The sequence below is a fragment of the Glandiceps talaboti genome, chromosome 7 (genome assembly GCF_964340395.1).
Source record: "Glandiceps talaboti chromosome 7, keGlaTala1.1, whole genome shotgun sequence".
NCBI classification, from domain to species: Eukaryota; Metazoa; Hemichordata; class Enteropneusta; family Spengelidae; genus Glandiceps; species Glandiceps talaboti.
Genome location: NC_135555.1, coordinates 4,543,229 through 4,615,317, shown reverse-complemented (window position 1 = coordinate 4,615,317; position 72,089 = coordinate 4,543,229). Strand labels below are relative to the sequence as shown.

Here is a 72,089-nt window from a genome sequence, read left to right as displayed (position 1 = left end):
CCTGTGAAAAATCTGACACTCACTGCTACAGCATCATCAAAAGTGTTTCACTTAAACATACAAAACATTTCTATGGTAACCAATTTGTAAAAACCCTGTAGAGAAATTACAGAATTATTACACGAAATGTCAAATGAGAAAGAAATTGTAATGTATCATTTTATGAATTATTAATTGAGAATTGATCACAGCGTTTAGTACTGCCCTATTACAGTTAAATGACATGCTTGGTTGATACAACTCACTTGCTGTAATGAATCTAATTAGTTCCAAATGTAATTACTTTACTGTGACCTTTGTGTCCTCAGGAGGTCAACTTACGTATCAGGCTCGTCCACTAGGGAAAACTTACACCGTCGACGAAACAGGCTCGTCCCGGGGGATTAAAAAAAAGACTCAGTCGGTCTGCACCTGTTCAATAAATCATTCCTAGTTATGGTCGTGGTCATTGAGGACAACGACAGGTGTGGCGACGAATATAATTACGAATCATTGTCTGATGCTAGAAGAGGGGTCAGAATTACATTTCGTTTATCAGACAGATATCGTTAAAATCTCATCAATAACGCGAAACAATCACCATGTAACACGCTTCATCAAATTGCTTTCCCTTCTGGGAGATTATTTATTGAAATGACTCTTAAAGCGGTGAATGTCCACCCTTCGATAAATTCCACTGAAATATCGTATCCATCGTACGTTGTTCACATCAAACGTTCTTAGTTACGGTTTCTCCTATAAGGCTTCATAATTCTCTTGACTATCGCACAGTCTGTTTGTTGCCTCTAAATCACATTATACTGTACATCTTTGTCACTGTTGCTAGTGAACACGTCATTCCCACATTTTGATCTGCAGTAGCAATACTAGTTTCTAACACTTGACGCTATGCTTGCCGACAAAACAGAACGAAACCCAACTTTACAACATCTTATCCATGCTTGTACTCATGTGACTGTATTGTTTGCCTCTGTTTCATTCACCAGGACACGGTCTCCTTTGAGGTATGTCATTGTCTACATACTTTAATAACTCATAAACAATTGCTTTGTTCGTGCAAATGTGAACGTCAGACACGGAGATGCGAAATTGCGCAATACTTAGCACTTTCCCGATTAAAGATCATTAAAACAACTTTTTTTGTGCATATTTTTAATACTTTCTTTCTTGTACTCTGGAAAGTTATTAAAATAGCAATAAATCACAGTGTGACTAAAAGATGGTCATTTTTTTGCGAGTAAAAACAAATAGAATTAGATAGAGTCATTGTCTTTTAACATTTGTCTAATGGTGACAGAGTGCTATGTGGAATGTGTGCACACGTACATTTAGCATGAATAGACATATCGAATATTGTGACGATACTCATTGAACCATAGTCTGCTGGGGTTGTGACGTGTTTTAATCAACATTAATCACATATCTTGTGCCCACTACACTGATCAAGAAACAACACGTCATCGTGTACCAACGTGGGAAAAGGCAATCAGTATGATAATGATAACAAAGCGAAGAAAGTAAAGTTCCATCCATCCATATTAAACAGTAGATGCTGAACCATCGATATCTATCTATCTATCTATCTATCTATCTATCTATCTATCTATCTATCTATCTATCTATCTATCTATCTATCTATCTATCTATCTATCTATCTATCTATCTATCTATCTATCTATCTATCTATCTATCTATCTATCTATCTATCTATCTATCTATCTATCCATCTATCTATCTATCTATCTATCCATCCATCCATCCATCCATCCATCCATCTATCCATCCATCCATCCATCCATCCATCCATCCATCCATCCATCCATCCATCCATCCATCCATCCATCCATCCATCCATCCACCTACCTACCTACATTCCTTCATTTTTATCTACCTATGATCAACTTTATTTTAACTATTTGCCAACCTGTCCATCTACCTGGTAACTAATCTGTCCGTTTGGTTTCCCTGTTGATATCCCCTTCCTATCGCTACCAAGCATTCAAACCTTTTGTCTATCGTCCCAGTATACTTTTACCGAGCTATCCGGATCGAACCACTGCCTAGTTCATATACATAATATGTGTGGACTAGTATTTATCCCCCTCCCCTCCATCCATCCATCCATCCATCCATCCATCCATCCATCCATCCATCCATCCATCCATCCATCTCACTCTCCCTCCATTCGCCCATCTAGCCACTAAGTATGCCAACCAATCCACCTCTAGCCCTACCACGTACCAATCTGTCTAGTCCGTCCATCCGACACCAGTAACTTTTACTTTCTGATTGATCGCGTCTAGATGTAAGCATTTAAAGCAGCGTCGCAGTGTCGCTTACACACCCGTCTCTGTACCCCCATTACCTGTATCGATGTGCTATACTTGTTTAGTTTGTTTAACACGGACATAATTATCCAGACTATAACCAATCGATATGTGACGTCTCAGTTTTATTTAACGGTCACTTTAGAAAAAATGACGCCGAAAACTACTTAAGAACACCTCTGGTGACAACTTGAAGGGATATCAACACTTTGGAGTCTGTCGTGACATTTAGATTCAGCGACGCAAGTAAACCCTGTAGGGGTGAACGTATCTCCATAAATAGAGGATACATACGGGTATTCGCGATGAAATTGATGAACTGTCAAGAAGTGATATATTTCATTTCTCCACGTGGACTATTATTAGTTGACAAACTCGTCAGTACGCTTTAAGGCGTGTGTTTTAGGGCCACAAGACCTAATTCCAACATCGCCTGGAGTTGAATGTACGTTTATACATCTTAAAATAAGAAAAGACAACTACCTGCCGTCAGCGGGTACGTGCCGATTGTCAATCGATCAATTGATGACAGCATTCAATCCCGTGGGAGTGGAACTACTGGAGTAGAACTGTTGTTTGCACACACGCCACCCTGGTCGCGTTCTGTGAGATGAAAAAGACAAAGAATCACCGTACATTAATGAAAGTACACAAAATACATATCTTGGATATCGGGTCACTGTTAATTCTCGATTATAGCATACTTGGTTCCCCCCACCCACGTGAGAAAAATGTACATTAATATTCACGTTATTGCATGGTTCTGATTTTGTTTTGTTCTAAATAACAGAAAGTTGGAATGTGTGATAATGACAGATTTAAACCCCACGCACGACTCGTGTGTGCACTCTGGGTTGCCGTGACGTCATAGGGTGATGTTGTATAGTGTTATAGTGGGACGAGCGGTGTACGATCTCACATTAATTATTGTATGGGTTGGGACAACCAAAAAGAACAAGAGACGTAGAGGAATGATGTACAATAAATCACTTATAGGTGGCTCGTTTGTTCATATTTATTAGCAATCTCAGATGAAAATGAGTTTCCCTCTCTATTGTTCATTGTTCTCTCGAGCAGTGTGCTGATTCTAGGATCGATATGTCACTCAAATTAGAAAACACACCCACTCTTGGTATTTGTGTGAGATAGCTTACCGTGAAAAAGTTATGATCGGCTTATTATATGTTTGAGATATCCTTCGCCAGAGTGACGACAGTGTGAGTTCTGAGTACGCATTTATCTCCGCTTTCTGTTCTCCACTGGGCAAAACCAGAGTCATAAGTTGTTCAGAGTTCTTATTCTGGTGTTGTCTTCGTGTCCTATTTTATACACATTTACGAGTATCTATGCGTCCAAACTATAGTGTCGACACACCCCTCCGCCCCTCCCTTCTGTTCACTTTCTTTTGTGTTCGAGGATGAAATAAAACCATTGTGGTCCAGTTCACGATTTATCATACATCCGATGTGTTGGCCAACCTCCCCCATACATAACTCAGAGCAGTATCGATGCATTTACAGTAGTCGTGGCACCCTTCCTCCCACTTCACCTCCTTCCCTACCACAAATCATGGGGGTTGTTTCTATCCCACCCTTCACGTTGGACAGTTCACACTACTGTCTACTACAGTAGCCTGAGAAAACACTCAAGATCGTCGATAACAGTAACTCTTTCTTTACTAGTAAGTTACTCTTTTGTTTCGTACTTAAGAACCACATGACAGTCACACATTTGTCTTTACCTTGCTGTCACTCTGAATATTCCCCAGGTCTTAACAAAACAAGAGATGCTCTTAAACTGACTTTTAAAAAACATCTGTACATTAAAATCAGCTTTTGGATATCTCTTTTAGATGTCAGGTGCAGTCAACGAAGCTCTCTTACGCAATTTTTTTCTCGATCGGTAGCCGGAGGGGGAGCAAATAAGGAATTGCAGCGGGAAGTCCTGATTTTGATACAGTGGGAGGGGATTTTAACATGGTGATGTTTGTAATTTAACGCACATTGTGTATGTCAATATGAATTGTTGGTATAGTGGATAGATAGCGCAAAAGTTTTCCTGGTGGGGAGTGGGTAAATCATTCACAATTTTGGGTAAGGCAGTGGGCTGGTAGGCAAGTTGAAACCCAGTGGAAGCATGGGGAGATAGGGCAGATATCCTTTACCACCAGTGGGAGGGTACGTAAGAACAGTTAAACACCTTCCCACATTTGGGGGGGAGGGGGCGATTCTATTAAAAACATCATTTTGAAACAACATATAATTAAAGAAAACTATGAATATGCGCGTTGAGATGGTATTGAAGTCAAAGCACACATTTATGTTTTGGAACGATCTAAATAAGTATATAAATCACTACTTTCAATTTCTCTATTTAGAAAGTTGGATGTTATGTTATGAATGTTATGTTATGTTGCTTCTCTGAGTTCGATAACAATCGATCGTTCACCAAACAAGTAAGTAAACTCTGCCCTCGAAAGGATGATGCTAAGGCCTATAGGCTAAACGTTCTGAATAATGGCAATAAGTGGCCGACTTAATCCAGGCCCTGTATCTTGTTTCTCATGCAGTACACACGATTGAAAAATCACCATCACATGTTCGAGTTATTCCATTCTTTGTAGTCTATGTGATCTGTGTTTTGTGTTGGTGAAGTATTATGTTTCAACTATTTTTTCTCTCTCATCGATTACATTTTAAATTGTAATTACTGTCCGCGAGTTTATAAAAGAAGTTCAACAATTTACTGGAAACAATAAACTTAAGTCACCTTAGAAATGCCTTGCCTCAGCGCATTTTGTTATCTCATTGAAGTACTTAACTCGGGTTGTGTTTTTTTGGAGTGATTTGATGACATTTTAAATAGTATTTGTGATTATTTTGTTTACCTCTAAAGTTAATTTAATACACGACTGCAATCGAGGTATTTTGGAAGAAAAAGTGCCCGCAACGCTCTGTAATTATTTTGTCAAACGCCAGGATTTCTGATACTTGACGACCTTTGACCTTGGAGATGTCTATAATAATCTTCTGCCTCTTGATTTCGGCATACATAAATGGAAGGTTCTAAATATCTTTTGTCGTTTGAACAAAACATTAAAAGCACCGACTACGGCCTACTTTAGGCAACAAAAACAAAAGAGAGCTGTTTACTGAAATTTGATTTCTTGTCGGAGCTTACGGGAACTGACAAATTGATTTAATCAACAGGTGGTTGTTAATGTGATACTCACCAAACATTTTATATCCCCAGGATAATTGTTTGGCAACGACAAGTATATAGGACAGAGACATCACACAATATCAAAATATCTTGAATATTTATATTGATAAACAAAACTCCCGATAACAATATCAGGAAAACACTTATGCCATTGAAAATTAACACGACGTGAATAGAATAGAGTTACAATTTCGACATATCCACGTTACAATTAACTATTCTTATTTGGATTAAATCCGCTCCTTTTTGATCCGGTTGGGGTTTTCCTTTCCTTACTTTGTTTTTGTTTTGTTATTGATTTTCTGAATTTACACAAGATTTTCAAGTGTCGGGGAAAAAGAACAAGGGAATTCAGACACCAGAAACCATTCTATGATTGAGTGGTACGTCAAGCGAATCACTGAAACGTTGAGCCATGCATATTTTCATCACTGACGAAACAATATGGAGGCATGAAGCCAAATACTACTTTGTGAACTGAAAAGTACTATTAAAGCAAGAGTTTCAGAGTCAGTTTATATCTCCATAAATATTTTTTTTTTAAAAAGCAAGAAAATATCTTGATATTTCAAAAATATAGTTGGATCTCCAAAGCCGTCACTGTCACACCATGTCCATCAGTCAACCCTCTCTGCCTCTAAAAGTATTCACTATATTTTCAAGCATTGTTTTCTAAAGCTATCGAATGTGTTCGTACAATCGTTGGTTTTATAGAAGGCTTGACGTTTGAACATATATGCTAGCACACAGAACAACAATGCCAAATCACCAAATAGAAGAAGATATTCGAAATTTGCTAATAGATACAGTCGTTATTGCTTTCATAATGACAAGCATGATAAAGTAACAAAAATCGTGGATCAATCAAGCGATTCATCAGCAGTTTAAGATACAACAATGTGGTGACATGGGATGGTACAGGCCAAAACGTCAGGAGCATTAAGGTGAAGATACTGTCACTACGGTGTCAAACACCAAGAATGCCTCCAGGCCAACAACAAACCAGTGTTGTGTACGGAGAAAGAGCTACTGTAGTCCTGTTACTTTTTCACGGTATACTTATGATGATAAATTTGATGGGAAACTTCTACTTTCCTTTTCACACCAATTATAAAGTACAGTCCATTAACATTCATTGAAGAGATATCTACCATAACTCTTACCTAACAGAATTAGATACAAAGATACATTGTAACAGTTTGCCGATTCGGTTGACATAATTTGTGGCTGATATCCAAAATTAAAATAATTGGAAACGAAATCAGTCACAAGTTTGTGTATCTGAACGAGTAATCAGGAATAGTTTACAAGATATGGATGTGTTTCAAAATGGAGGGGGGGGGGTTAGTTTTAAGTGTAATTATCGTGTCTTAGGGAGGCACATAAACATACGACTAAAGTACCTCAATTTGGTAAATAGGTAGATACACATTCTCAGCTTTAGGTTCCATCTGAGAGCACTATAGGAAAACTGTTTTTTTATAATAGTGGTCTGAACTTCCACGTAGAAGAGGCTAGGTTGATTTCACAAATATTCACACAATTTAAAGACACGAAGAACTAAATCTTATCCAAATAAATATTCTGTTTTCCTAACTGTCAATTATATCATGATCGATCATATTTAAACCAATCAATATATCTGTTAGAAAATGGCAATTACATGTAATTCTGTTTCTCTATACTGATTTATACATGGGTAAAAGCCACAAGAGTTTGTTATTTAAAGGAACAGACTAGAACACAGTCTACCAACTTTATATGGTTTTTGGTGAGTAATTTTGTTTCATATTATATTTATATAATTCTAACTACTACAACGTGATGTTAAACCACTTCTAGTTAAAACTGGTAGAACGTGATATGAAAATGTTATTGTGATATTTGTTTGATTAACAATAAAATCTTAAAATGCCACAAATTCGTTTCCCAACCTTCCTTGTATTTACATGCCTAACCACACCTATCAAACTTTGTCAGCTGAGATTTACTTCCAACTATTTTGTAGTGTACTTAATGTCTTTGCATTCTGCGCAGTGGTTTAGTCAACACAATTACAGACGGTTACAATACTACTTTCATATCATGCAGTATGTACCTCAGAAATGAAAGTTTCAAATTTTCGCTGCTACTTTGTTAACGAAAATATCCATCTATTCTATATCAGGTAAAAAATTTGGAGTGCCGTCCAAAAGTGTAATCCAATATGGCTGCCGAATCTAATATTAAAAGGTCGTCGGTTTCCATGACAATAAGAGTACTCCAATATGGCTGCCTAATCGGAATACTAAAAGATCGTCGGTTTCCATGACAATAAGACTGTGAACCTCCAAAGTTCTTGTATTATTCCAGAAGGAGACGGAACAAGTTATTACCTATTTAAAAACCTAGACAAAATTTGGAGAGATTTGAAAATGTTTGATTTACAGGGAAACTGGTTCCCAAGCTGCATTCTACCTCAACTATATTGGCCATAATCTCCCAACAACACTTTGAATTGATATTGTAACAAGATTGAAAACACTGAAGATAGTAAATATACCCTTTCTCTGTCAAAGGATGTCTTTTTTATCACTAGCAATGGCTAAGAACCACATAGGATGAGTTTCCTATCAGTAGCAATGGTTAAGAACCACATAGGATGAGGTTTATATCACCAGCAATGGCCAAGAACCACATAGGATGGGTTTTTATCACTACCAATGACTAAGAACCACATAGGATGAGTTTTCTATCACTACCAATGGTAAAGAACCACATAGGATGAGTTTTCTATCACTACCAATGGTAAAGAACCACATAGGATGAGTTTTCTATCACTACCAACCACATAGGATGGGTTTTCTATCACTACCAACCACATAGGATGGGTTTTCTATCACTACCAACCACACAGGATAGTTTTCTATTACTACCAATGGTAAAGAACCACATAGGATGGGTTTTCTATCACTACCAACCACACAGGATAGTTTTCTATCACTACCAATGGTAAAGAACCACATAGGATGGGTTTTCTATCACTACCAACCACATGGGATGGGTTTTCTATCGCTACCAACCACACAGGATAGTTTTCTATCACTACCAACCACATACGATAGTTTTCTATCACTACCAATGGTAAAGAACCACATAGGATGGGTTTTCTATCACTACCAACCACACAGGATAGTTTTCTATCACTACCAATGGCAAAAAAACACAATGAAAGTACTTTTTGGATACAATTTTATAACTTTATTGAGATGAGCATACAGAGCATTATTATCATGTACATTACTGTCAGAAAAGTTTTATAAATAGTTAATTTATTCCCAAATTTTACAATGACTTCAGGAGTTTACAGAATGTGAAATTCTCAATACCTGTAATAACATTTTACCACACACTAGAGGGTCAAAATTAGAACAAGGAGGTTGAATTTGTTCTTGAGCACTTTTAGTAGTGTATTTGTACTGTCTTGTGGCATGTAGAGTCATGGTGTTAGCCAAGAAATCAAATGATCATTATTTTTATGACACATCAAGGGGTAAAATTCTATTTCAGGTAAAGAGAATTGGCCATTTCATGGCATGTCACACCTAACAACACTCAATACCAATATTTTGCTACCATTCCTGTATGTTGGCTGATGCATATGTTATTCAAAAACCCATTTCATCCCTACCGATGTATTTTATTTATATATAATGCATATATTGAAAGGATATGTTCAAGTCTCCAGTATTTGACGTTTTATAAAATATTCTAATTTGTTCATTTTCTTTGGCAGTAGATAATTCCACCAATCACATAACTCTAACTTGCAGATGTAATGTCAAACAAGCATATGATTGTGTACAACAGTATAAAATTCTAATATAATTATCATACATGTAGCCTCAAATCCATATAGTTATCTGACTGGAAGAAATGAGCATGAATATGATTAGCATAACCTCTATTTCATACAGGAATGTGATTGGATGTATCCATGGCGACATTGAAAAATATTTTAATAGGATTATCACAAACATGAATAGTTCTGGTTATGCAAATAATAACTGCAGATATGTCAGGGGTTAATTCATCATTAATATTGAAAAATTCAGTTGCTGAACTCATCTGAATCTCTGTGGATATTAAAAGTTTAATTTCACTCTGTAAATAATGAGCTCTGTTCCTTTTTCATTCCTCACTTAAAACAAACACAAAGATCAAAATTTTGCAAATTTTACGTCCAATCATTGGAGTTTTTCAAACGCCACATTTATTTATTTAGTCATAAAAATAATTCTCGTTGCCTGATATTTCTTCCCTTCCTCTGTACAAAGATTTGAGATGAAAAAAATATTGCAGTGGGTCGAAATATAAACAAGAAATCCAACATTATATCATGCAAAAAACAAAGACGCTATACAAGTCTGGGAACAAAAATAGAAAGTGACTGAATCTAAGTCTCAAATGTTACTTTTACAAATTTAAAAGAGCAACTATGTTAAATAAGTAATAGAACAAAGCTATCAATTGTTGAAAAGACATAACCAATCTAAATGAGTTATAAATAAGAAATTTTTCATGCATAACTTTAATGAAATAAGTTAGACTGGAGGAAACAATTAACAGAAAAACATACATTTCTTGAGTTGAGAAATTTTCAAGCCAGCAGAGTTTGTTACCTTGTATCATTAAATACATTACTTGTTAAAATCTCAAAAAGAAGTGAGTTAACATTTTTTTGTCAAAATATTGCCAGCTGAAATACGTACAATAGAAGATTTATTGCAACAGAAGTGATTACAAACAGAAAGATCATGAAAAGTATTGAAAATCTGGTTTTCAGACTCTCAGCCAATGAAATGATTCCTTACACTGCATGATCAATGATATGTATAGGAGTGATTCATGGAGGAATTAAACAGGTTATAATTCACTCAATATGTAAATACAAACTAGGTAGTCATCTTGTTTGTTGTTTGCCAAGGAGTACTGTCATAGTACTTCCTGCACTACCAGGTGGTCTAATATTATTATGCTAATGAGCTAAATGCTAAATGCTTATATTAGCTACCTTCTCATAGGCTATTTTCATACTATTACCAGGTGTGTCAGAGTTAATATGCTAATCAGCCCAATGGGTGTGCGTTTACAACCAATCACCAATCCCACTGTTATTTCACTTATCTTTCAAACTATTACCAGGTGTTTAGAATGACTAGTATGCTAATTAGCTGAGAGTAGGAAAACAAGCGTTTTACACACAAATGGACAATTGACAAAATGCTTTGGATAGTGCCATTGAAAAGATTCAATAAATAGATATAAAATAGACAAATATATTGAAACATGGAATTTTATAACATAACATTAACATTTACAATTAATAATAATAATGATGTATGATGAAACATATCGACAACAACTTACACAAAGTCTACATAAACATAATACTATCATCACATAATTCAAGCAATGACTTTTATACCAAAATAACTGTACCATGTAAACGTGACTTTTTTCCCATCTTCCAATACACTACATATTTACATTGATAAAACACAGACAACGCATGTCTGCTGTAACGTTGTATATTACACACCTACCACCTACAAATATATTTCTTTGTGTTATATTGATAATGAAATTTACACCATTTACCATGTTGTATTTTACAGTCAACCCCGCTTTTTCACTTTACATCATATTTCTTACAGTAATACATTAGTTTCAAAGTTTTATCAGTATGTACACATCAACACAGCAAGAAAATACCACTGATGCATGCATTTGTACGCATACGACCCCGGTGTGTTACTGTGTAACAAATATCAACTTAGCTGAAATGTACTAGTGAAATGTAACCACCCAGAAATGTAACATTGTAACAACACTGAAATGCTACAACACAGTATTGCTACAACACTGGAAATGTAACAAAGTAACAATCACACACTGCACCATGAAATGTACCATGAAATTAATCAGAGTAACTGTAATGACATACCTTCTGTACACTTACAAATACAAACAACCTATTAAATGCAAGTAATTTCAGAAACTACCCCTATCACAGAGGCACACAGTTTCTTTGTAATAAATGGCAGAGATGTTTTCAACTAGGTAATAAGAATTTGATGGGTTTCCATTGTGAGCGGAGAAAATAACAAGACTTTGGAAAATTCCTAGAGTTCAAAAAAGATGTACACAATGAATGCAATGAGATACAAACTTACAGTGAAATTGTTGTACAGAAGTAACAGACAAGTGAAATGAAACCAGGTTTTCAGTGGTGTAGGTTTCATTGCGTTCATTCCAGATTGCCTTAAGCTATAACCTATTAGTCAGAGTGAACGATACACATGTGTTAGTATGAATAGAACCGATTTCTACACAAAATGAAACCAGCTTACAATGTCTAATCTCTTTTAAAAATCACAAACATAAACACACCTAGTTGGATAATATTGAAGTAACACTGTCTGCCAAACTGTGTCACACTGTTTACGAGTAAACATTCACAACTCAGAAACATTATATATTGGTCAATGACACACCAGACAGAAATCACTTAACCACTTGTTGGACTTAGAAGGAGGGCAACCCAATACGAACAGTTATAAGCCTCTATAAATACTTTGGTTTAGTAGCTGGTCAGTAAATATGTACATTTTGGACTGACTCTTCAGTCACTATTGAAACTATGTAAATTATATAATATAGGAATTGTCACTCCTAACTTGCCAAGGGATATAGTATCAATATTATCTTGTCTGTCTGCCTTTCAATATACTTGACACATGTCACAACAACCCTGTCACTCATCTGTTAGCTGAACCACATTGTCTATTTTACCTTCCTGTATAAAGGGAAGGTCATTTTAAAGGGACGTAACTGAGTTTATATGTTTGTTGTGGGCAATTTTTGAGGCATATTAAAAGCCATCTGTAATCTAGTGAGTGAAGTATTAACGTTAATCACCATATGCTATTGGCAGAAATCGAAATAGGTGCTTCAGTCATTATACCATGCATGAACCAGGTTCAACAACAAATTCCATCACATATTCTGGTCGTTCTACATTACATACTAACACCACTAGAAGACGCTATTAATGCCATCATCCAAGGCATACATCTACATTAACATTACACTAGAATAGGTTTTCTGTAAGTATTTTCCCTTGAGTATAAAAACTTATAAACTCAGCTTTTGCCTCTTTCACTACATATCGAACATGACTTTATACATGTAAGTATACTTAATATTGATAAAACAGTTTAGAAACCTTCATACCATGAGATGGCAATGATATGTCATTTTTTAGTTCCTTTCCACTGCTGAAATGTAATTCCGACAAGACAATAAATTGGAAAATGTCCATACACTGGTAAATCTGTATGCTTGTAATACCTCACATAGAGTTTGAATGTGTAATGAGTAGGTCACCTTGCATACTCTGTTATGCACAATAGTTTAGGCCTTCTCTGACATAACTTTACTTTCAACTTCACTAAAACTGGGGTCAGATATTTTCAAGTCATTTCCATTCATCAAATACAACATAAACTTAAGTTGTGTACAGTTGTTAGCAAAATGACAAAATGCTGTTTTATAGCCTAAGAATCTAACCCCTGATAATAGATCAGAGGAAAGGTGATGCTGTATTGAACTTAGGATGACAGGCTGATTGAATTTTAAGCTACACATTACTGTGAACACTAGAAAGTGGTTTTAAGATTCTATAATAGTATATATAACAGCAAAGTTGTTTCACTGTGGTGGACATACCTTTCCTTAGCAAACTAAAATAAAGAAATCCACAGCCTACTTTAATGTGCTTTCTGGAAATCGGTTTATGGCCTACTTTTAGAACTGGATAATTGTGAAAATTGCTGTGGGCATACTTTTACGTGGATTAATTCCTATGGGAAATGACAGTTTGATGAGTATAATTAATTACCTGGATTCTATACATGACCAGTCTGATCAATTCAACTCAGTGGTCAGAACTACTTGTAAAGCACCCTATGATTACCACAGTGAAAATTAGTTGTGGTCAAACCGTGTAGTTTGATGAATTGGGAAAATTCCTTGCAATTAGATGCAACCGCTATAAACAGGCCACTTTTTTACACTCATACAATGTCGCCTCCATTACTTCTGCAAGTTTGGACTCAATAGCAAATGAACTGTGAAAACCTGCTATCTTAACAATCATTCCCCTTGATACATGTGTGTAATAAATAAGTGACATTTTTTCTCTCTGTTAAAATATAACCCTGTGAAGATGAGAGAAATGTGCGCTGTGTTAAGACTTATCTGAAGGCTTATAAAAGCACTTTTAAAAAATCAATCTCGCTATCAGTCCATTTCAATTTGGATAGACTATGATTTGAAGCAAAGTGTATTGCCAACTGAAATGAACTGACATTATCTGTTAGTGGCTCGTATACTTAAGAATTTCAGTTTTCACAATTTATTTTAACAAAACATAGATTTCACTATTTATTGCACAGCTGACACTGCAGCTGTTTTATGCATTAAATCATCAACGGAACTAAAGATAAAACATCAGTAACAATTTGTATAACAAATTTGATGTAGTCTACAATTTGTAAGTGTATCACATGTATGGTCTTCAGAAACAAACAACTGAATATCAACTTGAAATATTTCTCTATTTTTTGTGTGAGTGAGTTGACATAAAGGGCAGTGATGTTAGTTTGAAACAACATCCCAGTCTTATCATATCCAGATATCTTCCCCCTTCAAAACATACATTCAATCAACCATTGTTTTTGGAATATACCATTAGGGCACTAAAGACTGTGGCATATTGTCCCCCCCCCCCCCCCCTCCCCCCTGTTTTTTTTTTTTTTTTTTTTTTGGGGGGGGGGGGTAGCATTTGGAGTTTGCTATTTTCATCAATGTCTATAGTTGGAAACCATAAAATCCAACCAAATTATCTTGCAGTAATCTTATACCCTGTATTGTGAAACCAGTTACCACTGACAACTGATTTCCGTTTTCAGCTGTAGTAAATAAACTAGTTGTAATACTGGAATCATGGATACATGATTCAGTATAAAGAACATATGAAAATTCTAAAAAGTTTGAACAACATGGCAATGTACACCAATGGTTTGGTGAGCACACCATGGATCTATATCTCCTTGTAAATGCATGGTTGTAGAAAGGCTAAAGTAAAGTGTGTAAGAAATTCAAAGAAAAGAAATCCTCTAATATAATGTCTAAAATCTATTATGGAACGTACAGAGACAGATACATATGTGTCATTACAGTATCTATACTGGTTAGAGGCTCGGAGACTGAAAAGTGTTCAGGTGATGTGATGTGATGTGGATAGAGTAATCCCATCAGCTTTCTAAGCTTACATTTGATCAAAGTCTGCACTGAAATCGTTTTCTGTAGAAAACTGCTGTATTTTGTTGGATGTTTAATGCAACGAATTCCCGATAGATGGGATATCACGTTGCACAAAAAACAGGAAAGAGGTTATTAATAAATTGCCAATTTGACTTAGGATTGAGGAAAAAAACTGAGGTGCCTAGATAGGGACAACATAGAGTCACATATACAGGGTATGAAGGTAGGATATAATAAGTATTAACCATGCATGAATACTCAGATATAAAGATAAAGAAACTACTTTCAATTCTGTGCTTGGCAGTCTCTGCAGCAATTAAATTCATCTTTTTGTCAGTTTTATACCATCAGGGGTAAATTCACGGACGGAATACTAGTTGAATAGAACTTTAACATAATTGAGGAAATGCATTTGACGAGAAAAAGATAAAATTTCAGCGCTGCACACAATGTAATTAAAATAAAATGAAATCACGAAGTCTATCTTGAAGATGTTCGTGTACTGATTTCTAAATGAAGTAACAACGTTATTACAAGGAGAAAATGGTGAATAGAGTCCGGATGTAAATTTAGCTTCTATTGTATGCTGGAGAAGAGGTATTATTACAAGATGCTTGCCATTGATTCATTGCCAGCTGACTCATATTCAACCTGTTCATCTGTCTGAGCTGTAGTGGTTGAAAACTGGTATGAAATTTCCATCATATATTTTCTGATGTCCCTGAAGGACAGTCCAAGAAATCCAGTGATAAGCTATATTGTTTAAACACCTTACTTTGACAAACACATGGGACAGATGCTTGGTTGGATTATCCTGACTATCTAAGTTGACGCTTATCATTCATGTTGATGGACTACAAGGCAGGAAGATTATTAGTAGCTGCAGGGCATATACATACATCAAGTCACCTTCAACAGCAGGTTTCTTACAATCTGTATATCTATCATTTCCAAATACAATAGAAGGCTGTCACAACGCTGTCTCATTTCTTCAGCTCAGTTTTAGAACCCTGGTAATCTAGACAGGGAAATCTTATCAAATTTATCAGTTTCCCATAAATATAACCCTTCTCTTGGTGAAAACACATGACAAAATGCTAGCAGAACTCAGGTACATTTTATAAGCTTACAGCCTTTTCTAAACATAACATATCATTGCAGACAGCTGTAGCTTGTCTGGTTTTCAATATGTGCTCAGTGTAACAATTAAAGTGAATGTTTAGTATTTTGGATGCTAATCTATGACCACTGAGTCACATTATCACATTGCTGACCAAAAATAGCAAAATACTGAAAATTACAGGTGTGTTCTTATTTTCATGTTATCTTGAAAGTATCACAATGGATATTTGCTACCTACACCATCACAGGCTATACATTATTTATACTACATATAAAATTTGAAGGTATATTTTTCTTATATTGGTACTACTGAAATATGTAACCACGGCTATTTGGGTACACATTCGTATGTTGTCATACATTTCACATTAAGGTGACTAGCATCTTATGTGTACTTTTCTTGAAGATAATCTTGGACAGTAAGGTATATCAAGGGACGTTTTGATGCATTAACTGTCACTTGCTACAGAAAATACTAATGGAATACAACACTTCAGTTTCTGATCAATCATAAATGTTATCAGATTGTGGAGAGACGAGGGGGCAAAAAGGTAGATCAAGGTGACATTTCTCAATTAAAATGTAAGCTTCAATGACCATAGCAGCTTTTATCCTGTGACATTTGCTATACTTGAAAAGAGATTTGATAATGCTAAAAGAAGGTACACATCACAGACGTGGTGGGGTGATAATGTCAGCTAGGCTTCTTATGAGTTTTTCATACATTCTGGAACAGTCCATTCTTCTCAAAAAGGTAGTACAGGCAGTTTCTTAGTGAGGGACCAAGTGTTGATATTCTACATAACAAGTCTTGGTCTGGCATCATGTTGTCTTGTTTTTCTTCCTGGAAAACAAAACACAAATAATTTGTATTTAGAAAATGTTCTAGTATTTAAAAAAAATATTGAAGCAAGGTACCAGTAATGTAGAGAAGTCAGGAATGCAGGAACACAGTAATGTAGACAGGTCAGAAATGTAGAAAAAAGGTGATGTACATAAACAATAATGTAGGCAAATCAGTAATGTACGCAAATCACATCAGTAATGTAGAAAAACTAATGTAGACACTAGTAATGTAGAAAAACTAATGTAGACACTAGTAATGTAGAAAAACAGTAATGTAGAAAAACAGTAATGTAGATAAACAGTAATGTAGCCAATCTATGAGTGGATGAATGACTAAGAGAACTGTGAAAGTTGAGAAAGACTCTAACTTGAAATAAGTGTTTTTGTGAAGGGCAGTAGATAAAATCTATCTGAATTGTGGTGAATTCCCCTGATATTTACTGTGGTTTACACCAAAGTTACTATAGAAACTATCCAAGTTTTACAAGATTTTCCCCTGATACTAGGTTTCAAACCTTAGCTAACAATAGGTACATAAATCTGACGGCTAGAATTGTACTTAATTGCCATTTCGTGTCCACCATCCTCATATTCCTACCTAATTGTTAGAATACACAGCAGCTTACATCATACATCAAAACATTGTCATATTTATTAGGTCTGCTTCCTGTCAACAGTTGTATGAAATTACTATATTAATTTGACAAGTCTCATAAAGCTGAGATAAATGAGAAAGAATACACACACAACAAAATAACCCCTCCCACAAATAAATGGACTCAACCACCTTCACTTTGACAAAGACAGGGAAGTCAGTCTACTTTGGGGCAGTCAATATTGCTGTCATTAAGTCAATTTCTTTGTATAAAAGGCAATGTTTGGTAAAACTACTGTAGGTAATCACACATCATTTACTAGTAGACGCTATTAAAGTAGCCATTTTATGACAGGGACTAGAGCTGTTCAAAGAAAGTGACTTGAATAACGTATACATTGTATTTCCTACAGCTGTTTTAATAAAAATATTAATGTCAACCCCTGTCAATCAAGACCTAGTTATATCGAGATTAACAGCACTGTGAAATTTTGAGTGAAATTGTACAATGAATACTATAACAAATACACTTCCATTTCACAATATTTCACATGTTGTGTTTTCGTACACCATAACGAATATTTGTATACTAGTATGTACTACTTGTTTAATAGGCCTTGACAGTCATATATTTAGTTCTCTCCTCCCTACCTGTCTAGAATTTCTACAACACAAAGAAAATCATGATACAGAGAAAATAACTTATCACAAAAACTGCACATAGGATCCACACAGCATGGAATGTCTGAAGTTCAGAAAATGTTCTAATTACAAATTATTACCATGAAATATCTATTGTGCCTCCACATTCCTCATGCTATAATTGAGTTACAAATCTCTATATATATTTGTTATGTAATAGATTAAGAGTGTTTTCATCTACAGAGTTTAATTATCCTGAATAATTGCCATCTAATGCTGATAAATAGAACATCAAACATTAGTTGACAGATAATTGAGTAATGGGATTTGACTAAATGTAGACAATATGACGTAAGGAAACAGACAATGTCCAATTTAATTATTTACGCATCATTTTATGAAGTGACTGTCTGTGATGCCAAGTGATTAAATGGTGTTAGGAACTCCTAATTATGTAAAATACTGAAATGAAGTTGACATGAAATATGTCAAAGTAGACAACTGGTGAAGTAAGAAAACAGATGATGTCAAATTTAATTATTTATGCCTCATTTTTATGAGGTGACTGTCTATGATGCTAAGTGATGTAATGGTGTTAGACATCATAATTATGTAACGTATAACAATGAAATTGACATGAAATATGTAAACTGTCATATTTTATGTTAGTTTGACTCTTACTTATATTGTGGTATGAATTATGATGGTTGTTCACAGTTTAGTTTATAAACTAATATTACATGGCAGTCATTTTAGATTCAAAATCTTTAATGTAGAATGCATCTTAGAAATAAACTCTTTTGTTAGAAAACCCAACCTATTCTCAGTTAAAAATCAACAACAAAAATATTTGTGAAATAGAGGTCAAAATGATGACAAAATTTATTCATTTTAGAATCCAATATGGCCATAGAATCCAACATGGCCGTAGAATCCAATATGGCCGTAGAATCCAATATGGCTGCTGGATACTGTTAATGTCAAAAGAAAATAAAACATTGGTGCTTTCCTTGCAAACAAGATGGTTTGGAGATAATTAAACAACTTTGATTTTCTGGGAAATTGTCCCTGGCCACATTCTACTTTAAACTTTAGAGATTATCTTACAACTGAATCGTTTTGTATTAAATGTTATAAAAATATTGCAAACTAATAAATACTTATCACACATCAAGTAGAAAACCTAAATGTTTACAAACTGAAATTAAATATTGTCATGAAAGCATACAATTCTAATCCAAACATTTTGAGGTGTCTAAGACCCTCAGTGGGTCACCAGAAGTCAAGCATTCATCTAAAATATACAAATTATCAGTGACTTGAACAGTCACACGTTAATGGCAGATATTACCAAGGTGTTACCAAAGCTTTTGTTTTTTTCAACTTTAGCATTATTAAACACATTAAATTCTTTAGATATTAACATGACTCACTCTTTTAGTATAATAAGAGTTGTGAGTTAAGAAATATTTGACATAAAAATTTGGGTGAAAGTTAAGTAACTGATTAATATTTTCCTAAATAAGTATTTGTAAGCATGTTTAAAAAGACTTCACTTGCAAATGACATAATTTATCAACCATTTACCCAACAAAAAGATTTTCTGAAATTTTTTTTATTTTGATGTAAATTTCTTACACGACTCAACTTAATTTTGGAGTCGCTCTAAAGTAATCTACCCATAGCAAAATTTTGTTCAAAATTGAAAATTTACAATTTTTTAACTAGATTTTGTACCGAGATTCTTCCAAATATATCTAGTAAAAGGAAGGTTAATACCATCTAAGAAGAGAACACACAAATTCAGATTGACTGATGGTCACTAAACCCTTCCTAGACACAGAAAGGTCTGCAATACTTCAGTTCTGCAGCTTTGTATGTTCTCCAAACTAAGTAAGGTCAAAGGAATACTTGGATCTACAAATGCCATATATAATTCCTCTCAGCTACAAATTCCAAACTGTGCACTTAGACAACTTCCCTCGTAATGTCAAATTTGTGGTAGCGTAGTAACTAATGAGTCTGGCATAGATAACTTATGCTGATCTGATGCAGTCTTCTATTCTTTCACTTTATCTCCTACCGATCACATTATAGCAATTTAATGTGTACTCAGGTATTGGGCTCTGATCCTGACAGAGTAATCCATCATCTAGTATTGTCGTTGCGTGATGCCCATCCCTAGGTTCAGCACGAGATGATAATTTCAATCATTTTCTAAATTCTTAGCGTAGATAGGAGCAACAGAATACAAACACCAACATCCTCCTTGAGCTCAACTGAAGTGCCTAACCAAAAACCAACAACAGTACCAAAAACCACGTTTAAAGGTCTTGCAAAAAAGTGACCCCTGGCAAATATATTATATCATCACTCACACACCGCTGATTCGTATGTCGGTATTTTTGTCATTTTAAAAATACATACCATGCTAAATCCTTCTGTCGATCTGTTTTATCGAGCAGACAGTTTTATCAATATTACAGAAGCATCATCTGTTTATGACATGATGTATCTATCAGTGAAATGCCCAGACGAACCTGATGGCATTATGACTAAACTGTGTGTAACCCAAGACTTGATAACAGTGTACATAAATCATACACTGACAGTGCACTTATCCTATTGTTACATCTATCTTTACAACAACATTATTCCTGGTAAATATCCCAGGGTTTTACTCTTTCATCATTACAGCTTGTACAATCCAGGGTTCTCTTCTTTGTCTTATCTGTATCCCCCACCCATGATTTTATCTACATGATATTCATACCTTTTCCTTTTAAAAATTTTATCAGGAGTTTTATTTGATAGATAGGAACTGACTTTTCAACTTTTTTGTGTATATTTCACGTTATCATCTGATACACGTACAGACAGTTTCTATGATATCATATATTGTCATTCTTAGAGGAATTATACAAACTGTACAAATGCTACTCCCAAGTGACCTTACTTTCAATAAAACATACCGGTAGTCAAAATTGTCTTCAGGCAATCTTTAGAGAAGTTATCAAACTCTATTCATTCTAGCAAATAGGAACTATGCACTATGCATACTATATTCTTTTATAGCAAAATTTGCACTGAATCTGTAAAATTTGAAGGTGGTGATGGTGATGGTGATGGTGATGGTGATGGTGTGTGGGTGTGGGGTGGTTGTGTGGATGGGGATGACCTAAATTGTATGTACTTTAATTTTTAAGGAGTAATTTTATAACTGATCAATTTTGTATCTTTAATCTTGATTGTGAGGCAATGCATACATCATACTCTGTGTCAGGAGACTAGAGGTAAAGCATAGTGGTAGAAATGTCAACATTTTTACACTCAAATGTACACGTACCAACAGTCATCTTTAAAGGTTATTCCTCATGAAAAATGGGGAGAATGTATCTTATTAATGAGATATGCAGTCGTTTTTATTCCATTAGCAGTCACCAATATTTCAACACTACAATTTATTACACTGAAATATATTTCATTTTTTTACCACATTATTCAATTGTAAAAGTGCCAGGATTCTATGAAGTTAGATATTACTACTAATATTACATGTGCACCTACAATTCAGGGTAGTGATTTTATTCTGCAAAATTTTTCTTTTAAAATTTTTCTTAACTTAAAAAAAACTCCTACATGCAGTATTCCTTTTTGTTCTTATAGTATGATGCACAGCAAGCATTTTGACAACAAATTGAACAAATGAGGTGTAGTGGTTTTATATTTCCGAGCTGAATACAAAGATTGAACCTCTGGATACCAAACATACAGGTGTAGACATAGCAATGTCATCGCAGTACACACTTCAATTAAGACATGCTAATTTTCTACTTATTAATTATTGCTATTTCAACAATTTGTCATTATGACAAGCAAATCTTAATTAATAGCTACCATCATAATCCCATTAAAAGTGTAAAATTACCATATAATAACTGAAACGTGAAAACAATCACAATGATGGTTTATTTGTTAATTATAGTCAACAGAGTTCCACTATCATCTTCTACCCTATTTATTTTGTCATGTGATCACATCTCAGGTTATTTTCACCGACTGTTGTCAATCTTCTACCATGATGCTATCTGTGTAGATACAGATATATATTTAGGCACATTCTTGCAAACCAGAGCTGTTATTTCTTCCACGACACTGCGAAATAAAGACACACCTCTTGGCAGTGCATCTTGAACAGTGTCGTAAAAGAGGCTGTGGTTTACGATGCTGATTCAGGCTGCAATGTACATTTATCTCCATTCAGAAGAGGGCTTTGCAGAAAAAAGTTGTCCTTTTGCTTGAGATGTTCGGAGGTCTCAGTAGAATCACTGATTGCAGGTTTACTTATTCAATCTGTTCAGCTTTACATGATCCAAGTTTTCACGACATGCATATTACAAAGTTTTTTGAAGGGTTTTTCTTTGATATTACTGACACTGGTATAATTATGATATTCTCCAATATTTTTCTTTACTTGTCTAGCGACTCATAGTGACAAAGGCCCCTTAGGTCATGCATATTTTCCTTGGCTGAATGAAGAAAAATATTGCAATATAAGATCTAATTACTTACAAAGCAAACGCATTGCCTCAATTTTGTTCTATATTTATCAAAAAGCCGAGTATGTACAGACTTTTACTACTAAGTGTGTAAGTCTAATTCTTACTGAAAGCAATCATATATCAATCTCTTCTCTTTTCCTTATATTTTAATCAATTATTTATTAACTTGGCCGTAGGAAATAAAAGAAAATCTACATTGCGGGAAATGAAGCGACTCTTGATTTCTTCCAGTTCAGTTTTCCATGATATTAAATTAAATTTGCCCCCGGCTAAAGTTAAATATAAGGATATTAGAATTTTGTACATCTGCAGTAATATTTTAGATTACAAAGAAGTTGAAAGCGACAGTGTTCATTTTTTAATCTGGGTGAAATTGTATCAACATTGAAATATTAATGTCTTTCTGACTATGAAATATTAAAATTGATATATAATGTATAAACTAGCTGTTGTTTTGTCATATAATGAAAAGTAATGAAAATGCTTCAGAAATAATAAGGAAGGTAGAGTACACTTCTAAATAGCTTATGTACTTGAATTTGAAAGTATTATTAACTATGTCATGGGCCATTATTTGCATCAATAATCAAAACAAACGGAACACCCGTCAAAATTTACAACATGAATTTTATATGAACTGAGTTTTTAACGATGAGGCACTATACAATAACAAATATCACGAAGGAAAAGACATAAAAATTAAAATTATAGCTAACATTTCAAATTTTGTTGATTATCCAATTATATATGTAAAGAATGCAGGATCTCAGGCCAATTCCCTATGTATATATATGAACTACATACATACATCTACTTTCTACTTCTGCCTGAATGCCCACTGATGAAGAACATTTGTACATGCTTGCGTTTCCTAGGTTACCCCGGCAGCAGGGGATATTTACTCATGTACGGATGACGTATCTTCTGTTCAATTTGAGAAACAAATACAAGTACTTGTAACTACGCATGAAAACAAATGACCCTAAACCAAATTATCAAACTAGAAACTGAAATTACATCTAATGATGTTTTTTTTCCCCTTTTCTTTCACTACAAGATGACTAATTTGAGTACATGCAGGTTTGTGGAATTTAACAAATTGTTTTGGATTTCCCTTTACAAACATGTCTTGGACAAAATTACTCTAAGGTTTTGTTAGAGTTTGTGGTTGATTTAAGTTCTTAAGTTCTTTAAGTTTTGAAATATTTCAACATAAACCATATCATAGTCTAGCCTAGAATCCAGTTGAGTGTGGATTTCTGCTCTCGCCATTGTAGGCGATTAGTGAGAGTAAAATTCCCAACACAACAGGATTCTAAGCTAATCACAGACAGCCCAGAGACTTGGCTATGTGGCTCTACATACTGTCAAGTCAGATAGCCAAGTCTCTGGGCTTCACAAATCATGGCTAAAGGCATGGGAAATTTCAAAATTGAACAAATGATTTTGGATATTACAAAATATACAATGTTATATTTGTTAGGAGCAGAAAGTTAAAATTTGACAGAGTTCCACTAACTCATCGCCAGAGTTGGATGAAATCCATATAAACCTAAATGTACTCTAGCAACCCCTTCTACCCATGGGAAAAACCTAAAACCTTACCATGGATACATATTGTACATACATACATCGAATATAACTTGTTAGTTGTAAAATTATACCTTTATAGCAGGAAGTTATATTTCCACAGTTGTCAGTTTACAAAACATAATTATACACAATACATGTTATTGTTCCTACAAATACATACCATGGCCACCTGCTGTTGAATTTCATACATTTTTCTTGTTACCTTGGTTACACTGGTATTACTATTTTTTCTAATTCCCTAATGACTATAAGACAACCATTCATCTATTCGAAATCTCATGAATTTTGAGAGGATGTCAACTGTTTTTTTGCAAGAGGGCATCCTTTTGTGGTTTTATCAGTAAAATTTTCCCACCTGAGGCTTTGGCACAAAAGCTGTGGATTTTCTGTTGGTTTGGCTTCTTTTACATACTTCACTAATGAATAGTTTGATTTCAATGGGCTTTGAAAATCTCATCAATTTTTCAATATACACGTATTTATTTATCAATAGCCTGTCTATACATCTATGTATTGTACATGTTCCCTACAGTGTATCTCAGGACTATTACAAATTCTACTGTTTCTTTTACAAAAGCTCAAAATTTATGTACAGTATAGTTTTTAGTTATTCGTTAATTTTGTTACACTAACAGATAAATATATTCAATTTGCTGGTATGTAAGGCAGGCCTGTCTACTACCTAAATCTGTTAAGAAATGTAGCGGATTCAGGCAATAGACAGGTTAATGTAGGACAGCCACAATTCACAGGACTACAGGGCAGCTTCAATTCACAGGACTATAGGGCAGCTTCAATTCACAGGACTACAGGGCAGCTTCAATTCACAGGACTATAGGGCAGCTTCATTTCACTGGTTTATATCACTCATGGCAGTCTTGTACTGGTGATGAGGATTGACTCAATTCACTGATCTACAGGTAATAGGGCTGGGTAGCCTCAACTCACATGTCTTTAGGGCAGCCTCAATTCACTGGTATTTAGGGCAGCCTCAACTCACATGTCTTCTAGGGCAGCCTCAATTCACATGTCTTTTAACAGGGCAGCCTCCATTCACTTGGCTTTAGGGCAGCCTCCATTCATTAGTCTTTAGGGCAGCCTCAACTCATAGGTCTTTAGGGCAGCCTCAATTCACATGTTATAGGGCAGCAACATTTCACTGGTTTATACCATCAATGGCAGTCTCATACTGGTGATGAAAGATTGCCTCAATTCACTGATCTACAGTGAATAGGACAGCCACAATTCATGGATCTTCAGGGCAGCCTAATTTCATTGGTGATTAGAGCAGTCCAAAGTCACTGACAATTGTTCATTGGTCTATAGGGCAGCCTCCATTCACTGGGCTTTAGGGTAGCCTCCATTCACTGGTCTATAGGGCAGCCTCCATTCACTGGGCTTTAGGGTAGCCTCCATTCACTGGTCTATAGGGTAGCCTCCATTCATGGATCTTCAGGGCAGCCTCATTTCATTGGTGATTAGAGCAGTCCAAAGTCACTGACAATTGATTCATTGGTCTATAGGGCAGCCTCCATTCACTGGGCTTTAGGGTAGCCTCCATTCACTGGTCTATAGGGCAGCCTCCATTCATGGATCTTCAGGGCAGCCTCATTTCATTGGTGATTAGAGCAGTCCAAAGTCACTGATAATTGATTGCACTGGTCTATAGCTCAACCTCATAAAGTGTTTTGATGTGAATTCTACATCTAATCAAGATACTAATTAACTATAAATTGTCCTGCTATAGCACAAAGGCTTCATTGTAAGTTTAGGTGTGTTTTTTTTTATGAACAGCTATATATTGTGTCTTTTGTATCTTGGAATGGAAATGGTTCCAGGCTCTACAATAAAATATATACCTTCATTTCATCAATGTATTGGAATTTTCCACAAGCTGAATAATTGCTATTTAATTATTCATAGTCATCTTTTTATTGTATTTTAACAATTTTTATACAAAACACTCAAAACCTCTCATGAGGGTTTCATTTTTCAAAATAATTTTTTAGGAAGGTTATAATGTTTCATTTTTGGTAAATGCCCCAATATTCTCTTCCCCTTTCAACAAAACTACAATACAAAGGCTTGCAGCCTACAGGCTTGGTCATGCAGCTTCACTAAGATGAAACTTGTTTCACATTCATTGTTCTGTGAGCCTTAGCAGTGATCCAGTGCTCCCTCCTCATGGGAGTCAGCAGACATACAAGTGTAATAGTATTAGATGAACACTAAATATTCATGACTCTTTAACTTATTACTTCCAGATAAAGTCATGACTATATATTCTTCTTCTAATATTAGATATGTATCTGCTAACTCCCATGTTGCAATGCTGGACCACTGCTAGCACAATAAGTGAGAAGTAAGTTTTAATTTGGTGTTTTTTGGCTATTATGTGAAATTTGTGTGAGTGAAATCATAAAATGACTCTCCAGAACCCAAAGTTTATGAAAATGCCTTTATTTCCTGGAGCGACATTTCTTTTTATCACTAAATTTTCAAAATGTCATGCAAAGGCTTGTAGTCTAGTGACTTGGAAAATAGGCTTGATAATGTCATATGTATGCCAGAACAAAGCCAGTATGGTGTGTCAGATAGCCAAAGTTTCTGAAAAGCCAGTATGCTGTGTCAGATAGCCAAGTTTCTGAAAAGCCAGTATGGCGTGACACTGAGATAGCCAAAGTTTCTGAAAAGACAGTATGGTGTGTCAGATAGCCAAGTTTCTGAAAAACCAGTATGGTGTGTCAGATAGCCAAGACTCTGAAAAGCCAGTATGGTGTGTCAGATAGCCAAGTTTCTGAAACGCCAGTATGGTGTGTCACTGAGATAGCCAAAGTTTCTGAAAAGACAGTATGGTGTGTCAGATAGCCAAGTTTCTGAAAAGCCAGTGTGGGCTAAGACTTTAGGTTAGCAATTCTTGCAGATTTCAGTTTTTCCAGAACAAGCAATCAATACTAGTACCCAACTTTGAAAATCTACTAAATGACCAGAGATGTGATACATTTTATTTCCCATCATAAAAATCACAAAATACTCTGTAGATTTTTCTTCTGTTCACTGCACTTCATTCCTAAATCAACACCCTATTGTCAGACCCCATCAAATCTCAAAAGGTGAAAGGTTCCCTTTACATTCAACACCTCTTCACTTTTTATTACAAAATTTTAACACTTTTGAACAAAAAGCAAAATATTTTCTGTAGATTTTGCTGTCTTTCACTGAGTTCACTAATGAATGCCTTCACTTTAACAGTCTATTGTACAACACTATAAACATTTTGAAAAAGTAAACTTACATTATTCATTCTACCTCTTAACATTTTATTACTAGATTTTACAACTTTTGTACAAAAACATTCAAATTTTCTGTAAATTTTTTAGCCAATCACTAATGAATACTCATTATTCCAGAAACTATTGTCATACCTCATGAAATTTGAAAAGGTGAAAACTGCTGTTTTTGTTCAGTGCACCTCTTGAAATTTTATGACCTAAATTTTCCCACTTTTCTACAAAGTTCCCTGATTAGTTCTGGAGGCCTGGTTCTTTCATCCATTACAATTATGAAGATCCCCCTATAGGCATAAGTGTACCAGCAACTCCAGATATCTGTTTTCAACCTACTTTTACTAAATAAAGGATATTTAAGACAGCTCTTTATCATTTTATTACCTAGCATTAATACTGAATAAGAAATTTACTACAAAACAGTCCCTCGTTTTATGTACTTCTCGCAAATTTTCACTTCTGCAAACAATGAGGTGCATTTGTTGTTGGACATAAAATACGATTTTCTTAAAGGCATAACTTGACAGCTTTATCACCCATGACATCCTTTAAGATGCACAGGACAAAGGTCTCATAAAAAAAGTAAAAGCCCGAAAAATTTCCCACAAAAAAATATGCGTACGACAAATTAAGATGGCTCAGAACCACACAAGATATGTCCAAAATGCTTGACAATGAATTGAGAAAAGAAAGAAATATACAGCTACCCTGGAATGTTGTAAAATTTCCTTAATTTTTGTAAATTTTTCTTAATCACCCTTTCATTTTGGGTCACAATGACCAAATAATGAAATCACATCATTGCATGTGAGATAAATTCAACTAAAAATAGCTGTAATCAATAACTGTTCCTATGTACAGAGAAAAGAATTCAATAACAAACATTTTATATTTCATGAATTTTCAAGCAAGGGTTACCTTTTCAAATAATATTACCCAATAATCAATTCTCATCAAATTACAATGCATGTCACAGAGAGTACAACTAACCATAGACCCTCCACGAGGGTCTATGAACTAACCCATCAGTACTGATGTGTCAATAATCATTCATTTCTGAATAAATTTTTGTTTAAATCAGAATTTAATGAAAATTTGGTTCTTTTTACCATATTTGATCAACTTTTATATGTTATTCTTTGTTACTGTTCTGAACATTGACTTAGATACCAACTACCCTATATCAATTGACATCATCCTTTGTGACAGATTTCTTACAATGGAATGCAGAGAACACTAAGAGCATGTGACAGTGGCGACAGACAGTCCACATTACCTATCTTTGTCATTGTTGCTGGGCAAGACAAGATGGCTATGCATATAGTTCACGGTAAATGAAAAAGTCTTCAAGCGTGTGTTATAACCTTGACTTTAAGCACTAGCTATAAACTCATACTCTTGAACTTAGTAACCATTCATTAAAATGTCACATTTATCTGTCAGCACAGTTAATTTTGTTGTTTCAACCCTTTCAATAAATCACTTTTCTATCAAAATTAAATGAACAAAAATTCTTGTTTCTCCATCATTTTTTATCAAATTTGAGCATGATTTTAGAAACAAGTTAGTAAAATTATGTTCATTATTTCCTTCATATAAGAATTTTTTGATAAAAAGTGATCACACACTACAAAATTTACAAAAATCAAATCTCCAGATTCTCTTACACGTCTTTGACAGGAGGCATCAAATATAAGTCTTAATCTAGGTCAGGTCACCACATTTTTTGAGTGTCAGGAAATCTAATTATCTGGTGTGGTATGCATGTTTCTGACACAAATTATTTTCAAGCAAGTATTTGCGATATCATATACTTCACTAATTTATTGCCTGTGTAATAAATTCATTATCGAACCAACATACTGTAATAATTGCTGGCAATAAAATATCAAACAATTTAGATTGCACTGAAAGAAAAATGTGTTGTATATGAATGTCTAGTAATTAGCCGAAGGGCTATGAGCTGGGTTTTAAATTGTAAAACTACCACACATTATTAATAGTTTTAGTTGGCTGCTTAAAAAAATGACACACATATTACGACCTAGGGAATTACCTGATCACACACATTTGTTCTGATTCTAATACTCTCTCCTTTTAACAGCTTTTTGTCACATTTTGAGGCATGAAATTTTTATCAAACAAATATACTACTGGTAGCAGGCTTAGTACCACAGCAGTTGACAATATCTGAGTTAATTGTGTATCTACATTGTACCATCCAGGGTGTCTGTATCTTCAGCTGTGAAAACAGAAACGGACTCTAGTCTAAACACCAATGCAGACTGTGCCCAGTATGCTACAATATCTGATTTGTATTCTCTGCCATTGCTCCCACGGTTTTGTGAAAGGATTTCATACAATTTTTACTACTGAAATGTCACTCGTGTCTTTCTAAATGGAATGCCCAATATTTAAATATCAATGAGTTATTGCCAGAGATATCAATTACATTTGTATTTGACATATTCATATTTACGATGGAATAGGGTATCAGTCATATAGTTGCATTCAATCTTTCCTGTCTTTCTCACTGTTTCCCCATCCCCTCTTTTCAACTTGCTGCTACAGTGCCAGTCACATGTGTGTGTACATGTATGTATATGTGTGTATGTGTGTGTGTATGTGTGTATGTATGTATGTATGTATGTATGTATGTATGTATGTATGTATGTATGTATGTGTGTGTGCATGTACATATGTATGTACCAAAGTGTGTGTGTGTGTATGTGTGTGCCTATATTCTGAATGACCTCTTTTCTTAGCAGGAGGAACAAAACTTGGCAGGAGGAGCAATTTGTACCAACTTAAGAGACCTGTTCCCATTCTTTCAATCTTCTATAGTCAAACAGCCAGTGAAATTGAAAGTCTTCAAAGCAAAGGTACAAAAAGTACTTTCAGATCCATAGTACTGAACACATGCCAGCTTGCCGTCCTGGGAAAACTTGTTTATCCCACAGAAATACATTATATAACAGCTTAAATGGTGTCAAAATTGTTTAGTTCAAGCACAGAACCCAGGTCTTTGGTTCAAGTAGACTTTGTCATGCTCTGTGCACAAATAGGTTAGTCTTACAATAAAACCCATACACTGACAGAATTCTCATTACACTGTAATAACCAATCTCTAAAAACAACTTGAGAAAACACACAGTAGCCTTGACAAGTCATAAATTCTCCCCTCACCCACTTCATTGAAACTACCATGGGTACTATAAATTATTGTCTGGGAAAGGAGATGATGAATTGAAAGTATCAATATTTCACTACTGCTCCTAGGGGCTGTTGCTTAGTTGTAGGTTCACTGTTTATTTTCACTATTGCAGTAAAGAACTCCCAGTGGACACACCACTTCAACATAATCACTATTACCAGTATTAGCCTACTTTAGCACTTCAAATGGGGATCTACTCTCCTCTACTACCCAAGCTTAGTGAACTTACTCTAACAATTGGTTTTCTTTGCAGCATCTTAGAATTAATCAGATTTACAGATGTGTTAACTGGTTACTCGGGGAAACACTTGACAACAAGATATCATGCCAAAATATTTTCACTTTATTTTCAACATTAAATAATACATATGTGTGCCATGCATGGGTATTGTAACTATTCATCAATAAGAAAAATGGATGGCACCTTTATGTCAAGTATGTTTTTTTGACAAAATGATGGAAATGAACATGGAACAACATGATTATATTTCATACTGGTCAGGTTTACTGAGATTAAGATATTCAAAATGTATATTCTGTACTAAAGAAATGACGACATGACTTGTAAATGATACAGAATGACCTTATGATATTTTCAGTTGGAATCTTACACATGTATATCACTTTGTGCTGGGCTTTAAACTTTAATGCTTTTTTTTCCTTCCCATGTATTATTCATAACTTTGCAAGTAGTATCTGTTGTTAGTGAGTGAAGCTTGTAGGAAACGACTCTCGTTATAATTTCTACATCACTGGATTCAATCCTTCCTGTATCCTCACAGGAGTCACAGAAGGGAAGCAGAACCTAAAATTGAACAAATTACGACCTTATTTTGGCATAGCAACAATGGTTGCCATGGTTTCAAATGACTGTTTTTGGATAAGGGAAATGATGATCTTTGCACAGAGCCTCCAGCTGACACTGACAGGATCTATTGAGATGAATATATTGTACATGAATGCTGTATTACCCATATCAATAGTTACTATGAATGTACATACATGTACTAATCTGTGTTATACTGTACAGAAATCTATATTTCTTTTTTGTGTGCTGGATATCTCTAGACAGTTTTTTGGTGTGTGTGTGTGTGTGTGTGTGTGTGTTTTATCTCTAGAGCATACTGAAATAATCAAAAGGGGATTCTTGTATAGTACATACACATGTAGATAGATGTATATCAATTTCACAACGAATATCTCATTTGTTGTGTTATTACACAGAATTTTGAAATTTTGAATATGAATTGGTTTGTGAGTATAAATGATCCTTGTCATATTTATTGTGAACAGAACAACCAATTTCACCTCTACGTAGTCATGTACAAATTGAGGAATCCCTCATTTGTTTTAATGTATTTTTGTTAATTCTGGGTGTGTATATCATTCAATTGTTGTGTGCAGTTATTTGAGAATGGCAGATAAAGATGATGTAAGGTGTTTACGACTAGAGTTGAAGTTGGCTTCTTTTTAGTCAATCTATATAAAGAATGTGACATTGTGTTACACAATGCTGTTTTTCACTAGGGATGAGAGGTAATTAGGGATGGCAGGATAGAAATAGCACTACGCTGCAATGAACAATGTTTCGTTATCCTGATGCAGATGAAATGTACAGCTTAAAATGCCACATAGAAACAAATAACTGACACTGCTAACTTTATGTCGTTATCGCTGATTGGTTGACAGATATAAGTTTTGATGAATCAGCCAATCAGAATCACTGTAGTTGAACTTGTGTAGTGTATGCTGTTTTGACAAGTTCTCCACGTTTTAACTTTCTAACGACAGCTTAGTCCTTATTATTTGTACAAATCAGTGTTCGGGATGCTTGGGGCGACAAAACGCTGCTAATCCCTTGTTTTGCAGACAGTATGTACTGGTTAATGAATGGAATTACAGCACAGTCACAAGGGGTTAATGACACTTTAAAAACAGATGGGCTGACAGTGTGCCAAACACCTTAGCATGACAATGGTATTCAGAGATGTTGTTTTCGCTGGGCAGGTACATGTTTCTGAAAAGCGGTAACAATTGGTATGGTGAGAGAACCCACAGCTGTACTATCTACATGTGATCCAAAGAACATTATAGAAACAAAGACATACTTATCTATAAATCTAGGACTTTGTAGAAAATCAGAAACAAAGCTGACACAGATTACTGGAATGACCATTCACCCTTTTTTTTTACTTCCTACACTAATTGTGGAAACAAGCGAGTCTTACTGGGAACAAGAATTTGTACAGACACGTGTTGTGATGTAAGAATGGCAATTAAGCAGAATGCCGGTTCAGGAGTTACTACACAACATCTACTACATATACTATTTATATTATACTTGACATTTTAACCCCTTCACACATTTCTGTGAACTCAATCACCAAAATCTGTTAAATTTTTACCATAATTTTAGTATAGATTCATAAAAATGGATAATTTCTTGGATACTCATCCAAAAAAACCCTGTGATTTGCAAAAAGTTTAAAAAAAACAAAAAAATTGTTAAATTAATTATGATGGGCTGGGTTCATGGCAATGAATTGATTGAGACCACAGAAGCTATAATATTTTGTTGAAAATGTAGTTTGAAATCCAATAGTAGACCTAAAACTGACAATGTGCTTGTCTTGAATATCAAATGCTGAAGTTTTCTGCCGATATTTTTAGTATGCCCTGAAAACATTTGCACTGGTCTATTACCATTTTGGACCATTCATTTGGGCAAATTACAAGAAATAACAGCTCTGGTTTGCGAGAATGTACATTAACATACAGATAGAGAAAGTCTGAACAGTTCTCATGTTTAATATTCATCCACAAAAACTTTAAATTTCAGCTTCAAGAGCTTTTATATGATTGACATTTATGATATTTACATAGTATTCTGAAATAAGTTTAGCCCACCTTTCAAATTGTTTACATTGTAAAGGAGAGGAAATAAAATAATAGTGATATCAACACTTTGAGAGTAACTGACTAATCTTATTAAGGAAAGTGACCATGTGACTAATTGCATTAAGGGCACTGTTTGTAATATGGCAAATTTCATTATGTATGTTGAATATTCTTAGATTGATTGACATTTAGAGAAAATGTCAACTGTTAATTTAACACCAAGTCTTCTGATATTATTTTTCAATGGATATTTCACTCGAGATAGGCAACCACAAAGCTGTTTTAACACTTCAGTAAAACACATATTTAGTGTTGTCATTGTGTATGAAGCAATCTGCCTACTTCCCCTGTGTATACAATGTACACTGTAAGACATACGATACCTTGCCATCTGCTCTCCCCACTATTTGATATATTTTCTGAGTTTGTGGTTTCTGGAAATGGGGTCGTTGACATGGCACTGTCATCGCATCATAGCCGTAACGCATCAGTGGCATACATATGTACGTGTACACATGTACCAGTGGAAACATGACTCAGCAGCACTGAGCAACAGCTCTAGGCTAAATGATTCATCCCAAATTGTTGAATTTAAACTTTTATAGCATTCCTCTAGACATTCACAGACAGTCATATTAAACTGAATTTGTCTGGCCATACAGTCATCTGTGAGTGCAAATGTAAGGCTGTGTCCTTAGAACACATCAATTCTTTGAACTCCTCATTTTAAGTAAATATATTGCTAGACCACACCTATTACTACCACATAAAGGCTAGGATCATGGAAAGGTTAAAAACAATATCCGAACTTGGGATACTATATAACATACCAGAATATTTAATTTTCAGCAATTTTCTTGTAAATTTTTTATGAATTTTAATAGCCAAACATGTATATTCTATGGAATAAGATTAATCGACGAGAACACTAATTCTTCTTCAATGTAAATTTTGTTGTAAACAAATTTAAATTTTCACATGGGTGTTCACTTTGTAATATAACATGTATATACATACACACACCCTAAATAAAACAATATATACATATACAGGAAGCTCACATAGATAATGTCCTTCCATTGAAATACTGGTATGCACATAGTGTATCCTCATTAATTTTACAGCGCAACCTTGGAAATATAAATAAACCCTTGAAATAAACGGTTTAAAATTGCATCCTCCATACTAAATTACCATGTAGTCATACCAAAATAACAGAATAATTTTAGATTCAAGTATAAAGTATTGTTATTCAAATTTTTCTCGATATTCTGAATGATGTTATTGACAATATTGACTATAAAATTGGAGACAGTTCATGGGAAGCGAGGTCACAGGAAGTGAATATTGTCCATGTAATTTTAGTTACTAGGGAACATGCAGATGAAAATGGTATCCTGAAAAGAAGGAAAATATTCAATTCTCACTGGAAGCTTGTCAGATGTTATATTTATCATATTTCAGAATAGGTCAGAATTTTAACATGCAACTACTATTGTTCATGCAACAGGACAATGACCTGGGGGTGACCGAGTTGATTAATTTGAGTAAACAATGGTGTATTGTGAATAGTAAATCAAGGTTGAAGCTGTAGAATTTGATGAATCATCATTTGTTTTAACTTAACCTTAAGTCCTAGTTTAAAAAAAATCAAAAAAAATCCATCGTCCACTTAAAAATAACTTTCTTCAAACTACATACTGACTATAAATAAATATACAAATGCAATCATACTTTATAAGAAAAAGTTAAATATGAAATTTAAATATATCAATTAGCGTAATAGTTACCATGGCTACATCAATCATCATGCATAAAATAACACTGACGGTCAGAAGTTTTTGTGCAAAAAGGTACACAGTTTGTTTTTGTTTTGTGTTACTCAGGGATACATTCCACAAGTTTCCCAGGCTTTTAAAATGCTAATTTTACCCTCATAGCAATGTAAAAGTTGAATGTAAAACACTTTAATTATAGGGGTACATCCATCTATCTCCTCATTATACCCTGTTATCAATTAAGGGTATCAATTAAACACTCCCATCATTAACTATCAGAGAGGTCAATACCCTTGTTCTTGGTCACATGGTACCACTTCTAAGGGTAGGCAAGTCAGCTGTGTTCAGTCTTTATCCCATGCCAGCTAACTCCCTTAGCTGTGTACAGCAATGATTGACAGCTACTAATTACAAATTAATAGTGTTTTTCTTCTTTATTGTTTGTAAGTAATAACCTGGCAGTGGCTTGATTAATGAATTCCTATGGGTATCTCCAATTTCCTTTGCTGTTGTGTTCATTTCTAAAGCCATATATTGTAAATGTTGATATAATCATTTGTATACCATAATTGCAAATTAATTAGTTTCCTTTCTTTATTCAGGACAACATGACGAGTGCTGACTTATCATATCTGATAATTTGTTAGGTGTGTGTTTCATCATATTTGATATTTTGTGAGGTGTGTGTGTCAAAGCATGTCAACTGATGTGAATATATATGAATGTGTGCATGTGAATGACGGTCTGTGTACATGTACACATGAGGGTATGTGTGTACATGTGAACTAAGGTGTATGTATGCATGTCAATGAGGGTATGTGTATATGTGCACGAGGGTATGTGTGTGCATGTGAATTAAGGGGTATGTCTGTGTGTCAATGAGGGTCTGTGTACATGTTCATGAGGGTACAGGAGGGTATATGTACATGTGTGAATGAAAGTGTACATGTATATCCATGTGAGTATTAGGCATCTGTGGGAATGAGTGAGGGAGAATCAGTGCATGTGAAATAGGCCGGGTGCCTGTGAATGAAGGTGTGTGTGTGTGTTCAAATTAAGGTGTGCATGTAGGCAAATGAAACTGGAAAGGGGAATGTTACAATATGTGAGCAATAGAGTTTCCTAGTATGGGTATCTGACATGGAATATGTTAAATGGGCACAGACTGGCTGTCCATGAGCATGAATAGTGTGTCTGTCAGCATGGCAATGGATGGTGGTCTGGGTGTGTCTGTACTTGTGGGTGGCTATTCTGTCTGTATATTTGGAATGTATGCATGTTTCTACAAGTGAGAACAAGTGTTTATCTAGAAAAAGTGGGAGCAGGTGTACATACAGTATTACACGGTATACATGTATATCTGTATGGATGATGTGGGAGGGTCTGTGTGCTAGGCAAGTATATATGTAGGTACCTTTAACAGTATTAGTGTATATCTGCATGACGTGTGTGTGTGTGTGTGTGTGTGTGTGTGTGTGTGTGTGTGTATGTATGTATGTATGTATGTATGTACATACGTACGTACGGATGCATATGCATGCATGTATGTTTGTTGTAGGTAGATAGATAGGTAGGTAGGTAAGTAAGTGTAGCAATGGTCTGAACAAATGACAACTTTCTTTGACAGAATGTGTGTCTGTATATGGCAATGGGTGTGTGTCATTCTGATGAGGACAGACTTTATCTGCATACCAACACCTTTCACTTTTATAAACTAATATATATATATATAATATATAATTGCTTTATTTAATTACAGTTTTACATTTGTCAATGTTGCAATGATAAACTCAAAAACATACTTGCAAACAGATACTCCACACTTCATACCACTGGGACTCACCTAAAGTTGAGTGCTAAAATGGATGCATGTTTTTATTTCATTAATACCCTTTCCACTTCCACTAGATCCTAGAACATTGATGATCTCACATCAAATTCAAAACATTCCTTCTCAGCTCTGCAGCTGTGTGTATACAACACATAATTCTCTTTCATCAACTGATATCATACCCAACACTGGTACTCCATTCTCATACATTTAAAGTTGCCAATATCAATGAAGACAAATGATAGAATATGTATATCTCTAGTGTCAGACCTTGTCCATTGATTAAATAGTCTCTATGACAACAGACTAATGTGGCTAGCTCTATATCTAAATTCATATTTAAGAGCCAAGGACTAGACAGTGTGCCTTTGTCTCTAATTATTTGATCTAATCTTTCCATTTACCGGACTCTTTGAGGTTTACCAAAAATTATCTTTGTGGATGTGGATATTGATAGCTCTTGTTGTTACCATGTTATGACTTTCGGGAGTAATTCTAATTTATGAACATTATACATAGATACAAAATATTAAATTACATACATGTACCACTATCCTGCTTCTTGTTACACATGCCTGTACACCATGTAGACAGACAGACAGACAGACAGACAGACAGACAGACAGACAGACAGACAGGCAGACAGACAGACAGAGACACATACACATATACAGTAATGATAACTGTACCTACCTACCTACATACATACATACATACATACATACATACATACATACATACATACATACATACATACATACATACATACTGACTGATAAACTTTGCCATGCCTATATACATATCACAACTTACTAGTCATGCTACACAAAAAAGAGGTATCTCACATAGAACAGAAACCATTGGTATAACATTACTTGCATGTCAACAGAATCTGGTCAATGTGTTACTTTGCAACTAGGAAATCATAAAACAGAGAACTGAAAGTTAAGATGCTGAAGTAAAAGAGCACCCTGCATGAACTCAAAACAAATGCTCTGGTCCTAACCACAGAACAAGACATTGTGTCAATGTTTTATGTAAACTAAAAGCCACATTCACCCTTGGGCATTTTTGAAACTGCAGATTAGGAACTTACAATCCAATGTACTATGGTGGGTGATGAAAACTTGTACACATAACATACACAGATAAAAGTCTTATCTTCATCAATATAATTCAAACATTGGAAATAGATGCCACACCAGATCATTCATCCAATGTATGTTGCTAAGTGATGAATGATGTCAACACAGTATCCATGTCAACGGGTGACAGTATCATTTGGCTTGCTACAAAGTACAAGATAACAGGCAAAGTTTGATGAGGTGTAACAACTTGGTGAAAGTTCTGGCTGACAGGGTTATGTCATGTGACTCATTGATAGAATGATAGAAAGTCAGGGGTTTAGCAGTGTAGTTTGTTCATTGGTCCATATCTAAGAACACAAACCACTCTGTCTAAACTAATGTTCTCAAGTCTTAGCTCCCAATATTTATGACTACAGTTCCCAACTGTGTGTTTTTGTTCGATAATGTCTAATGGTTCTCTGAAGACTAACCACAAACCTTCCCTTCTTGATCTGTAGTATGATCACCAACTCTGATAAACCCATCAAGTCAAGACACTTCTCCTTAAGGAGTGACAAAGTAGAATTCTATCTTGGCTAATCTGCAACAGAGATATATTTGTTTTCTGTTTCAGATGCCTGGGTTCCAGTCACAGCTTGGCTGATTTATCTCTGTCAGTGGAGTGAATGACATGTCTCGTTCTTTGTCGTTCTTTATTAAAAGACATGAGTTGACTGTATGATAGAGTTGAAACTATGGACAAACCATAGTACTGTATTGTATTAGTTTTGTATGGTGTTTTTTTATCAAGTACCTCATATATGTCCCTCTCATCACAACTTTTAAGCTTCTGCCTTTACTTGTTAGAAGTATAATGGACTTTTGTTTGACATATAATGGGTAATATTCAACAAGTTACGCTTCTGAGGTCAGTGTGGTTTCATTTTCTGTAAAGTTCTTCAAAGCCCATTTTGTACCATGATACTACAAATACTACATGCCTTTGCTGGACCAACACTTTCAGCTTTAAACATTGTCTCCACTTTCAGCTTCTACTCATGTTTGAATCTCCCTAGTCCCTACTACCCTTTGGATTCTTATGCATCAGGCTGTAATACCGTATACATATGCTCATCAAGATACAATAATACTAATAACGTGAATTTATAATACACCTTTCCACCTAAGAGCTCAAGGTGCTCACAATTATTACCCCTGGTATGAATCAATGGTGGCACAACAGCTCTTTATACTTCTTCCTCAACTCCCCAGGGAGCATACAATCCATTGCAGCCTGTGCAAGTGCATAGGATTAAGTAAAGCATTCGCATATCAACCACTATCCTACCAGGTCCTCAATTATACAGCTGGGTGTTGACTTAGGCACACTCATGGTTCAAATCTTGCCCAAGGATTTAACAATTCAGAAACAAACGGCAGCAACAGGCTCAAACACTAACCATTCAATCATCATGACGCCACAATACCATTTGGTTTAGCTGGGTTTCCATGTTCTCTTCAACCAAGAGACTTGACGAACTGACACATCATACAGGCCTTTCATTATCAAGTCAGCTAGCCAAGCCCCCAGGCAGTGTTCTCTACTTGTAGTGTGTCTGAAATGTCTTGAAATATACATACATATTGCCAGGCTAGTTTTGATAGATACAATCTATTGACAACATTTGGGGAATTGACTAAATATTTTGCTGAATTTGAAATATACTTTTTTATTTGCTGATAAAATTTTAGATTGACTTTAATATTTTGCTGAATTTGACGTTATTTTTGTCTACTTTTAAAATATGGAGTTAATATCATTAGTACTGATTTCAAATTCCAAAACATCCTTATTGCATCTTTGGTGAAATATGTACCAGCAATCATTCACAGTGATACTCTGAAATCTCTGTTTCACTACATTATCACCATAGAAAGTCCCTACATTATCACCATAGAAAGTCCCTACTAGCACACAAGATGTATATATTGCGGCTTTGATGGTCAACACAGATCTTAACATTGAGCTCTGAAGTGGATTTTACCTACTTGTAATGCTGAGCAAATATATTACCATAAGACTTCCAAATATTTTCACAGATTAGAAACATACATCATACAAAAACCTATATTATCAAATCATAATTATCTTTAATATCTATATTTTTGATGAATTACTCTATTACAAGCTACAGCCTACAGCCAGTAACAAACTATGTGCTCATAAGTACACACAACTAAACTTCTCATAAACAGTGTTTTGATCCATTTTAAAAACCAGATATAATGATGGTTCAATGGTTGGCCTTGAATCTACATGTTGGAGGTTTGAGCCATGCCAGGCTGTCGTCTGAATGCTTAAAATCCTTTGTCCTATTTCACAACAACCTAAATAGAAAGACTAAATTTCACGTACAGAATCTAAAACTTAACAGAAATGTTTCGTAAACAAGGAAACCTGGCTTTGGAAACCTTCCAGGAGATTAATGGAAAATAAAGGCAACTGATGGCGATATCATGGTCACTTCCATCCCAACAATAACAATACATACATCCTCCTATTGTAGACAGTGCCAGGTATAGAGTCACTTCCTGTCACCCCCTAGGCACAGTAGCTGTGTGTGTGTGGTAAAGGTGTCATGTTTTCATTGTTAGTTGAAGACATTCCCCCAAATTGCACAAACACACTGTGTGCGTTTGCTATCTTCATTTACCTTCTGTTGTTGTTGTTGTTAGTGTTGAAGAAATCAGATATGATGTGAAGTAAACCCCTCATCTCACCCCCAAGTCCCCAACCTCCTTTCTGGGTGACATCTCTATATACAATGGGGTACTGTTTGAATTCAGTGTTCATGCTAATCATTCTGTTTCATATCAAGGCTCAAACTGAACTTCTATAATTTGTAGTCTAATTCAGGCAAGTGAACTGTTTTCAGTCGTCACAATTTTTTATCGATTTCCATTGGTCTAGGAGACTACCATATTATATATTTGGTGGTCTAGATACAATTTTAATAGTCTATGTGCCCTTGACTAAGTACTGCTAATTTGGTAGTCTACATGTATATACAATGTTTAGACGTGAATGTGCCATGGACTACTGGTAATTTGGTAGTCTAGATACAGTGTTTAGTAGTCAATGTGCCATGGACTACTGGTAATTTGGTAGTCTAGATGTATATACAATGTTTAGAAGTGAATGTGCCATGGACTACTGCTAATTTGGTAGTCTAGATAGTGTTTAGTAGTCAATGTGCCAAGAATTACTGCTAATTTGGTAGTCAAGATACAGTGTTTAGTAGTCAATGTGCCAAGAATTACTGCTAATTTGGTAGTCTAGATAGTGTTTAGTAGTCAATGTGCCAAGAATTACTGCTAATTTGGTAGTCAAGATACAGTGTTTAGTAGTCAATGTGCCATGGACTACTGCTAATTTGGTAGTCTAGATACAGTGTTTAGTAGTCAATGTGCCAAGAATTACTGTGAATTTGGTAGTCTAGATACAATGTTTAGTAGTCTATGTGCCAAGAATTACTGCTAATTTGGTAGTCTAGATACAGTGTTTAGTAGTCAATGTGCCAAGAATTACTGCTAATTTGGTAGTCAAGATACAGTGTTTAGTAGTCAATGTGCCATGGACTACTGCTAATTTGGTAGTCAAGATACAATTTTTAGTAGTCAATGTGCCATGGACTACTGCTAATTTGGTAGTCTAGATACAATGTTTAGTAGTCAATGTGCCAAGAATTACTGCTAATTTGGTAGTCTAGATACAATGTTTAGTAGTCAATGTGCCAAGAATTACTGCTAATTTGGTAGTCAAGATACAGTGTTTAGTAGTCAATGTGCCATGGACTACTGGTAATTTGGTAGTCTAGATACAGTGTTTAGTAGTCAATGTGCCATGGACTACTGCTAATGTGGTAGTCTAGATACAGTGTTTAGTAGTCAATGTGCCAAGAATTACTGCTAATTTGGTAGTCAAGATACAGTGTTTAGTAGTCAATGTGCCATGGACTACTGCTAATTTGGTAGTCAAGATACAATTTTTAGTAGTCAATGTGCCATGGACTACTGCTAATTTGGTAGTCTAGATACAATGTTTAGTAGTCAATGTGCCAAGAATTACTGCTAATTTGGTAGTCTAGATACAATGTTTAGTAGTCAATGTGCCAAGAATTACTGCTAATTTGGTAGTCAAGATACAGTGTTTAGTAGTCAATGTGCCATGGACTACTGGTAATTTGGTAGTCTAGATACAGTGTTTAGTAGTCAATGTGCCATGGACTACTGCTAATGTGGTAGTCTAGATACAGTGTTTAGTAGTCAATGTGCCATGGACTACTGCTAATGTGGTAGTCTAGATACAGTGTTTAGTAGTCAATGTGCCATGGACTACTGGTAATGTGGTAGTCTAGATACAGTGTTTAGTAGTCAATGTGCCATGGACTACTGCTAATTTGGTAGTCTAGATACAATGTTTAGTAGTCAATGTGCCAAGAATTACTGCTAATTTGGTAGTCAAGATACAGTGTTTAGTAGTCAATGTGCCATGGACTACTGGTAATTTGGTAGTCTAGATACAGTGTTTAGTAGTCAATGTGCCATGGACTACTGCTAATGTGGTAGTCTAGATACAGTGTTTAGTAGTCAATGTGCCATGGACTACTGCTAATGTGGTAGTCTAGATACAGTGTTTAGTAGTCAATGTGCCATGGACTACTGGTAATGTGGTAGTCTAGATACAGTGTTTAGTAGTCAATGTGCCATGGACTACTGGTAATTTGGTAGTCTAGATACAGTGTTTAGTAGTCAATGTGCCATGGACTACTGCTAATTTGGTAGTCTAGATACAGTGTTTAGTAGTCAATGTGCCATGGACTACTGGTAATTTCAAGTCTGGTCATTTATTTAATGGATTTAGTATCGGAATTCAGTAAAGTATACATTCTTAAATTCTTAATTGCAGAAATTGGCTAGGCTTAATTGACCATGTTTAATTGGCAGCTTTCTTAATTAGTGAAATTGTGAAAATGAATTCCCAAATGAATGACTTATTAATGTATTTAGTCTTCCCTATTTAAGGGCAATATCTGTACATGATCATACTGGATTTGGAGTCGTTCACAATTATTTTATCTTCTACAGTCACTGGCTTATCATTATGTTCACTTCATTCAAATTTCACATTAGATAATTCAGTGGTTTTGAGCAGACATTATTAGCAAGGTCAAATATATTTTATTCACCTGGTTTTGTAATGCCACATGCTAACGTATGTCTACGCAACTATTATCTCTATCAGTATCAGTCAACTTATGTTACGTCTAGTACAGATATCCCACAGTAAAATGAAGAATTTCGTATTGCCAGTAACCTGTATTTTAAACTACCATGAAAAATGATTTTGAGAATTCTTGGTTTTATTTCATGAATAAAGCCTGGAAGATTAGGTATCGTTTCAACTATTTAAATCTATGAGTAGAATAAGGCACATATTATAAAGCCTCAAAAAATAATAAAAATTATCACTGAAAAAAGAGGTGCTGAGATGTATTTGTGAGAGTTAGTTTGGCCTTTAGTCGCAGCCAAATACATGAAATCACAGCGTTTGAAAAGCACAGCTGGTAGTCTTCTCACAATACTAGCTGTAGGCTTTCCATTGTGTGTGTATGATCATCAACTCATCTCGTTCTCCAAGGTAATCAGTATCCCTATCTCTCCTTTCCTATACAACTGTACATTTAGCTCCAATGCTTGTCAAATTACCACTGTCTGTCGCCATGGCAACACTACCTCTCTTTGCTTCATCAATAAAATGGCACCATCATGTGATAAAAGTAGAGTGAGGAGAATATCCCATGGCAGTCTTCTCAATTGCAGTGAGAATAATGAGCATACGCTATAACTTACAGTTTTTATTTGATAATTTTTCAAATTTGTCTTCTTCTCGATTTGCATGCTGACCTTATTTCTGTGAGTTTGACGATATTCAGAACACACGAAATATTGTAACTACAATTTTGTACAATTTTCAATAAACAGAAAATTAAACTAAATTTTTGCAAATTGTGTGTCAATTTACACTGAACCTCATATAGAAAATTACAATTGGAAATTATAAGGTTACATTGATGGTTAGTTTTCAATTGTAAAAATACAATATTTTACATTCTTTATCATTTGAACGATAGCTACATAATTATAGTACCAAATAAAAATATTACACGACATCTTCCATTTTTCATCACATATTTCTAGTTTTGTCTTATCTGCAAACTGATCTTATCAACCTTCCTAACTGTATAAAGTGGTAGCAATAAAAATATATCATTTCATTTTGAATCTTTAAAAAGAAGAATATCCATGAACCAAAATACTGAGGGGAGATGAACGTTGCTCAATTTCACTAAATGTAACTTTTAGAGAAACAAGTTTTAGAGCACTGCAGTGTAGTTTTTCTGAACAGTTTTTGATTGCTATATACTTGTTATATTCCCATATACAAAGTGAGTACATGACGTCCTTAGTACGGTGCAGTAGTATTATTCATTTATTCAGCTCTTTAGTATTGCGCAGCACTCTATTTTAATAAACGTTCTGAGCACTATATTTTTTTATTGACAATTCAAGGTTTATGTGAAATATCCAGCCACCAAAATACATGTACATAGGTATCCAGCTAGTATGATAGATTTTGAGGATCTATTTTCAATTTTTCTGACCAGGTTTATTTTCACAGAAATGAAACAAAATATTGATCAGTTGATTTGAAATTTCATGTACATTTTATGATGGAAGGCAAATTGTAAAACAGAATTTAGATATTCATAATTTTCCAGAAAAGTTCTACATCCTGGGAATTATATCAGTTTCTAGCTCACAATAAAATAAATAAAACATGAATTTTAGAATAATCATTACTCACATAAAATTTTAGTATTTACTAATAATTTTGGACAATGTTGGTACTTTACCTAATGCTGTCACTGTATTAGATTATTTCCTCAAAAAATATTATGGAAAAGTTACATTTTTTTGGTATTTTTGCAACTTTTACACTGATTATTGGAATGACTTAACTTCACTGTTATTAGTGTTAAATATAAGTTTGAGTACCGACATGATCAAAAAACCCAGACTTCTCTTGACAAAATATGGAATGATTGATTTCATTGTCACTTTAAAAGTGACATCTGCTTGCATGCTGACAGCTTGAAAAGTAAAACTAAAAACTTCATTAAAATATCATTTAATATTCTGTGAAATATTAAGATAGATATTATCTGCTGGATGGGGTCAGATGTGACCTTAGTCATTTATCATGCCAGAATAATATCCAATGATGACATAAGAGTGTCTCACTGGGAGAAAAACGAAGGTCATCTAGTTGACCTTTGACCCAGAACGCCTAGACGTTTCTTTCAACTGAAAACGACATCTGTTTGTCATTCACCTTTGTGATCAAAGGCTTTGCACAACCACTTTTACCTGTATCATTGTTCAGTTAAACAGAATACCTGCATGGACATTTGTCACAGTTCTCAAGTGATTTCAAGAACTGAAATATTTGGGGTGTAAGCTAGCTACATGTAAATAGAAATCAACGATCCTGACACAAACAAAGGCAGGTAAACAACACATAAAAGCGAGGTGAATGAGAACAATGGAATGAGACACGACTGGGAGGACACCTGTCATTGTAGCACACAAAAACTTCCTACTCCAATGTTTATTTTATGTGGAGTAGCCTGAAAAGAAAGAAAACGGACCTAAAAAAACATCATTTCACAGGGGTTGAAGAGTGCGGCACATTTCCCTTTCACTACCCCACCTAAGCATTTGTTATTTTTTTAACAGCCTCATGAATTGTCCTTCAAAAATGACGTACAGGGTACTTTTTTTTACCAACCTATACATATGCAAATGAGAACTAGTTAATGGTCTTAGGTACAACATGTCAGTTTATTGATTTGGGTTTATAATCTAATCTGAGATTTCACAATTACATTTTCTCTATTGTCAACTTTTTCTATTTACTGCCGAGAGTTTTACATTTCATGGTCATTTTATTAGTTATCTCCGTGGTGAGACAAGCCTGCCTGGGGAAAACACCGAAATTTGAGTTTCTGTGTATAAAATAAAAGATTTGTGTTCTGTACCTTTACATGTGGCAGTCTACATCACGTTTTGGATTAAGAAAACACTGTCAAAATATGTCTGCAGTATACTTTGTTTGTTTGTTATAACAATCAAATTAGGCATTCATTACAACCACAGTCAAACCATTGGTAAACAGTTTGACCAAGTATATCTGTCTACAAGATTAAAATCAACTGTGTATGAAAGTGATACTATTATGCAACTGATATTGAAGTACATACATCACACTTAAAATTATACTTTAAGTGGTAAAACAGAACACTCAGGTGAAAAATAAACAAATTTCTAGGTTTTCAGTGCAAACAAATTAAGTGAAATATATTAGACCAAAAGATACTTGCCAGTAAATATGTGGGTGGTGAAAGTTATATTGGAATGTGGACGTAACACAATATCTTTGATGTCGGGTGAAATATTCTGTATTTGCAACGATGCCTATTCCTTTCATTTATTTCTGGACCTTAAGTGCCTTTTACAGACACTGACTTCTATTCACTTCTAATGGCTTTTTAGACATGGCATAAATTTCTTAAATCTTGGCTAAATGAGTAATGTTTCGGAGCTCAACAATGAATGAATTTATGTAGCGGTGGAAAAAAGCGATGTAATTGCAAGAGCGTGTAGGTTTGCATTGATCGGTGAACACCTTAAACGTTTCATGCAACGCTGAATTTGTAATAAATATGCCTTTCTTGAAGGAAAGCAGCTGGGGTGCACAACTCTCAACTCTCTAATTTGGCCAGGTGGAGAGTAGGCCTTGTTTTACTACCTGTAGGGAAACAGACGCTATGACGACAGTGTTTGACATTTGTAATGAAAGAGTGAGAAACCACAGCCACATTAATAGAATATTCAGGAAACGCGGGCGTAAACTCAGGAAATTAGTAGAGAGAAGTAGAAGGGAGAGTCATGGTTTATGTGTTACAGCAGGAAAGCAAAGCTTTCACACTTCAGAGGTATTGAATTGAAAGACTAAAAATAACCTCACTAAAAAAAACAACTACACACAACTGCAAAAGATCAAAGTTTGTCCCAACTATGATGAGTTCATAACTGAATAATGCCAGGTATATTGAGGTGGCATTGACTATCAAATTAAAATTACACTACAATCGTCTTCCACTGGTGTTGTTAATTAATGTCGTCTTATCTCAAGGCTTTTTTTTTTCACTGCGTTTCTGATATTAGCTTGTTAGCAGTGACCATCCAATAGAGTACATGTAAATAAGGTACAAGCATATCCTAAAAGCTTCTCAAGGCTATTCAACTCTTTGACCTGTGGTATTACAAGGTTGGTCATATTTTGTGACTCTACAAAACTGATTGATGTCTGTACATGTGATATTTTGTTCTCTTTTTCTCTGCCATTTTGAATCAGTCCTATTTAAGTGATGAACCAGGGGTTAAAAAAAAACGCAACCTAGGGTGAAAAAAACGCACTGTCACACAATGTTTCAGAATGAGTAGCATTGCTAGCAATCTTTCATTCACTGATTTGGAAAAGATAACACATTAAAAATCTTGGCATGAAGTCTTTCAACAAAAGATTATATTTAGTTTTGTAGAGCTGATACCAACAAATAGTTTTAAAAATACATGCCATGTAAACATAAATTATTCCACTCTTTATATTATGAGGTATGGATTTCTATCATATCATTCTACAAATGTATTGGAAATGTTTTTTGGATTATGAAAATGTTGGAATGAAAGTGGCAGTGATCACATATTAGGAGCAGGTGTATGATCACTTTACCTGTTATCTATGCAGTTCTACCCCTAGTCAATATTCCATAACAATATGCTTTATGTTCAGGACAAGTACAGTATTTAAATTAGTACATCTACATGTACAACACACACCCAGTCTATTTCTGTGCCAGTACATACAAATGTTGGCTTCCTTTGCATTCTTATGTAGAATACGAATAGCTTGCAGTCTATTTTTAGGTAAAGAGGGATAAGGGGAAGAGGTTAGCCATCATTCCACCCTAGGGGATGTACAGAGGCATGAAAGGACCAATTTATGACAGTGATGAAATAGGACAGCATGTGACCCTAAGTGCAAGGCAGTAAAACATCTACTGGTCATTCAAGCCTAGTATTCACTGGAACTTTGGCTATGCTTCATGGGTTGTAACATTTGTTCATTCCACTGGAAATACATATGTGGCATGTCAGATATTTCAACTTCTTAAAATGTACACCTGTGTGAAAGTTAACCCCCCACTTCACCTCATTGATACTGTATAGTTCAATTTCTCTGTGGTTTTACCGCTCCTTTATAATTTCTTTTTCTTCGCTGACACTTTTTGGCTGGGTTATGCCTGACTTGATTTCAAGAAAAATCCAGACTGGCTCCAGAGATATTTTTTTTCTCTCAGTGGACCAACTTATTTATTTGATTACACATTGCCACTGTTCTGTCAAAAATGATTTCAACAAGACTATGAGATTTCAATCTATATGCAGTTACACCAAGGGATCTCAGTCTGCTCAGTAAAACACACCTTGGAGGGTCAATTCTTAGCTGTATGACAGGATCTACAAGTAGGTGTTGGGAAGGGCAATTACTGCATTCCAGACTCTTGGCTTAAATCTAGCAAAATGGCAATCTACTGGTAATATGGAACAACAAATCAAATGGCCGCTGTAAAGACATTCTGGTGAACAAAAATCCACAATCATTGGAGGAATTTCTCTGACCCATATTTCTTTTAATACAGGGGGGAAAAATTCCAAAACACACCTGCATATACTTGTTGCTGGGGACTTTCTTACCAACTGCATTATGGAAGGAATTTTGTGACCCCGGTCTCAGAAACACATTACAAAGCCACAGTATGTCAAAATTTGCAATTGAATACAGTGATTTGATACATGTTGAAACCACAATGTGCCAACTTTCCTTTCTCCTGCCTCAAAAAAACAAGCTTGCCTATTCAGGAATAATTGGAAACATGGTTTGCACCCTATTGTATACAAACAATAGCCAAGAGATGGCACAAGCATGATCAACATTGGTATTTTTAGTGGTATTTTTACGAGGATAAAACACCAGCATGTGCATTCTGAGATTTCAAGGCTTTCGAATCATAAGCAGTCTTTCTAAACACATTATTTTCTGAAGCCTTTTTAGAGCTATATTCATAACGAAGCTAATTCACATCAATTGTGTTGGAATTGGAAGTGATTGATGAATCAACTATTGAGATTAATCAGAACCGACAAAAAAAGTATCCTTCCTGTTGGTGTCTCATAAACATTTACTGTTGCCACTAGTAGAAATAAAACTATGCTCAGACATCCTCACCATTGAGGTAGGAACAAATTTCTCCACGACTAGTACTACAACAACAAACATTACAAGACTTTCAACTTCACACAAGTCCATCATTAACCCCTACTTTCATGAACTTTGCTTTTGAGGTCACCTTGTATGTTGACATTAAGCTGGTATTTGTCTGGATCATATTGTCACACTTGTACTCATTGTTTTTATTAATAGAGTTGACCTTGATGATAAAAGAAACATATCAAAACCACTGATACATGAGTCATACCTGAAATCTCATTACAGCGACTTACGAAAACGAGTGCGTAATACTGATTTATGGCGTCGTATGTTTACAATGCCGCGGCAATTAGTGCTACATCATTGATGAATGACACTGTATTCTTAGCTTTGGAAAGCTTCACCTAAAGTCATGTTTCAAACTTCTGGTCTATCATTTGTCTTGCTGGAAACTTTTAATATCCAAATTTTGTACTTTTTCTCACATTGAAAAATGTGAATACTGTTAATTAAAAAATACATTATGACACTGGTTTGTTGTAACTTGTATACCTGTTATTTATATTGTGCGAGTACCTGGATGATGTAAGTCCATGGAGACTAACCAATGATGAGATTTGATCTCTACCTGAGAATATATTTCCTTGAGATGCCTTAACTTTGGTATTAAAGGAATCAGTGCCATATTTCATCCAATGTTATGTTCATATAATATACAATTGTAAAGTTTATTTTTACTTACAAAAAAAAAATATAAGAAATTTTTAAAATCTTACATTTATCTGATGGATGGTGGTTCGTCCATTAGGAATTCGTAGGGTACCTGGAGAACGCAACATGCTGATGCCAGAGTTGATGCTGGTGGAGGGGCAATGTTGCTCCATAAACCTAGCACACGGTTGTATATACATGCATCAGTAGGTATGGATGGATTTGGGTACTGCCTTTCACTCTTCCAACCACCAAACACGAAAACATTCCTGTCCAGAGTACAGTATGTGAAGCACGTTCTCTCAGGTAGACTGATGGAGTTATGTGTTTCTTGACTCCAGCAGTTTCTATCGGTGTTAAAGCATAACTCTTTTGTTGCAAAGTCAGTGACGAAGATTTTCCCACTGTGAGCTTCAACCACTGGGAATTCCCATGGTTGGCCATCTACTGGGAAAGGTAACAATGTGGTCCAGGTGTCTGTCTCTGTGTCGTATCGTTCAACCATTGTTACTGGCTGCCTCGAACTATCCCTCCCTCCCACAGCATAAATATACCTGTCGTCAACTGCAGCAAGATGCATGGCGTACCTTGGGTTGGACATCTGAGCGACAAATGTCCACTTATCCAGTTCTGGGTCATACTTCTCTACTGTCCTCAGGACATTGTCCCACCTTATACCACCCATAGCGTAGAGACAACCATTACAGGCCATCAAGGCCAGGTATTCTCTCGGAGTTTGCATAAATGCAACATTGCTCCAAGAGTTATTGATTGGGTCGTACTTGTGTACTTTGTTCGTTACTAGTCCATTGCTCGACCCTCCGGCAACATACATAGAAGCATGCAAAGCAGCGGCTGCATGGAATCGAAGTTCATTTGGCAGTCCAGGTAAGGCAGTCCATCTATTTTCCTCGATGATGTAACCGAATGTTTCGGCTACCGGTCCGTTGGTAGATACCCCGCCGGTGATGACCACTACGTCTGTCAGCCTACCTTTGCGTGGTTTCAACACCGGGCTGTCACTACAGTAACTACGTCTGGTCGTATCTGTCTGATGTTTGGCATCGGCTAACAACTCCATACATTTGGGGTTTTCCCTAATAAGTTCTTCGTTTTCAACGAAATTAATCAGGTAACGGCGATTTAGCTGTGGCAGTCGAACTTGCGAAAGAAGTTCTGGAAAGTATTCTTTTCTGTCCCCCATATCGAACTTTGTCCACTCGATGACAAGTTCGTAAATACTTTCTTCTTTTTCGACTCTAAGTTTCTCATCGGTTATAAGATCTATCAACTGATCAATGTTCAAAGCCATCAGATCATCAGCCCCTTTGGTGATCACATGCATGAACTGGTTCCGTACGAACTCGCTAGCTCTATGGTACAACTCGTCAAAGCGATACAAGTCCGCGAGTTGTTTGACAACAAGGCAGTTTGAAGCGTCCATCTTTTTGGAAAGAAATTCACAGCAGTATTCACGTAATGAGGGAATGAGAAAATGATCAGCACCTCTGAGTATGGGTTCTACATTGTCCAAAGTAATAGAAATTTTACCAGAGTATATATAATTCAAAATCTGTTCCATCGCCTCGGCAGTTGTACACTCGATCGTGGCCATGTTTCGTATACCTTCTTCCATACCGCTGTAACACATAGTATCGAAATAAGGACTGCATGCTGCTAGAACGTTGCGGTGTGCTTTAAAAACTCTGTGTTCCACTCTCAGTACCATATCACAGTATTTTTCATCAAGTCGCTGTTGGCGAAGTTTATCTAGTATTCGGCTACCCTGATCATTTTCGCCGAAGTTCATACAGGCTCCGTTCACCGACAGCGCCATTTTGAAAGTGTCACACCGAGGCTTTGTGCCAGGAGATTTATGGGAACAGCAGGAAGTTTTCTATGCAAATTGTATGTAAATACAACTTTACTTAATCATTGTTTTGGATAGTTTTCTTTCAAATTACAGTCCACTGAAACACTAAGAATTTATAATAGTTGCAAATAATATTTATTGTATCAAGAAAACTCCGATGATGTCATCCTAAGATCATCAAATGTTGTAAAATGTAACTGTTTTCCGGGGGTGCCACACATGGTGATTGCTGCTGTGGATAGGGGTATGGGTATGACCTTTTATCAATACCATTGACTAAGTCATTTATTCTTATAGAGATTTTTGATGTTTTGAAATACACAGAGCGTCATTTTGATGCTTATTTACAATATTAACTGACCCAATGAAAATTTAAAGATGTATTCTAGTTTGCCTTCGTGATCGAGGTTATATGCTAATCACGCGGGAAATAAGAGCGAGACAAACGAAGTGAAAGCATATGTCAGGTAAGCACTGTTTTGTTGTGTTGTTGTTTGTCATTTCATACCTGTCTGCATGTGCTATTCCTGTGCTTTCTACGTCACATTGTCGATGGATTATAGCAGTTGCTTTTTTTGACTTCTCAAATTGTGGAAAATTGTTCAGAAATGGAGGCCCTCCCCCCGATTGATCAGAACTCTCTGCATACATGATAGTCTGTCAGTGTCACTGAATTTTCAGAGACTGAAAACAGACATTCGTCAATATTTGAGTTCACAGTTTTGTTTTAGCAAATTACATATGGACTTTACTTAACCTGGGCCTTTGACACAGACGTGATCAGCGTTTGTTTGCGTTGGATAGGTTACATGTACGTATGCAAGTCTGGATCAAGGGTAACCTCTTTTTTTCCATTTCCGGTTGTGTTTGTTTACATTTGTAGATTATCTAGCAATATTGACACTATCACGTGGAAATATCACTTTGACACACATTATACAGTGCTGTTTAGTAATTAACCTTTTGTGATACGAAATTGTTGATATTTCTAATAACAGTAGCTTAAAGTAAATAAATAAATTGACAGTTTTAGAAGAATTCCCAGTTATTAGTCATAAAGTATGCATTATCATTCAAAAGATTAGCTTTGCAAATAACAAGTGGCTAAGTCTGCATATCAGTATTATTTTATTATTAAAAGATGCAGGATCATACTTGGCTGTCAAAGTTATATGGTGTGAGAGGAGGGCGAAACATCATGATGTATCTTACAGTCTAGTATTGATTCAACTCTGGAAATATACACTACATGGTTTTGACATGTCTTCTTCCCTCTGCTATGGTTCCTCCCTATCTCTAACAAAGAGACGTTGAACAGATTTCATTCACACGGATTTTGGAATAAAAACCACCCATACCCTTGCTAATGACTATATAAAATACAAAAAGGAACTGTAAATCACTAAATTCAACCTACGTCTTGTCTATTCTGTCAATTCTTGTCTTACGTTCGCTTGAGCCGCAAAATGTACGATATAAGAGCTGCTTAATTAAACGTGTACAAAGTTGTGTGCATGTGTGATATTGAGCTAATCTGCTAGCATGACTTACCATTGTCTGTTTTGCGGCTCAAGTGAATGTTAGACAAGAAATGACAGAATAGACAAGGCGTAGGTTGAATTTAACGATTTAAAGTTCATTTCTGTATTTTATATAGTCAATAACAAGGGTATGGGTGGTTTTTATCTGTGTGAATGAAATCTGTTCGCAGTCTCATTGTTAGAGATAGGGCGGAACCATAGCAGAGAGGAAGACATGTCGAACCTCATAGCGTATACATCCAGAGCGAGTATTGACTATGCAATATACATAGCTTGTACTCACTGGAGCATTTGTGCACTTTTTCACATATTCACCACCCACCCCCCACCCCCACCCCCACCCCCACCCCCATTAGCAAGGCATAACACTCCATTAGGTCAAACTATTTAATCAGTGATTGAAGTTTTGGTTTCAATCACAACCCTACAGTAACTTTTAAGAGTTTCTGTGGTTTGGGCTGTTTTTTGCTCAAACACATAATGTGAAAGAAAACACTACACCAGAGTCTGTAAATTTACTACATTTGTAAATAAGAATTTGAAATACAGGCTGACGGAGACTGGGTATAACATTGCATTTGACATTGAGAATTTGCATAATAAAGGATTACTCTACAGAATGTTGACAGGTTTTATACAAAAACTTGAGTGATGGGAGTTTCTTGCATGGTTTGTTTGAAAGGTAAAGATATTTCAATTGAATAGTAAAGTATTCTTTTTAAAAAATTGCAAAATATTTCATGGACCTGATGGATCTGTCTCTTTCAAAGGAGAACTGAAGAATTCAGTTCACTAATGTTCTCAACTTCTCCGTTGAGTTTCTTTTTAAAGTAGCATCTTGCCTTTGTAGCTTTTTGCTATAGTTGAATTGTTTTTCGTTTGTATTGTGTGCTGTTGTTTTTTGGTTGTACATCTTACAACTGGTATCATTGGGAGAAAAGTACTCTGCACTGAAATGAAGTCTGTATATTCAAGATGAATGAATGAATATATAAATATTATGCAAGTACAGTAAAATAATATTATTCTGGGTCAAGATAAGGTCACAACTGGTTAGTGAAATTGATTTACCAAATTAAATGATGTTGATTCTTTTAAACATATGATAAAGGAAGAATTTTTATTTTGTATTTTGTCTATACAGGATAATGTGAAGACCACCATACATTTATCATATACTACGTTAAAGTTCAAGTTACTAAGTATAACACATGGTTAAGTAGACTACAAGATGGCTGTCAACAACAGTGGTTTACCACAGTATCACCTACGTCGGATAGGCCTGCCAGCAACACTGCCACAAATTCTGGACATCATGGAGTAAGTTGTTTATGTAGTTCCTCTTGTAATAGTACAGTCATGTGAATCATATCTTAATCTTTGTATCTACTCTTTCGTGAAATCATGGCATCATGGAACCTACCCTACCTGTAAAATGCCCTACATGTAGGGAGAGCTTGGATTGAAATTTGTTCCTGGGTTCATCCTAGGGCATGTGACGTCAGGGTTTCATCTTAAAGGTAAAAAACAAAAATGAAAGAAAAATGGAAAAGGTGTATTCTTCATGACTAATTTTCTAGGGCGAACCCTTTTATCTAATGAACAAAATATCCTTTTTCCACTGTGTCATAAATCTTGATTCTGTCCCCCGGCTTTTTTTATATTACACAGTGATAAATATATCCATAATGTACATTGTAGGATTTACTACATGACTGTATGTTAGCAATCTATTGATGGGCTACCGCTTGTGATGACTTGCAAGTACAAAGTGAAGGTCAAGGTCACTGTATTGTTAGAAGACTCTAAAGAATAAATAAGTTTTGAAATTATTTTTGCAGGATTTTCTTGTCGGTTTCTGCCATAATTTCCCTGACTGTTTATTGTGCAGCGGGATATATGAATGTATATCTGGTTTTTTTTCAATGTTTAAATTTTATCATGATTTACTTTGTAATATATAACTTATAGATTGATGCATCTCATGGGAACTGCACGGACCATGATCATGTTGTTCCCTCAAAATATTTTTTCCTGTAAAGGCACTAATACATTTGATATCTTTGATATCATGTAGGTTTTTCCTATAGTTTCTTAATATTGCTAACTACTGGTTTAGCCTCTGTAAAAGCAGTCTTTATCGGCTTCAGATTCATATCTTCATATTATTCACTTTATTATTATTCAAAATAATTTTAGCAAAAAAAGACCAATCTTCTAACTATGTGAAAGTTACTAAATATGTATATCAATGGCATACCAACACGTAGTCTATAAGCTACAGACATCGTGCCACTCTATCAGCCAGTACTCATCATGTTTAAGAAGCCTGATAGGACTGAACAACACCACGTATCTTACAATCTAACCAAAACCTAGGATAAAATGCAGTAAGCCATACAATACAAAAAAAGAGAATACATCACAATACATGAAAGGGAACAGATAATCATGATCATGGCAGTTAGAAAATTATGACATGATTTCATCTGTTATAAATTATATTTCCTTTTTCTTAAGTTTCAGAAAAACAACAACATTCATCGGTCGGAATGCAGCAAAGATGGATTATTTCATTAGTTCCTCCACTGCAGACAACAAAATCTACATTTCAAGGAATCATGCACGGATTATACGTTCTACAACTCACAACCAACACAAACTGATAGATTCCAGTATGAATGGTGTCTTTGTCAATGATATCAAAATTTCAGGTATGTCAGATTGCATGCCTTACATCAGCTGTAAGCAATGGTACATTCAAGACACCACACCGTTGTACACCTGAAGGACGCTGAGATGTCTTTTTAAGCATTTGAACAGAATTTCTGTAAATGTTCTAGCTGTATTTTGAATAAATTTGTTGATGTTATTTACCTTACTCTTTGAAGTCTGCGTTGGGTATAAGGAATTTCATAATGCATATTTTCATGTGATATGAATATTAAATATGATAAAGCCTTAACCCTTTGTTCTTATCATACTCATAGCCTGTACTTGAACATCTCCTTGCCATAAAAGGGTATTAAACTCTTGCCATGAAAGATTATAAGTGGTTACTATTATCACAAACTATTTTGCATCCATTAGGAAGTTATCTGTTGGAAGAAGGTGATACAGTAACATTTGGACATCCGAATGGTGTGAATTTACAGGCAGGATCCAAAACAAGACAACCTGATTCTGAATACCAGTTTGTGGTAAGTTCTAGAGTCTTAAAATAACCCAAATTATCCCAGTGGAAGACATGGCAGGATGTATACACTGCATATAAGTAAATTCCAATGATACTGCAAAGTTTTACAACTTTGTATGGTGTGCCTTAGTTTTCATGAAATGACCTATAGAGGGCTCCCTTTACACTATTTGTGCCACAAGCTCTCCTGACCAATCTCTTTGCATCTTACTACGGTTACAAAGTTTCACATTTTGAACAACTTTTCGGGTACATTGTGTACTTTGTCAGGCTTGTGGTTTATTAATGAGAAAAATAATATCAACAATGATATTAAATGAGATGATATATGATGTACACGTATATATTGATTTCTTTTGTTTGTTCTTCTATTTCAGTTTGAGGTGTGTACATGTGGTATCGATAACCAAACCAATAACAACAACTCTAAAGAGGTAAATGTAGAAATATGTGTATTGAGCTTGTCAAAAATGATAATTCATGATTTTGTGAAAAATATACCTGATTTGTCAGAAAAATGTAGCGGTTTAAGTATTTAAAAATGCACTATCTGTTCCTGGAATATCAGTTTTTCGTTCAGCCAACCAACAATTTATTCATTGAAAATTGTTAAGAAACCAATAATTATACACTGTGCATATTGTTTAGAGGTTAATGTCATGATAAGTTGTACAGTGATGGGTTGAAATTGTGATCGCATTAGGGTGCTGAATTTAGGGTGTAGACACAAAAATCAATTTGATTGGATATATTACATACTTTGTGTACAGGCTACACAAATATGTTTATCCACAGGCAATTCAGTACTTTTCAGGGTGTGACAGCAAGTTATTGTATCTAACAGATAAGTTTAAAAAAATGTTCATGTTTTCATTTGGTGTTTCTGGGTAATTGTGCATGTAAAATCATTGAAATGATTATGAATCTCATCAACCCAAAGTTTATGAAAATGCCTGTATTTCCTAGAGTGGTGTTTTCCGTTAAACAAAATTTAATTGGGCAAGTCACGGTCGCCCCCCCCCCCCCCCCCAAGGGTTAGTGAAATGTGTAAGAATGTGATGACCTGTCCTGAAGAAATCAAGTACATCATTATTACACCTGATCTGTGTGTACAATTCTTTATCATTTCCTTCATTTAAGGCTGTCAAAGTTAGTGTAACACGAAATCAAAGCCAACCAACTGCTAGCAATGCTACATTCAAGATACCATTGTACAGACCAGTCAGAAGACTACCTGTATCAGATGAAAAAATACCAAACAACTGTTCACCATCAGATGAGAAAATACCTCCAAGTTATTTGACATCAAATGAAAGCATGGCAGACAGATGTTCAACATCAGATGAAAAGATGCTGGGCAGCAAATGTTGTACTTTAGATGACAATACATGTATGGCGAACAATGATGGCGTGACAAGTGTTATTAATTTTACTGAACCAGGTATGTGAAAGGATAGCCGTTGTACAGTACTGTGGCAGTTATTTGGTTGATACAGCTTATAATGTCCGAACTTGTGTAAGGATGCTCAAGAACGTACCTGTATATTTACATGTAGGCAGATGTGAGTTTGTAGAATTTGCAGGGTAAAGACCTTGTAGAATGTATAAACAAAACCTGAGATAAGATAGTGAGGTCCTTGACTTAAGTTCATATGCAGCAACCAGCAGGACTACTTTTATGACGACATACCAAACCATTGGCAAGACGGTTTGATCATGTTTGCATTGCAATTTTGACCTATCATAGCTGTTCTGGAAACTGAAGTGTGATGATTGTAAAACAGTTTCACAAGTTCTTTCTTTGCATCAATGTTTTAAGCCCCACTTAAGGGGCACTGTAAGCTAGATGTCAATGTTTTTATGCCTACTTAAGGGGCACTGTAAGCTTGATGTCAATGTTTTTACGCCTACTTAAGGGGCACTGTAAGCTAGATGTCAATGTTTTTTACGCCTACTTAAGGGGCACTGTAAGCTAGATGTCAATGTTTTTAGGCCTACCTAAGGGGCACTGTAAGCAGTGGTTAATGTTTTCTTCAAATGGAAAGTCATCTGTGTTGGTAAACCATACTATCGAATTGAATTTTTGTTCCAAACACAAACTTGAAAATTGTACCTGAAATTTTGACTGCACAGTTCAGTCGTTGTCAGGTAAAATTTTCAAGTTTGTGTTTGGGACAAAAGTTCAATTTGATAGGACTGAGCTGTTAATGTTGTTGAACTTTGCTGGTTATTTAAAGAATCAATGGCACATGTTTTAGTTTACAAAAATTACTGGCTTGTCTCACACTACTATAATTAAATCTTCTTTATGTAATGAACATTTAATTTAATTTAATTTAATTTAATTTAATGTATGGCCAACATTTCCTGTACATAGATAGATATTGAATATTTGAGTATGGCCAAAAGTTTTATTTGGTAATTTTTGATATTTTTGGGAAATATTTAAATTAAAGACTGATGTACTAAATTGGTGAACTTTTATTTAATAATATACCATGTTTTTAAATTCTAGAACTACAAGGAGCTTCACAATGTAAGGAAAATGATAGAATATCAAGAAAGTCTACCTTGATAGAAAGGAAAACACAACTTCAAGAAGATGAACAAGTTAGTCCGACAGAAGAAGTGAGAGAAGATGAAAATAAAGGTGATTGTACATCAGAGAAGATGGAAGATGTACCAACAATTGTGACCAAGGAGGATGAAAGACCAACACTGTCAACGGATAAAATACAAGATAGTAATAGTGGACAATCTTCTGTACCAAAATCACAACTTTCTCAGATTAGTCAAATCCATTCTGAAGACATTACGTCACAAATTGAAGGTGAAAACTGTACAGCTGACGATAAGAACCATGTGCATACAAAAGAGCTAAACTCAGACAAAGAAAATGACACAACAGAGCCATCTCCCAGCATTGAGAACAAAAGTGTGATAGAACATGCTGTGATATCTGAGATATCAGATGATGTACTCAATGACAATGATGATGTTATTGGTTCTCATGAAGATGAGAAGGCAACTCTGGATGACAAACATGTGAGAACTGATATGTCAAATTTAGCTAGCCAAGGAATAATTTCATACAATTGTGAGTCAGAGAAGGATAAGGTAAAGATTGATCCTGTAGTGAAATCGATGACCAATCAAGAATTTGAAGATGTTGCCATGACAAAAGAAGTTTTGATTGCGAGGAAAGATGTGCTCTCAGTACAGGAAGTGGAAGAACTTCAGAAGCAACAGTTGAGTGTCATGGAAACGAAAGACCATGAAAAAGATGTTGATGATAAGTCGATTAATGGATGTCTGCAAAGTCAACAACAAAGTGAACAACTTGACAAAGAAGAAAAACTACTTGAAGAAAAGACTGTGAGTGAGGATGCTGATTGTGAAGGCAACGGTTCAGTTTGTAGTTTTAGTGCTGAGAAAGATTCCTATGAAGAGGTTGGGATGATAGGAGACTGGGGTTTAGATTCTGTGTCTGAGAGTCAAATGTTAGCAGCAGCTGATGAAATGATGGAACAAAACAAAGCTGATGACAAAAGGGAAACCATTGATGAGACCTTTGACCCAAGTGAGGAATCGGATGATCATGAAAGTGATATGGAAGTGTTAAGAGATTCACCTTTGGGGAAATTAATCACTGACGTTGACACAGAAGATTTTGCTGGGACTGACACAAGTAGCGAAGAATCAGCTGATAACGATGCAGATGCCTGTCATTTGACAGATGATGATAATGATACCAAACAACGGGAAAGAACTAATCTTGACGTCATAGAACAAAAAGTTGACTGTGATGAACACAATGACATGGACTGTTTTGATGAACATGACAACCATGGGTCGTCAGAAGAAAACATGAGTATTGTTCTTGAAGTTCCCAAGAAAGTAAAAGGAGCCACAAGAGATGATTTGGATAAGGACAGTGATGAAGAATGGTATGTAACATCTTCCAGTATAAATTCTGATGATGATGAACCCAAGAAAGTAAAAGGAGCCACAGGAGATGATTTGGATAAGGACAGTGATGACGAATGGTATGTTACATCTTCCAATATAGCTTCTGATGATGATGAACCAAGATGGACGGCATCTGACTCCATGGAATTTGATCAGATGTGTGGTAACCAGGATGATGATGAGTATGAAAATGATCTCGATGTCATCGAGGAGGAGAAAGAAGATAGTGATGAAGATGATGATGATTGTGATGAAGATTGTGATGGTGATGACGAGAGTGAAGTGCATAAATGCATTCAGGAGGAGGTTGATAAGATTGAAGACTTGGAAGATGCCAAAGCTGTCAGGGATGAGATTCCAGAATCTAAAGACAATCAAGGGAGTACATGTAGTTACAGAGATGTCGATTTACAGACCTGTAAAGATAAGGACAAAACTGAAGACAGGATCAGTGAGGCTGTCACTGATGGAGATGAACTCAGTAGTAGTAAAGCAGTGGAAAAAGATGTCTTTTCATCTGGAGATATCTATGATGATGATGAAAAAGAAAGACAAGGAGACATCACTGATGTAGATTTTGGTTTATCAGGATCAAATCTGCACAATGAGGAAATGGTTAAAGGTCAAGTGAATAAAAGTTTGCAAGATTGTGATGCTAATCAACAGACATGTGAAAGTGTAGAAGAACATGACATTCCAGATTTACCAAGTTCAGTGCCAAGTCATGATGTTGATACTGAGGATGATGGTGAGGATGATGATGATGATGATGATGATGATGATGATGAGGATGAGGATGAGGATGAGGATGATGAGGATGATTATGATGATGGAGGTGATGAAATGGAGCATTGTTCATTTCGATCTAAAACTTGTCTTGACATGGATAGGGTCACCAAAGACCAAGGAACACATTCTGATATTGACAACATGAAAGAAGCAAAGGTCCCACAAGATGGTAATGGGGTCTCCAGTAAAGGCAACAGTAAATCATCCAGCAGGAGTTCAACCCCACTTTTGGATATGCCAACCTCTCAAGACAGTATCTGTCACCATGATGTGTCTAGTATAGCATCAGAGGAAGACTTGGCATTGAACTTAGAAACCCAGAGTGAATCCTATGACACTCCTCCCAGTCAAAGTCAAGGTGAAAGACTTGCTGAAAAGTATACTAGTCCTGCCAGCAAGATTCTTATGTTAGGATCACACCAAAAAGTACAGAGAGGTGAAGATTTGTCAGATGAAGAGTTTCTTATGAAAAGTTTCACAGACATTGAAAGAGAATCACACATTGGGCTGAAAAGTCAAGAAGACACAGAAGTATCACTTCTCACTAGAAGTAAGGAAATTGAGAATCAAGTTAGAAAAGATATCAGATCGCCATTGGTTACTAATGATGAGAACAACAAATCTCCTTTGCCCTTGTCAAATGACACAGATGACATCTCTACATCCAATAATAAAGATAACATCTGTAATACCAGGAATGACAACTGTGATGTTGCTAAAGATGATAGTTGTGATGTCAGAAATGACAACTGTTATGTCAAAGATAACAGTTGCGATATCAGAGATGAGAATTGCCATGTCAGAGATGATAGTTGCCATGTCAAAGATAACAGTTGTGATCTCAGAGATGACAACCGTGATGTTAAGGATAATATGTTTCTTACCAGTAAAGAAGATGTATCTAAGTCTTCAGCAAATGATGACAATCATTCACCAACACCTAAAAGAAGGCATGATGAGGAGGAGAATGATGCAGATAGTGTTGCCAAGAGACCATGTATGCATGATGATGGGAATGATGAAATTCAGGAACACAACAATGGAGAATTTGAAACTGATCAAGAAGGTGGTATTGACATGACGACTGATACAGACCAAGATAAGGAAGTTCAAGAAAATGAAGGGTCTCCAGAGGGTGTTATGGAATTTGATGTACACAGTGATGCAGTACCAAAGGATATGGCGAAAAGAGAAAGTGATGTTCTGAAGATGGAAAGTGATACTGAGGAGAGAGATGATAGAATACAAAGCACAGTGACAGCTGACGATGGAAAGTCTGGTGATAAGTCTGAGGCAATAGGTGTGGAAACTCTTGGAAGAGTTGAAGATGGTACTATTGGAAGAAGTATCACAAACACTACAAAAATGGATGATGTTGCCATGGAAACACATGCCAGTGAGACAGGAGATTCCCTGATGGAGGATGAGAAGATTAATGATGTAAATGAAGAACAGCTGCCATCAGTTGAGTTGAAAGAAAGTGTGAATGATGAAGTTGAAGTTGCAAGAGGGAAGAGGCAGGCTGCCATTGAAGTAGATGATGCAGAGTCCATCAGTGAGGTAGAATCTGGGAAAGGGATAACAAGCAGAGGGGATGATGATTTGTACATGGATTACAGTGAATCAAATTGTGATTTAGAGAAAGTATCTATAGATGACATCAGGCATGTTAAAGATGCTGTCATGGCTGACACTGGTTGCCTTTCATCAGAAATTCCGATAGTGGACACCAAATGTGACGTTGATCAAGTCACTAAGACAGAATCAGATGAAGTACACAGATATAACATCCAAAAGCTAAATCACCTCCCACGGAAATACCAAATGGAGTTCATTATTAAAGAGTTCTTCAGTAAGCTTGACTACAGCACTGATTGTCTTCAGCATAACATCATGAGATACAGAGAGAAGGCCTTACATCGGTATCTTCAACAGTTCTTCAATGAATGGAACAAGCAGAGGGACCAAAATTTAGATGACTTTCAGAAAAGAAGTGTAGAAAGTACTGACTTTGATAAACAGAGATTGAGTAGTGTATTGGAACACTTTGTGGAGCAATATCAGAAACCAAGTGAATGTGAAGATATACTAAGACACTTTGTAGAACAATATCAGAAAACAAACATTAGTGAAAATGCATCCCAAAACATTCAAACCAGTGATAGTATGGATCTCAAAGTGACTGCCAGAAGTGACATTACAGCTGGTATTGACACATGTCAAGGGTCATCCACTGGAAATGAAGATAGAGGTGATTGGTCACCAACTTTTGATAAACATAGAAGAGAAAGTTCAAGTGTAAAAGGAGATGAAATGTCAGTAGCTTCTGATGAACCTGATAAAGAATGGCCACAAACCATGGAGATATGCAGAAATGAAATGTTGGTGCCCTCTGGTGAATATGTAGTAGAAAAGTCATTAACTGGTACTGCAGAGGAGATAGACAAGAAAGAAAAATCAATCTCCTCTGATAATTCATTGGTTGATAGGTCAACAATTTTGAATGTAGATGGAAAGAAAATGTCGGTAAATGTTGATAAACCTGTGGTTGAAAGTTCATCAGCTGTGATAGGCAAAAATGAAATGTCAACATTCTCTGATAAACCTGTAGTCAAAAAATCATCAACTGTGGTGGAAGGAAAAGAGGAAAACTCCAACCTTGGTCATGAATCTGGGAATGAAAGGTCACCAACTATGGAGGCACATGTAGACACAAATGAAATGTCGGCAATCTTTGCTAAACCTATACTCAAAAACTTAGACAACTCAACAACTTTGGAGGAAGACAAAAATGGAAATTCAGTCCTATCTTCTGAACCCTTGATTGAAAGCTCATCAACTGTAGAGTTAGACCATTACTACTATCCATCCAAATCAGCTGTTATCGGTGAATCTGTGCATGAAATCTGTCAAAAAGCTGACGTAGACACTGACACTAAACAAGGATCTACATGCTTAACAATGAGGCAGGCATCAGTGCATGATGATGGAGAATCAACAGCTGATCAGTGTCAGTCTGAAGGTAGTATTGAAGGACAATTCTTGATAGATGAATTACCTGTAGAAGTGTCAGAAGATATAAACTCAATCAAAGTTGGTGAACCAAAGTCAGACACCAAGGAAGAAGTTAAAACATACACAGAAAGTGCAGATCTACCAGATTTATCAGCTTGGTCAGAGGATAATATTGCTTCAACTACAGATGGTGAAACAACTGGTGATATGAAAGCAAATGAAAATAATACTCCAGTTATGAAAAATCTTCAGAGAAGTCCCTTACAAGCTTCAAAACATAATTCTTCAGAATCATCTCTGTCAGACATTCAACCAAAGAGTACTCCAAATAAAAGGCAATATGCTGACAATGAAGATGATCACTGTGACAACCAAAAAACAGACACATCACCAAAGTCAAAGAAACGCAAACTTGACAGTAGTGGTGACCTACCATGTAAATACAATAGTACTGTGAGAGAGGAAATGAAAAATACCAGTGAACCTGAAAGTATTCAATGCAGCTTTGATAGCGATGATGAATTCTCATCACCTTTGGTGGATTTTGGAGAACTTGAATCAGCTGATGATGATGATGATGATGATGATGATGATGAACAAGAGTTATTCCAGACTAAGTTTATACAGGATGAGACAATTCATGAAAACAAAACTGAGCATGTACAAGGTAGCAAACATTCAACTGACATAGAGAACATTATTAATGGTGGTAGTATTCCAAAACAGAACATAATATCGTCTGCTAAAGGTTTGGATCAGAAAATGAGCAACATTGGAAATCATTCAGTGGTGCCTGAGTACTTGGAAACCACTTTAGCACAGAAAGGAAATGGCAACAGTGAAGTAAAAAATCAGGATGATATCAACACATCCTCCAGTTTTGCAAATAAATCAAGTGTCTCTCAAAACATCAGCCACAATACTACGACATCAGCAATATCTAAATTGGGTGCTTTGCGGTCTGAAGATAAGGATATTCTCTCCGAGGCAGCAACAGAACCAAAATATCCAGATGTTGAAGATTCTGACAGTGAGGCAGAAAGTTCTATCGAGTTACCTGATCCCCACCTTGACATTAACACACCAACAAGTCCTGTATCATCAAAAAGTGAAAAACCAGGGATTTCTGAAACACTACTATCATCTCCATTGCTGTCAATTTCAAAGAGAAAGTCAAACACTCCTCTGTCAGAGAGGAGAAAGAAGTTTCGTCTGAAAAAGACTCGAGTGCCAAGTTTATCTGACATTGGAAATCCACCTGATGTTAATTTCCCATCTTCATCAGACTGTAGTCCCGTAGCCAAGGAAAAGTCGGTTAATCCTAAAATGAGGCAATTAGCTGGGAAAGTAGCTGCTGCTATTGGTAAAAATAAAGATAGCAAAGGTATGTTTAAACTGAAAGGGTTGCAGTGTTTGAAAGCCAAAGATTCAGATAACACACCAGGATCCTTGCCACAAGCTGGCCGTGCAAAGAGAAGACTTCTACCTAATGCATCTAATGTGACTTTGGGCAATATAACACGACATCTAGATAACTGCAATGATGTTTTATTCAAGTTGGACAGGACACTGAACAGTCAGAGGAACTTGGATAGCATCAATACTGTCAAGAAATGGAAGTAAGTCATTCCAAAGTTTTATGAAGGATGAAGGGGTTGGTGAGAGAGTGAACAAATGAATAAGTTAGTGAGTTAGAGTATGAGCATGTGAATTAGAGCAAGATGTGAGTGATCAAGTGAGTGAGAGTGAGTGAGTGAACAAGTGAGTTGGTAGTGAGTTAGAACATGAGCATGTGAATTAGAGCAAGATGTGCGTGATCAAGTGAGTTAGTGAGTGAACAAGTGAGTGGGTTAGTGAGTTAGAACATGAGCATGTGAATTAGAGCAAGATGTGAATGATCAAGTGAGTGAGTGAGTGAGTGAGTGAGTGAGTGAGTGAGTGAGTGAGTGAACGAGTGAGTGGGTGAACAAGTGAGTAGGTTAGTTAGTTAGAACATGAGCATGTGAATTAGAGTGAGATGTGAGTGAGTGAGTGAGTGAGTGAGTGAGTGATTGAGTGAGTGAGTGAGTGAGTGAGTGAGCGAGTGAGTGAGTGAGTGACCTCAAGTATTTGATATTTTTGTCTAACTATTCATGCACAATATCAGCTGACCAATATTTACTGAGAGTACTCAACACACTAGACTGAAATATTAATTTTTAGTAATGTTCAAGATATATATAGAATTTAAGTTGGGACTGGCTTGAAATCCTTGGTGCTTTTCTATATATAACATATAATGGTCTCACATGAAAATAATGGCAAAGTACAAATTAAAGTACATGCCAGAACTATTTCTCTGGCACTGACAGTGCCAATACTAATTCTCACATATGACACAGTGTTGGATCACTGCTAAAATAGTTAAACAATGAATGTGAAACAAGTTTCAATTTGGTATTTCTTGGCATTATGCTAAATTTATGGGATAGAAAATCATGAATTGACTCTCCAGAATCCAAAGTTCACAAAAAATGTCATTATTTTCTGGAGTGGTGTTCCTCTTTAAATACAAGTTCATAAAATGATTGATGTTTGGCTTGTTCAGAGTGGAACTGAAAGAAATCAAAGAGAAGACCAAACTACCAGATACAGTGATAGCGGTAGTAGGTGATACCGGTGCTGGTAAGAGTAGTTTAATGAATGCACTACTAGATGAAGAAGCTATATTACCTACATCTGGAATGAGAGCTTGTACTGCTGTGGTTGTGGAAATTGTCAATAATGAGAACTCTACCAAATATGAAGCGGAGATAGAGTTCTTGGCCAAAAAGGTATGTGTTTAGACCAAACAAAAATTGCAGGGTGGTATACTTTCATGGGGTGGTTCAGGGAATACATGTTACTTCGCACTAGTGGGTACTATTTGGAGTGAATCGATTGAACTTTTCCATGGGGGTGATGCAGGGAACACCTGTTACTTAGCCCCAATGGGTACTGCTAGGACCAAACCCAATCTCAGGGTGGAATACAATGTACTTTCATGGGAAGATTTAGGACACACCTGTCAATTAGCATCAATGGGCACCAATTATCCCAGACCCAATCACAGGGTGGAACACTTTCATGGAGAGGTTCAGGGAACACCTGTTACTTTGCCCCAGTGGGTACTGTTTGGCTCAAACCAAATCACAGGATTGAACACTTTTATTGGGAATTTCGTGTTGCTAATGTTTATCTTTGTTTTCATTTTTTACTAGGAATGGGATGATGAACTGAGATTATTATTGACTGATCTCATAAGCGAGAATGGCAAGGTCAAAGGTCGTCCTGACCCTAAAACTGATGCCGGTATTTCATTCTGTAAAGTACGTGATGTCTATGGCAAGATAGCACCATATAATGAACTACAACGAATTACTCAGGTCACCAGGAAACTGGGATCAGTTGAACACATTTCCTGTGCTCAAGTAAGTTCTGATTTCATAGACTTTTTTTTCTGTTTTGTATTTGATGGGATTTGCGAGCATTTTCTGGAGCTGTAGCCATTAATATAAGTGTTTAACTGGTCTAAGGAACAGATCTGTGCCACGAAAATGCATATTTATGGACACAGGTTGATAGTATCAACAGAAAATTTCTAGTCACAGAGTCAAAAGATTTTCGAAAGCGAATCACAAATTTTGGCTGATATCTCATCAGCTTTGTCTCTCTCATAAGTAAATTATTGTTGTATTATTTTACAGCCTCGTGAATTCCGCCGCCAAATTGATCGCTACATCGATTCTAATGATGATGATGCTAAGGGGTCTAAATGTGGTGGTAAATTCTGGCCGATAGTAAAACATGTTAAAGTAAAGATTCCTAACTGTAATGTATGTAGTAGTGGTGCCAAGTTGGTTGACTTACCAGGTGTCAGAGATTCCAATGCTGCCAGAGACAATATAGCCAAACAGGTATGGTGTTCACTTACCATCATCACTTACCAATCAGAGTCATTGAATTAAATTGGCTCTGTGTTGTACTTGTGAAATGTACAACTGATTGACTTAAAAATTTCCTGTTCTCCTATTGGTAGAAAGAATTTCTCAGGCCATGTAGCTCACTGTGAAAAAACAAAATGGTTGACCATAGTTGCCTAACATTGCTCAAAAACGAAAGTAAGTTTATCAAAAATCAACAGAAACTTAGAAATATCTCTTCATTACCTAAAGTCCAAAAAATAGGCCTTTCCAAAATTTGCCATGGTGGTGTTCTACTTCCATCTGTGTGTACTTTGGGGGGTATATATGGTGTAGTTTACTTGGTTAATCATACAGCACTTCTGCTTTCCTCGATGTCTGAACAATACAAAAACATCCCTGTTTATACTTCTACAGAATAACAAGGGACAAAGCTCTTAAGAAACAGTACTATGAGGTGATGATACCCCCAATTTCAGTGAGGGCACTGTATTCTCTATTTCCTGTTCGCAGTCGAAATGGCCAATTAGATTGTTTATATGAACACCTCTTGTATTGGGAAGATTTCTATTTCCTGTAATTTCTGTATTTTTTTCCCATTTTGTGTCTCTGTCCAGTATCTGAAGACATGTACAGCTGTATGGGTTGTTGCTGATATTACCAGGGCTGTTGATAATAAAACAGCCAAAGAACTACTTGGTGAAAGTTTCCGTCGACAGTTATTGATGGATGGTCAGTATGGAAGTGTAGCCTTCATATGTACAAAGAATGATCTGATTAACCCTTCAGAAATCATTAGGTAAGTACATAAAATACTAAAACTGCACTAGCTGCAACTCGAACAGTTTTTGAAACTGGTTTATCACATATAACAATATACTTGTAATATTGTACACCCTGAACAGAAGTAAATCACCAGTGGGTAAGTGTATTTGTGAAACTGTACTCATTGTGTGGTACAATCAAATTGATTTCTTGGTCCACACCCTAAAATCAGTTCCCCAGTGCAATCATGATTTCAGCCTGTTACTGTACTAACCTATGGATAAAATCAATCTCTAATTAACATGTTCAGTGCCTAAGTATTAGTTTTCTAACACAATTTTCAGTAAATGTATTGTTGATTGTTAGATTCAAAATTAAAGCTGGCATAGTTATTGCTTAGTTTGTCAGCAAACAAAAATAATTCATCATGCATATCAGACAAACCACTGAGCATTAAATATTGCTGATTTTTCCATTTGTGTTGCCCAATGATTTTCCAACATACCCTCTTCCTGTGTATAATGGATGAGTTTAGAATTTTCATGGATAGAAAGAACACTAAATTGAGTATTCATTTGTTGACTTATTTGTTTGACTTATTTATTTAGAGCACTACATCTTGGGGAACAATGTGAACCATTGGAAAATGAGATTGAGGGTATTAGGATGGATATGAAACCACTGGAAGAGGAGAAGGATGCCCTGGAAGACAGGAAAGATGATGTCGAGGCTGAAATTGAGATAGTTCAAGAAGATGTTGAAGATTTGAAAAAAGAAATCTCAGATCTAAGAAAGATTGTGGAACCAGTTAATATTAATTTATTCGAGGTAAGTCTGTTGACACAAATAATAATAAGTGGTAATTATGGAAAAAGATTTGATCAGTTTTTTAGGGACCCTGTTCAGCCTACTACAGCTTGCCTGTTTGCATTTTTACAGTAGCTGAGTAAGATCAAAGTGGAACTATATAGCAGACATTAGATGAGCTTCAGTGCCATTGGCACTATTTTACATGTAAAATGTATTATTTTTGTATAAGGGTAACCCTGATGATTTCTAAGTTCTAATAATAAATTAAAAATGATGGGTCAACCAGTTAATGTTGTGTGTACGTTAGTGGTGATTCCTTGGAGAAAGGCAGTCACTTGATGTGTGAACAAAAGAGAACATCGGGACAAACACAGTAGATGTGAGATATTGTTTAACTTGAGCCTTCTTTTTGATCAGATGTCAATCAGATTGGTTGTTTTGCTATATCTCATCATGATTGGTGTTGTTTTCTGATCTGGCATATATAGAGGGTGTTGATTTTTGAACAGATTATTGTTGTAGGGTTGGCCTGGTTACGGGAAACATAATCAGGGGTTTCATTAGAAGCCGGACGCCGGAGAAAGTACCCGCCTACTCTTGTCATTTCTCCGGCTACATTTTTTGAGCTCTTTTTATTTATAATAACTAAAAGGGCTGCCCTTCAAATAAGATATGAAAAGGAATGTGAATGAAACATATAATTTAGGATAGACTCAATAGTTAGTTGATGGTGAGAAAGGGAATGGTGTGACATTGGTGATAACTTTTCATTTACATGTACATAGGACAATGATGAATCAAGTGACGAGAATTCAGAAGACCTCCACCAGTTAGAAGAATTGAGAGAGGAGCTGAAGGAAAAAAGAGAAATGATTCGAGAAAAGAAATTCCTATTAGAGGAAACACAAAGATTGTCACAAGAGAAGGTCAAAGAGGTGAGAAGAGGTTAAAGGTCATATGTAGTTGGGATCAGTCAACTTATGATTGTTTGGAAATGATTGGAACATTAAATATGATGCAGTATGAAAGTTGAGTTCATAGGAATACACATTTGTATACCTATTTATTAACTCTTTCTTTAGTATGAAGTAATGATTCCTTGTGTCATGCTCACCATATTCAATCTGATCCTCTGCCTACACATTGTATGGCGCCCTCAGTGGCAACAAGTCTTTGCAATATGGAGCTTCTTTAAAATATAGGATTTCATTGTAATTTGAATCTTTATAAAGACAGACGGCTTTAGGTGATAATTTTGCTGTTCATTTGAATGTAAGATTGTTGACCATCAAATGTTCAATATGCCATAATTTACTACTAGACTAGTAGTAGTGTATTTCTATATTAAAGAGAGCATCATTTTCTACTTTTTTGACAGCTGAAGATTTGTTATCATTGATCGATCAAAAGTTATTGAGTGTCCAAACACATGTATGTCAAATCATTGCATGACAGGACAAACAGAATTTTATGATACTAGTAGTAGGCAAAGATTACTATAGTATAGCTTATATACAAGTAAAAGTAAATATAGCAATAGTTATGATTTTGATGTAGATTTAGTGTTTTTAATGTGTTGAGTGTTGTGTTACTTCTCTTTGTTAGATGTTACCCTATGAAAGAGTGTAAGTGTTGAGTTTTGTGTTACTTCTCTTTGCTAGATGTTAC

At 35.6% G+C, this 72,089-nt stretch overlaps 1 protein-coding gene across 1 annotated transcript; it reads right to left on the bottom strand.

The window, feature by feature from the left end:
* Positions 1 to 16,331: 16,331 nt before the first annotated feature.
* Positions 16,332 to 52,359, bottom strand: LOC144437807 (kelch-like protein 11). Its single transcript, XM_078126834.1, has 2 exons — positions 50,588 to 52,359; positions 16,332 to 16,884 (listed from the first exon to the last, which is right to left on the bottom strand). The coding sequence occupies exon 1, from the start codon at positions 52,357 to 52,359 to the stop codon at positions 50,590 to 50,592; it is 1,770 nt and encodes a 589-aa protein (XP_077982960.1). The 3' UTR covers positions 16,332 to 16,884; positions 50,588 to 50,589.
* Between the last annotated feature and the right edge of the window lie 19,730 nt (positions 52,360 to 72,089).

What these genes read in the sequence shown, in the direction of transcription:
- LOC144437807 (XM_078126834.1), bottom strand. Translation starts at nt 52,359, where the DNA reads ATGGCGCTGTCGGTGAACGGAGCCTGTATGAACTTCGGCGAAAATGAT.